This window comes from Schistocerca nitens, chromosome 4, assembly GCF_023898315.1.
Source record: "Schistocerca nitens isolate TAMUIC-IGC-003100 chromosome 4, iqSchNite1.1, whole genome shotgun sequence".
In the NCBI taxonomy this organism is placed as follows: Eukaryota; Metazoa; Arthropoda; class Insecta; order Orthoptera; family Acrididae; genus Schistocerca; species Schistocerca nitens.
In genome coordinates, this window is record NC_064617.1 from 499765897 (window position 1) to 499837985 (window position 72089).

The 72089-nt window shown below is 42.8% G+C and overlaps 1 non-coding gene across 1 annotated transcript; it reads left to right on the forward strand.

Moving 5' to 3' along the window:
- Positions 1-43284: 43284 nt before the first annotated feature.
- Positions 43285-43359, forward strand: Trnat-ugu (transfer RNA threonine (anticodon UGU)). Its single transcript has one exon. It is a non-coding gene; the product is annotated as a tRNA-Thr (tRNA).
- The last annotated feature ends 28730 nt before the right edge of the window (positions 43360-72089 follow it).

The following is a 72089-nucleotide window of genomic DNA, read 5'->3' on the forward strand; positions in this document are numbered from 1 at the left end:
GTGCGACCAACGAATACTTGAATCCGGAAGAAGTGGTTCTTTTCAAATAAATGGCCCTCAGCTTCAAAGCGGCCGAGCTATCATTCCAGGTCCAGACGAGACTTGTCCGACAGAAAGACGGGTCTGTTCCCAGCATAGGCGTGGCTCGCTCACTTCCTCGTGCCGCTGCTAATTCAACCTCTTCAAAAATGGTTCAAATGGCTCTGAGCACTATGGGACTTAACTTCTGAGGTAATCAGTCCCCTAGAGCTTAGAACTACTTAAACCTAACTAACCTAAGGACATCACACACATCCATGCCCGAGGCAGGATTCGAACCTGCGACCGTAGCGGTCGCGTGGTTCCAGACTGTAGCGCCCAGAACCGCTCGGCCACCTCGGCCGGCTCAACCTCTTCACTGACCCACACACGCTGCTTCGCGGACTACATTGAAACGACAAATTACTTTCTGGAAAAGAGAATCTATACCACCACCCATTCCACCAGAGAGGCACAATGCTGGCAAAATACAAAATAACGTTCGGGTGGGTTCCACACACGGCACAGTTTGGACGTTACTGTGTAATGTAGCGTTAGTGATTTACGAGACCCAGTGCAAAAAACGAATTTAACCGTCTGTGTATTGCTAAGATTATGATATGACTATTGTTTGGCATTAAAACACGCAATTTTTTGACCTTTTGTTAGCAACAGAAAAATTTCTCTGTACTACAGAAAGTATTGATACTTCGAAATATTGTCGGTTGGACATTTGAGATGACAAAATACTTACTTCATACAGAAAACAATTACTTGCTTGCACAAGGTAGTTCCATTATTTACAATTAGTCCCTGTTTCCATCATTATTTAGTGGAAAAATGTACTGGAAGAACTTGTTATAGCACTAAATTGTCTTTTTGATTATGTTAGCCGCAGTAGTTGTAATCACTAAATCACCTTCGGTCAAAATTAATTCTACAAGAGCGGTGTACAAATCTTATTATCAGACTATCGTTACAGATCCGATTTACAGCATTAGCGTTTGCAGATGTTAAGATACTGAAGAGGAATAACAAAAGAAAGCGAGCAGCGCGACATGATTTATAAAATTTCGATGTACATTAACACCCTATGAAATAGGTACTCAGAGCTGTAAAACGGCTTATAAGAGACAACACGCATTACGCTTGCCACAGCAATCACCGTATTAGCCAAAACATGGTTTCTTGGACTCTCACTAAATCAGGGACGACGTTATCGTTAGTCTCTCTCTCTCTCTTTCTTCCTCATATACAATATATGCCTCGAAGCGAGGGAGAAGACGCGTGCGTCATTTGTCCGTGAATTCAGTAAACTATGTTCTGTGTGTTATCGTGATTTAATTGTGTGTGTATCGTATTTTCTGAGGAGGATATTGGGGACCAGTCAAGCATTGGCCTAAACGCACACGGAAAGCGCCTTAAAACTACGCTCGTTATGATTGGTGTACCAGACAAATTCATTTTATGCTCCATTAAATTTCGGGTATGTAGCACACGCGAAATTTAATGGAGCAATCACATTGATGATTTTCTTATTAGGAGTGACAGTCATCTAGAAACATGTAAATGATAATGCTTTCGCCATTTGACTATTATTTATTTCCTTCTGGATACACTACTGATATTTCAGCTTTGAAGTCATTATCAAACAATTCGTTACTATCCTTTCGACCTTACTTATTTTCATGTTATTTTAATCCTGATTTGAAGGTATATAGGGACTGTCACGTTAATGCTTCTTCTATGTTTTGTTAGAGTAAAACTGTTGGTAACCTACATAATATTTTTACTTCATCCTTAAACGAACAATTAAGTGGCTTTAACATGGTGATCCCTGTACGGCCAAATGATGAATATGATGTTCTTGTCATGTAGTAGGATGTGACATGTAGGCAATTTCGGAAAGAAACGATTAATCGCTTGAAAGTAGCTGCAAAGCCGAAATTGCAACAGAATATCCAGAAGAAAGTAAATGACATCGCAGTGGCGAAAGCTTTACCGTTTAGAAAAAAATCCGAAATTGCATCAGAATATCCAGAAGAAAATGAATGACTTTGCAGTGGCGAAAGCTTTATCATTTAGACAATGACTTGTTTTGATTACTGGCACCGGATGGCGTGGTAAGACATCAATAAGTGGAGTATATCCTGAAAAAAGACACGAAGACTTAAAAGTATAGAACAGCTAAATTTTTAGGGATTATTCTCACCATGAAACGATATAAATTATGTTCATACAGTTCCTAAATCCAACTTGCGCCTTCTCTCCTACGCTGCATTATGGGCCATTAGGTTCAATTGTGTATGAAACGATCCTGCGGATTCGGCGTACAAGTTGACTGTAGCTGTTCCCTTACCCCGCTCCAGGTAATGCGTGCCTCGTCATAACACACGGCTTACCCGGCTGGACGGCTTATGGAACTTTTGCCCGCTCGGCATATGACGATCAGTCGCTGACCTCTCGTAATACACGTGTAGCGATATCTTGTGGACTGTGTGTTGTGCTCTGTGTTGGAAGTTCGTGTCCCGCCACCTCCCATCTGAAGTGGTCCTTCATCTTCCGTGTCTCATGCCAGGATGTTTACTCTTATGCGCCTTCCACCAGACTGTTTTCTTCTCCACCTCACCAAATCAAATGTCAAAATTTCGACTATATTTCGCCTGCGCCTCCTATTCCCGCGCTTGTGGAAGTATGTGGTAATTTTTAATGATTCTTCTTATGATTGGCTGGGATCTTTCTCTCGTTCATTTCATAGTGTTTCATGTTGTTTCCGCACAGGCGCAATCGGATCCCGCAACTTATGCATTTCTTCTCCAGTGACTGGTTACTCTTTATTCGCACGGTGCGCAACAGTTAATTACTTCGCTCCAAGTGGTAGAGTTCGCCACCGTGACAAATACTAACTTTCCTAGGCAGAAGCGTTGCCGGTATACAGAGTTATTCGTAAGCATTTCTGAAGACGACGGCGCGAAAACTACAAGACATAAGGGAAATGACACATATCAGTGGAAAGAGCATCTCTACAATCTAAATACACAAAACTGCAACTTGTCACTTTTTGAACAGATATTTATCATTCCATGAACCAGTTTTCGAAACTTTTCAAGTTAATCTTCAGATGGTTTTCTGGAAGTTACAGCCGCCGCGGTGGTCTCACGGTTCTAGGCGCGCAGTCCGGAACCGTGCGACTGCTACGGTCGCAGGTTCGAATCCTGCCTCGGGCGTGGATGTGTGTGATGTCCTTAGGTTAGTTAGGTTTAAGTAGTTCTAAGTTCTAGGGGACTGATGACCACAGCAGTTGAGTCCCATAGTGCTCAGAGCCATTTGAACCATTTGGAAGTTACATCACTATTTCTAGCATAATGTTGGGCGCTGGCTTGCGACGGTTAGGGCGGCTTTTTCTGTTAGTGTCCATCTGTCTTCTTCCATAGACCTAACAGAAAAAGGTCGCCCATACTGTCGCAAGCCAGCATCGATTATTGTGCTAGAAATAATGATGTAACTCTCAGAAAGCCATCTGAAGATGACCATGAAAAGGTTCGAAAACCGCCCGTTCATGGAATAATAAATAACTATTCAAAAAAGTGCCTGGTTGTAGTTTTATGTACGTATTTGTATTAGGTATGTATTTACATTCAGTTAACAGTCACGTGGTCTAAAATATCCGTAATGGATAAGCATGAACAGCATCTCTACAAGTTTCGATTCGTCATACGTGCCGTGGCTTAGTTTCATTATGGGGCAGGCGTGTAGACAAACCACCTGCTCTGTATTGTCGCATCAAATTAGTTCATCTCTGCAGATAGGCAACTCAGTTAACAGATTTCCAAAGAAGGCTGCTGTCTCGCTTTCCTGGCTAATTCATGTGACTTCAATGAATCGCAAGCATGTAGTAACGTTTGCCGTCTCATATGTGGTACTAATAATGAGCACCTGTAATAGGAGAGGTGCTGTATCCACTGATATGTGTCTATTTTCGCGCGATCGTGTTGTGAAACCCGTGAGTTACGTATGAATAACTCAGTATACGTTGTCATATGAGTGGTCTGGTCGGCACATTTCCAATAAAGCTGAAGCGACATTTCTGCCCGCCTTGGTGTGTGACTGTGTGTGTGATCCTTCGGCAGCCATACCAACAGTACACCGAATGGTATGCAATGCAATCCGTTGCTTATATGCAACGTTCATTCAGACCCGACTCCCTAATCACACCCATAATATTTAGCCTCCACAATAAAGACGCTTCACCATGCTTTGGCATATTGATGTTAATCAGACATGTCAGATACTTGCATCCTTACGCATCCTAAAGACAAGCGTGGCTTCCATTCAGCTCCTCTGCTGATGATCAATCCGTGTACTGCAGTACTGTATGACATTAGCTTAATGACAGCATGTACTCTATTCTTACACCCTTAGACTTGAGGTATTGTACGACCATTTCCGTCACATGAACGTGGTTTTCTGCTGTCTTCCTTCTGTTATCATACATTCTGTTAATTAACTAAGAACTATTGACCAATTTGACTTGTGTGTATTAGTCTTTTCTATTCAGTTGTTTTGGATGATCATTGTAAGATAGAAAAAGTAAAACCGGAAGCCATTTGCCATGATGTACTCATGCTTCTCGAAGGACGCTAGACCTGTCAATAGCTTTTTGAGCCCACAGGAAAACAGCTACGGCCGGCCGCTGTGGCAGAGCGGTTCTAGGCGCTTCAGTCTGAAATCCCGCGACTGCTACGGTCGTAGGTTCGAATCCAGTCTTGGGCATGGAAGTGTGTGATGTCCTTAGTTTAGTTAAGTTTAAGTAGTTCTACGTTCTAGGGGACTGATGACCTCAGATGTTAAATCCCAAAGCGCTCAGAGCTATTTGAACCATTGGAAAAAAGCTACGAAATTTTAAAGATAATTTTTGCTTGATAGGTAGGTTGATGAATAGGAATTATGTGCTACTGCTGACGCTATACGTCTGACAAATTGACTAAATTATATCACGAAATTAATAGCTAATTTTGTATACTGGACTGCCTGATAAAAGAATGAAGCATGCAGAGGATATAGTCGAGTCTAAATATAAAAAATGGCTCTGAGCACTATGGGACTGAACTTCCGAGGTCATCAGTCCCCTAGAACTTAGAACTACTTAAACCTAACTAACCTAAGGACATTACACACATCCATGCCCGAGACAGGATTCGAACCTGCGACCGTAGCGGTCGCGCGGTTCCAGATTGAAGTGCCTAGAACCGCTTGGCCACACTGGCTGGTAGTCTAAATATAACTTCTTTCACGCACACACTATCAGTGAGTACGTAAATGGTTAGAGTTGCAATTGTCTGTGACCGGTAGAACGGCCAAAGGACTGCATTAGTTTGTTAGCATTTAGCATTCAGTGACGTCGCAAAAAAAAAAAAAAAAAAAAAAAAAAAAAAAAAAAAAAAAATTTAACCTCTTGTCAACAGCATGGTCATTAGAGATGGAATACAAGTTGGAGACAATCAGGAAGGCTATGTTTTTTCAATGGAACCACCCCGGAATTTGCATCGAGCGATTTAGGGAAGTCACGGGAAACCTAAATCTGGATTGACGAACGGGGATTCGAACCATCGTGCTGTAGAATACGAGTCCAGTGTACTGAACATTGCTCCACCTTGCTCAGTGGTGTTATTACCAGGTCTGATAGGGTATACAATAAGAGGGACATGAACAGCGTCAAATGTTGAGTGATTACTTGTAAGGAGACGAGGATGCTGCGTACTCCTGTGAGACAGCGTTATCAGTACCTGACAGAGTGTGAAAGGGTCCTCATTGTGAGTCTCCATTTGGCGGGTCCAGTCGTGCAGTGTCAAAATTTGTTGGGCGTTCTGATGTAACCTTGTGTTGTCTTGCGTGAGAACGTGAAGGCAAGGGTAATTGTCGCCAACATTCCGGTCGACCACATCTGACCATCACAAGGGAGGATCGTGACGTAAGCCCAGACACATCGTAACTCCTTCACATCTGCACCTGCTGCCCGCGATCAAGTGATGGATTCCCTGCAACAATCTCTAACATTACGCTTCACTGATCAGAGCCTAGTAGCGGCCGGAATTACTGTCCCACACGCAGGCTGCCATTAACACCACTGCATCTGGAGTGGTGCCGTGACAGGGAAGCATGGTCTACTGAAAATGGGGTAGAATTGTGTTCAGCGATGAGTCGCGGTCCTGCACTTCCCCCAATGGCCATAATCTTCGAGTAGGACTGTGGCTTGGGGGAAGGGATGCCATTTTTTCAATGTTTTGGAGAGGCACAGCGGTGTTGCTCCAGGCGTACTGTTGTGGGAGCCATAGGGTACTTTTTCAAGGTACGGCTGTAGTTGGTGAGGAAACTGTAGCGGAATAATGGTGAACCACGGACATCCTGCGTGCTTATGTGTGACTGTATCTTTGAGCCACTTTTAACGGTACAATGCTCGTCCACATTGGAACATATCTCTGTGAACTGTGTGATCTTTGGGTATTCCATGGCCAACGAGATCCCCAAATATGTCCCTGATGGTATATGTGTGAGACTAGCTCGGATGTTAGTCCGTCCTAGTACCAGTAATCAGGGAATCTAGGAAGTTTCACAACGGTTGTGGGCCAGAGAGACAATACAACAGCTTTGTGATACCCTTCCAAACAGAATCAGAGGGAGTGCAACGTCATACTGATAAGTGGGAGTCATACTGCTAAGTTATTTGCCAGTTTGACTCGATTTTACAGTCTTGAAATAACATCACATATCCTTTCAACCTGCGATGCCTCATATCGTTTCCTCCTGTTCTGGGTGCTTCACTTTTTTTCTCAGACAATGTATTTAGCAACTAAGTAAATCATTTTCAACAGTTAAATTAACCCTTTACGGTAATAAATGTATAGTGAGTAGGGAATCCTAAAGTGAGTGTTTTGAATTGAGGAACCTGTGGTCTGGAACAAATACTTCATGGAGTACGACGTCTTGAATGACCAGTACATGTGAGGCGCTGCTTATATTTCATAACAAACAACTGCCTGTCGCCTCGACATTTTAGTTGCGGACCTTCGAAAAACAAAGCGCAGTAATTTGTGATGTGTCCATAAAGGAGTCCGCCAATGTTTACAGTTTGTAAGTGGATACCAAAGATGGATCATTACTCATTATAGTAACTTGCACGCATGTATTTAATGTATAGTGTAACAGGATCTAGTTTCCGGAAAGCTGAAAGAACGTACAGAGAAAGGTTTCGCCAGTGGTGTCATCAAAACTGTAAGAAATTTAGCTCTGAGGAAGGAAACATAAAAAAAGTGAAAAAAGATGTCGTTCGTTCTAAAGAGAACAGACTAACGTTGTCACTGCAGAACTGTTTGCAGAATATAGTTTGAGCAGATGATGTCGGATGAAGTGCTAGAAAATTCATCAGTCAGCATTCGTCAACGCACACACTTCGAAGATGTAGAGAGCGCTGTATCGGCGAAGCAGCGATCACACGCCCGTCACAAACAACGTGCAGGTCGTGAGACCAGATCATTTACCACCCAGAGTCTGTTCTGTCAATGGTTTAAATTGTAGCGCATGCGTTCAGAGTGATTCCCATCACCCAGAATAATCACTGTGAACTTAAGTTCTTCCTATATCGTGTAAGTTGTTTACACCAATACAAAACCAAATATGTTTTCCCGACGATTAGTTCACAACCTGAAAATATTTAGTTCGGGACTCTCTAGCATCTGTAAAATTTTTATCCGAGAGTCAGATACCCGAATCGCTTTGACACTGGCGTATATTATTCACAAAAAGCAATGTCCAAATTGAAGATTACGTTAATTGATAGAAAAAAATCCTTTAAATAAAGGGGGGCTAGACCCAAACTTTGGATACTTAGCATTGTGTTAGATGGTCCACCCAATTACGAAATCATAAACTTCTCAAAACTGCGACAGACATAACTTCCGTACATGGAATGTATTTGCATTTGCGAACATGGACAACCATCGGTTGGGTTAATGGAATGACGGCAATGAAATTTGTGCTGGACAGGGACTCGAACCCAGATTTCTCGCTTATCGCGAGCGGTTGTCTTACGATTAAGCTATCTGTGCACGACTGATTCCCAGACCAAAACTTCCTTATGTCATCAGACATGTACCTAAAAACTGCACTCACAGATTCATTCGGTATATTCTCATATAGGGGAGACACTTTGATTGGAAGTCGGTTGCTCGGTGGCGTATGCGTGTCTGGAGGAACATTGCATCGAAATTCTGAACAACGCAAGCACTGCAATATCATACTCTGACAAATTTGACGACTTCGCAGCTTACGCATTATAAAACTGAAATGTGATCACACAGATGTTCTCCACTTGGCACTACGACTGGGAACCTAGATGTGAAGACTATGGTTATGCGAGTGTGTAAATGGGAGTGTGAGATGTTAATTTCTATTAATCCCACCACCGTCTGAGAACGGCTGGTCTTTTTATAATCTTATTAGTAGAGATAGGGTCTTTACCAGTTTCTCTTCCGTCGCTGATCTTCCTGTTGTTTGACAGACTTACCTGCAGACACACGTACTGGTGTGGCGTTTGTGGCTGGCGGAATGTAGGGCCAACCAGTGAAACGTCAGCATTAGGGCAGTACCACACTCGAACGCCAAGGCATGTCTGCTGACAGACGCCAGACACATTTCATGAGACGCAAAGGAGTTTGCCACATCTGGTATCAACCCTGAGTGTGGGAGCCCTGCTGGCACGGCTGCGGCTGTGTGGTTTTGCCAGCAGGTCTACCAACCCTGCAGCGTTGCCTGTGAAATCCACGGCGGGTCGTGTCAGTCCCACACCAGGAATCCAGTAGAGCTGCCGCGGACTACCTGCTGCTCACCCGCATGTAGTTTTCTTCGAACTCCACCTGTGCGCGACAGATAGTTTTGATGCGGAGTCTGGTATCTGAGAGATTCAGGTAAGATCAGCAATTTAGGACACTTCATCTCAGGACTGTTCAAAATGCGAAGTGGAAAAAAGTGTTGGGAATCATGAGCGTCATAAATGAATCCTGCTTTGAAGGATACTCCCGTTCACGTGGCAGTCAAATTGAAACTCCTTGAAACAATGCACTTTCAGGACACTTGCCGGTTGGAGGACGTAGAAATTATCGATCCTCAAATCTCTCATTGCCTGTTCCTGATGCTCCACTCCAATCACAGACAAATCACACTGTTATCTGAGATACAGAACATTTCCACAAAACCTACTCCCAGACGGAAATAGTACAGCTACATCTCCTGCTGCAGGAAGTGATGCTTATGGATCCAAGACGCGGCAGAATTATTTCAGGAAATAAGATATATAAGCAAATGAGGCAGATTTCCTACTTCTTGTCCGAAATATTCCATGGAGTACTGAAAAATCTCTTCTATGTATGCCTTAGCATTAAAACTGAAAGTGTACAGATCACTACAAATAACACATAATTATCTTTCGCAGGCAAGTGCTCTTCCGACTCAGCCACCTAAGGACGAGTCACTACCTTTCTTCACAGCTTCAATTCTTCCAGTACCTCGTCTCCTACCTTCCAAACTTCACAGGAAATTGGGTAGCCAAGTCGACAGAGCACTTGTTCGCGGAAGACAAAGGTGTCGAGTTCGACTCTCGGTCTGGCGTACCCGTTTAATCCGCCAGGAAATTTCATATATCAGTGCACACCTAGCTGCAGAGTGAAAATATCTTTCTGGAAACATTACTAATTTCTGATCAGACAGGTAGCAGAAGTCTTTTCTTCTGGCGAGATGACTTTCCCTAAAAGTGTTCTCTTTCTTAATTTCATTTTTGGAGATCTCCTGTACTGAATTTCTCACGACATTGAAAAATTTCATTCTGGACTTTGTTAAATCATTGTACAGTGTGTGAAACAACCTGTTTATGTCACAATTAGCAATGAAGGGATGTATCCAGAACTTCTTCTTTTCTTTTTCTGCATTCTCATTTTATGTCCATGTAGCACTAAAAGCTACTAGCTCTTCTACTTCCATTTCGATAATGAGCGCAGACTAAGGGAATTCCTCCAGTGTCTCCACTGGCAAGGATATAATCAGACCAGACCACTGCCGGTAGAGATGCTGTGACGTCTCAGTTCGGTAGGTCCCTTACTCGGCTTTAATACTATCAGCAAACTTTTGGGACACAAAACCATCCATTTTGGCTAGCACTCAGGTAACACACTGAAATGTATCTGTATTCAACGTAGATTGCAGTTTTGTAGGATTCCTTGCCATTTCCGAGGCCCTTAGTTTTCATGTACTTTGTTCGCTGGCAATTAGCCGAAAAACTTCGAAAATGATGTGTGTAAAAATGTAAAAAATTTTTGGAACTAGTTCTTTGGTATAGGTGTGTGTCATAGACACCATGACACCTATAATTCGTTCCTGTTGAAGGAGTCTTGTTACGGAAACACAGGAAAGGAAGGATCCTTTTTCGACGAGGTAAGATTAATAATTTCCGCTTGAAGCTGCAAGGTTGGATACGTTGTGAGAGCACAGGCCTGCGTGAACGACAGACTCGCAGTTACTCGCAACTGCGACAGCGGACAGTAACCCATCACTCCATCACCCCGGCGCTACTGAGGCTCGACCAAGCAGCTGTGACGTCACGCGGTGCGCTACCGCCCGCCACTGCGCAGAAGCCGGTCTGACCGGTCAGGGCGACACGTTCACCGCCACTGGCCGTCCGCCTATTAATCTGCTCCCCACTGGCTCGCCAAGTAGCGTGGGTACGGCGGCGTGCCAGTGCCGCACCCAACATACCGCAGCGCTCCTGCATCCAGAAAGCTAACAATGGAATTTCTACTACATTCCTCTTGCACTGTACGCACTGAGTGACAAACTTTGTGCGTCTAATTATTCTACATACAAAACAGAGTTACATTCAGATATCTGTAATATCGCAAAACACATGAAGGATATGAGGTAATCCTCTACATCTGTTCTACAGTGCTTCTAGCATAGATACCGTTTTTTCTTTATTTCATTACTAGCTGAGTATTCTAAGTTGCCTAGGTATTTATGAATTCCAGTCTTGTATTTGCCCATCTCTTCTTTCTCTTTTCTCTGTATGTCTCTACAACCTTTCTCTCTATCCACGAACGCCACCCCACCCCTCCACTCTCTGTGCATCTCCCCCTCCACCCTCTCTCTGTCCAAATCCTCCTTCCCCTGTCTCAGTCCATATCCTCCCCTATATCCATTCCCTTCTCCCCCTCTTTCTGTTCATCTTCTCTTGCCCCGTCTCTCTGCCTGCCTCTCCATTCCCCCCCCCCCTCTCTGACCATCTCCTCCCCAATCCTTTCTCTGTCCATCTCCTCCTTTCCCCTCTCCCTCTGTCCATTTACCCCACCCTTATCTCTGTTCTCCTACGTGTACCTCCCCCCCCTCTCTGACCATCTCCTCCCCAATCCTTTCTCTGTCCATCTCCTCCTTTCCCCTCTCCCTCTGTCCATTTACCCCACCCTTATCCCTGTTCTCCTACGTGTACCTATCTCCTTCTTCACCCTCGTTGTCTGTCCATCTCTTCCCTTCCCTCTCCACGTTATCACACAGGCGGCAGTAGGAGGTTGGTGGTTCTTACCCTATAGCATTTCTTTCCAAATTTTAACTGATATTGTACCAAATTTGACTGATATCGTTCAAGGTGATTGGGATGAACTTTTTACATGTGACTTTGGTCGCATACGCACCTGTCAAATGTATTTCACACATTTAATATACACTACTGGCAATTAAAATTGCTACACCACGAAGATAACGCGCTACAGACGAGAAATTTAACCGACAGGAAGAAGATGCTGTGATGTGAAAATGATTAACTTTGCAGAGCATTCACACAAGGCTGGCGCCGGTGGCGACACCTACAACGTGCTGACATGAGGGAAGTCTCCAACCGAATTCTTGTACACAAACAGCAGTTGACCAGCGTTGCCTGGTGAAACGTTGTGATGCCTCGTGTAAGGAGAAGAAATGCGTACCATCACGTTTTCGACTTTGATAAAGGTCGGATTGTAGCCTATCGCGATTGCGGTTTATCGTATCGCTACATTGCTGCTCGCATTGGTCGAGATCCAATGACTGTTAGCAGAATATGGAATCGGTGGGTTCAGGAGGGTAATACGGAACGCCGTGCTGTATCCCAACGGTCTCGTATCATTAGCAGTCGATATGACAGGCATCTTATCCGCATGGCTGTAACGGATCGTGCAGCCACGTCTCGATCCCTGAGTCAACAGATGCGGACGTTTGCAAGACAACAACCATCCGCACGAACAGTTCGACGACGTTTGCAGCAGCATGGACTATCAGCTCGAAGACCATGGCTGTGGTTACCCTTGACGCTGCATCACAAACAGGAGCGCTTGCGATTGTGTACTCAACGACGAACCTGGGTGCACGAATGGCAAAACGTCATTTTTTTCGGATGAATCCAGGTTCTGTTTACAGCATCATGATGGTCGCATCCGTGTTTGGCGTCATCGTGGTGAACGCCCGTTGGAAGCGTGTATTTGTCATTGCCTTACTGGCGTTATCACCCGGCGTGATGGAATGAGGTGCCATTGGTTACACATCTCCGTCACCTCTTGTTCGCATTGACAGCACTTTGAACAGTGGACGTTACAATTCAGATGTGTTACGACCCGTGGCTCTACCCTCCATTCGATCCCTGCGAAACCCCACATTTCAGCAGGATAATGCACGACCGCATGTTGCAGGTCTTGTACGGGCCATTCTGGATACAGAAAATGTTCGACTGCTCCCCTGGCCAGCACATTCTCCAGATCTCTCACTAACTGAAAATGTCTGGTCAATGGTGGCCGAGCGACTGGCTTGTCACTATACGCCAGTCACTACTCTTGATGAACTGTGGTATCGTGTTGAAGCTATATGTGCAGCTGTACCTGTACACGCCATCCAAGCTCTGTTTGACTCAATGCCCTGGCGTATCAAGGCCGTTATTACGGCTAGAGGTGGTTGTCGTGGGTATTGATTTCTCAGGATCTATGCACCCAAATTGCGTGAAAATGTAATCACATGTCAGTTCTAGTATAATATATTTGTCCAATGAATACCCGTTTATCATCTGCATTTCTTCTTGGTGAAGCATTTTTAATGGCCAGTAGTGTATTTTATTCGTATTTGTATACGTATTTCTCCTGTATGTGCAGCGAATTACACCCTGTAGTTTCACTTTCACGAAGCTTAATGTTTATTACGTCTCATTTCGTGAACCATGCTCTTCACAATGACATTATTTTTCAGGTACAACTAATTGCCTATTTACCTACTGTCTGCAAAATGTTTTGAGTAAGTATCAAGGAAGTAATAAATTAAAACATCATGTATGAAGCGTTAGTTTTTTTTCTAGCATCTCAGTATTTGACGTCACGTCTCCTGAACAATGTGTCGTACAATGATATATTTTTCTAGGTACATTCAGCGGAAAAAATGGACTGTCTGTGAAAAGTGCTTAGAATTCAATTAATACCAATGAAGTAATAAATTTAAACATCTTGCAGCCGTGTTTCTCGCATTCAGTCTTTATGAGTTCTTATCTCCTGAACCAAGTGCCGTACACTGATGCAATTTTTCTAGTACATTCAGTGGTATACATGAATTCTTTCTGCAAAATGTGTCAAGAATACAGTTAGCAGCAACGAAGTAATGAATTAAAACGTGGTGCTTCATGTTGCAGTTTTACTGCACGAACAACGAAAATGTAGTAAGCGACAAACGTGCTCCCTTTCATCATTTTGCGGGCGTCGTCAGCAAGAAAAAGTTTCTTACATGTTTGAAATGATGTATAAAATTTGTTGCAAGTCTCTAAGTGCTCTCCTTCTCAAATACTGGATGACTAAAATGTCCCCGCATCACGGCTACACTGCTTTTTGACCCCCTCCCCTTTGATACGTAGATGGTTGTTACCCACCACAGTTATTCTTTTCAGACAGTAAATGATATCTGTACCAAATCTGGTTGAAATCGGTCCAGTGATTTAGGAGAAGCTGTAGAACATAAATATATACAGACATACGTACATATATACATCCATTTTTATAATTTGTGTGGATTTGTATTTATTTAACCCATATTTGGAAAAAAAGCCAAGATGCCATCAACCCAGACGTTGATTTCAACCTTAGAGTGCTTTACTTAGTGGAGGCGATGTGCTGTGAAGTTCCTCTAACCTCGAAGTAACTTGTCGAGTGAGTTATATGGTGACCTGCTACTTAAAGTGATCTCTGATGCATGGTGCAATAGGGTGATTTCTAATTAACAAGTAATTTGCAGAGGTGAAAGAGTTGGTAAGTGACAGAAAAAACCTTAAGATCTACGATTCGGCTGAAACCTAGACCTTTCGTATTGTAATCTCTCACCCAGGTGGCCACCGAGGTTAAACTATGAATTTAAAAGTTAAAAGTAAGATTTTTTATGGCTCTTTTTATGAAAGTGTGAAACCTGAATGATAAACTAGGAGTTTAGGTGTTAATAAAATTAGTCTGGGTGCTCTTACTTACCTGCTGTACTGTGTTCGGCCGAAGTGACAAATTTCTTTAGCAACAGATAGTTTTCGATCCTTGTTTCCTTTATTCCAGTGATCACAAAAATTGTCGTGAGTCTATTGATTCTCGTCAGTGGTGATTGTCTTCAGGTCCGCAGGAAAAGGAAAAACCGAATGCAACGAATGAATAATTTAATTCTTTAATGCAGACATGTATAAATGTATTCATACATGAGCTTAAAATGTGAAGAAGTGCCCTCTGTGTAAAACATCTCCGAATATAATGAATCCACAATGGCACCGTCAGGAGATAAAAACAAAATTACCTGTGCATCTTCAAACAGAACTGAAAATATGGCGCTATTAGGGCACTGTGCCGACAGGGTCATCATGTGGATGGCGTTACTGATCACTGCAAAATAGAGCACAGTGGCAGCAAAAATATTTTTGTGACGTAAACTAGTGGGAAATCGCAACTGTACACATATTTGACAATTATACAAGCATATAAATATGTAATTAGGTAAAAAATAAATGCCAATACAGTTAAATTTACAAAATCGTTATAAAAACAATGAATAAGGGACAATGTGTGCTGCTGAAACACTATTGCAGTAGCTTTAGGTAACTTGTAAAAATGTACAAATATGAAGCTTATGAAGCCAGTAAAATTACATAAAATGTTAAACAACTAGTGAAAAGAAGCCAACTGACAAAACGTAAGACTTAAGTAAGTAGCCAGCGTCCTCAGTAGGAGCAGTCACAGGAATGTGGCATAGAGAAGTCCTGATCGGAGGAACAAAGCCTGGAGAAGGCCCCTCATACCTCATGATACATTGAATCATCGCCATTCCCCTTTTTCATCACATTGTTTCATCCTCATATACAGGGTGTTACAAAAAGGTACGGCCAAACTTTCAGGAAACATTCCTCACACACAAATAAAGAAAAGATGTTATGTGGACATGTGTCCGGAAACGCTTAATTTCCATGTTAGAGCTCATTTTAGTTTCGTCAGTATGTACCGTACTTCCTGGATTCACCGCCAGTTGGCCCAATTGAAGGAACGTAATGTTGACTTCGATGCTTGTGTTGACATGCGACTCATTGCTCTACAGTACTAGCATCAAGCACATCAGTACGTAGCATCAACAGGTTAGTGTTCATCATGAACGTGGTTTTGAAGTCAGTGCAATGTTTACAAATCCGTAATTGGCAGATGCCCATTTGATGTATGGATTAGCACTGGGCAATAGCCGTGGCGCGTTACGTTTGTATCGAGACAGGTTTCCAGAACGAAGGTGTCCCGACAGGAAGACGTTAGAAGCAATTGATCGGCGTCTTAGGGAGCACGAAACATTCCAGCCTATGACTCGCAACTGGGGAAGACCTAGAACGACGAGGACACCTGCAATGGACGAGGCAATTCTCCGTGCAGTTGACGATAACCCTAATGTCAGCGTCAGAGAAGTTGCTGCTGTACAAGGTAACGTTGACCACGTCACTGTATGCAGAGTGCTACGGGAGAACCAGTTGTTTTCGTACCATGTACAGCGTGTGCAGGCACTATCAGCAGCTGATTGGCCTCCACGGGTACACTTCTGCGAATGGTTCATCCAACAATGTGTCAATCCTCATTTCAGTGCAAATGTTCTCTTTACGGATGAGGCTTCATTCCAACGTGATCAAATTGTAAATTTTCACAATCAACACGTGTGGGCTGACGAGAATCCGCACGCAATTGTGCAATCACGTCATCAACACAGATTTTCTGTGAACGTTTGGGCAGGCATTGTTGGTGATGTCTTGCTTGGGCCCCATGTTCTTCCACCTACGCTCAATGGAGCACGTTATCATGATTTCATACGGGATACTCTACCTGTACTGCTAGAACATGTGCCTTTACAAGTACGACACAACGTGTGGTTCATGCACGATGGAGCTCATGCACATTTCAGTCGAAGTGTTCATACGCTTCTCAACAACAGATTCGGTGACCGATGGATTGGTAGAGGCGGACCAATTCCATGGCCTCCACGCTCTCCTGACCTCAACCCTCTTGACTTTCATTTATGGGGGCATTTGAAAGCTCTTGTCTACGCAAACCCGGTACCAAATGTAGAGACTCTTCGTGCTCGTGTTGTGGACGGCTGTGATACAATACGCCATTCTCCAGGGCTGCATCAGCGCATCAGGGATTCCATGCGACGGAGGGTGGATGCATGTATCCTCGCTAACGGAGGTCATTTTGAACATTTCCTGTAGCAAAGTGTTTGAAGTCACGCTGGTACGTTCTGTTGCTGCGTGTCTCCATTCCATGATTAATGTGATTTGAAGAGAAGTAATAAAATGAGCTCTAACATGGAAAGTAAGCGTTTCCGGACACATGTCCACATAAGATATTTTCGTTCTTTGTGTGTGAGGAATGTTTCCTGAAAGTTTGGCCGTACCTTTTTGTAACACCCTGTATAAGCTCTACCTCATCGCTCCAGTCATCGCTGCTGTCATCCTCAACCAACTCGGCGACACCTCGTCACTGATAATCTTTATCTTCTACTATGTACTGTGCCTTTTCTCCACATACCAACATTGAAATTCCTACCTACCAGTCATTTACACGACCCTATCTCCTGTTTGAACTGTAACACAATGGAGCACTTTTCCTAATCTGTCACCTTACGTCCATCCCCCCTTATCACAATCTCTTTCCTAATCTCTGCCACTTTGCCTATCCTTCGATTCCAACTTTCCTCGCTCAGACAACTTCCCATACACCACCATTAGTCTCATTATCGACTACTGCAGCAAAGATAAGACTGTAGCCATCCTGAAAAGCCTGAATTGTGACATATCGCATTAATTCCCATTCACCAACTAGCCCTCTGTAGAACTATCACAAAGAAACCAGCCAAATGCCAGCCAAAGACTCCACTCTCCAAAAGACCTAAGCCCTATCGCGCTATACACATGGGCATCCCTTGCGTCTTGTTACTCATGTGTCACACTTGAATCCTATCTCACTGTAATACTAAATTCCTTAATGGTTAATCCCTCGAACTTGAAATGAAATGCACCTCATGCATATCAAATGCACAAATATTACTCTAAAAGACTCTGTCCTTAGTAAATTCCCTGATCCCAATTTTCGCACAGCCCTCCTTCTCAAAATCTTTCGTATCACCTTTGGCCCTCATGAGTCCCCAGCCCCTCTCAGCACCTCCTCAGGAGCCAAATAACGTGCTCCCACTCTCACTGCTATGATAGTGAAGGCTGACTCTCAGATCACGATAGAGGAGGTGGAACCCAAACTATATTCCTAACCTGCCACAGAAACCCATAAAACCTACTGCATTTACACTGACTCCGGTCTCACCTTCCTCATGTGTATTTCCGCTGAATCTGCTCCCACCAATGATTTCCTACTTACCAAGAGATTCCTAGTATACTTCACAGCCAGCTGCAAAAATCCATTCATCTATCATCACTGTAAAGCCTCATATTTTCTATGTGTTCAAACCTCGCTTCCCGTTCCGCCATCAACACCTGTAATGATTCCCAACCTACCTACTCCACCAAAGCCAAGCTCCCCCCACCTCCCCCCCACCCCCCTTTCCAACTGTAAAATTAGAACTAACAGTGCCAATCCGACCCATAGGCAATCGTATTGATCCCAGTAACGCCCATCTCTGAAAACATAAACCGATTCCTAACCATCGTTCTGCAGAATAACCACCTCTTCCAGCGACCACACACTCTCCAACAAATATCCCTTACAGCACAGTCCATATTCCATTTCAACGTGCACGTCACCTATTCCTGAAACCAAGTCCATTACCAATCCAATTGCCGCGATCGCTAGTTTTACACTGTCTCTACACTTTACCCACAGTAACCTTTCATCATGGTGGGGCAACAACACGACATTCTGTTCCAAAACATCTGTTCCATTCCAACTAACAAGCCTTTGTTAGTGCAGCCCCTAGTCCAACATAATGTCTGTTTTCATCCCGAATGAAACGTTCCTTCAACTCCATCAGATCATCCGAACCTCTCTGCATTTCCTGTGTCATACAGATAAACCTCTGTCCGTGCTCAAGTGTGGAACTGCAATTGCTTACCAGAAAAACAACTCAGTTCAGCCACAGCCCTCTATATCATTCCCACCAAACATCCCATCCTCACGCTCTTCGTCAAAACAGTACTACATGGACTACAAGATATATCCGACCACAACATCCCACCTCTTGACGACTGCACCACCCATGTAACCCATACCTTTTCCACCTACATTATTGTTACCGATTTTAACATCCACTGCAGATGTCTTGTATAACCCTAGGGTTGATGTCAGTTTACTGACTGCTCCCAGCGTTACATAGTTCCCATTTTACAGCACCTGCAACCTGAAAGTAACATAACTCAAGACGTCGTCTTAGCATCTCCTAACTTCCTTGGACACTACAGCAGTTCTCAGCCCGATTGAAAGTGACCACTTGCCAGTACTGCTCTCCATTCCATACACACTGCCTCATCCCCATGCAGCTCATCATAGCATCTGTCCAAAAGTTGTCCAAGATCACTACCACAACAACTGGATTGCCTACTGAGAATCTACAGATGCCCATGTAGGAAGCCATCCATAATTTTCTAACAAAAGGATGATATCCGTAATGCCAAGTGTTTCCTGCAGATCTTGTCAGACACTATATCTGCCAACATTCCTACCGAGGTCATATATCTTCATTAACCCACCTTCCTCCCACCAGCCCTCCTCCGTCTCTTAGAATCTCGTCGGTTATACCGCTCCTTCCCTTGGACTCGCGACTGGGATACGCCCACACGCCACTTGCAAATACGCAGACAGATCAGGAACTGATTAAGTGCTAAAAAAAGCCAGGAGTCGCCAAACATGCACCAGATTCTATGTTACACAACCTAAGCAAAGATGACCACTTTGCATCCTGTTTATCCGACATTTTCACAATTCTTGTCGACCTTCATTTTAATTAATCCCTATTCTCTACACTCCATGAACGCACAACGCACAAATCCCAACTCTGGCTCCCAGCTGCCACTATCTGGGCAACATAAGACAAGCAGAATTGAATATACTTATCACTGCACATGACATAAAACAAGTACTTCACAAAAAACACATTTTCCATGGTTACGACCACATTACTCGCTCCTTCCAAGTGACTGTTGCAACCCATCATCACACAATCTCTCCACAGGTTAATACACCCCTGGAAATGAAAAAGAGCACATTGACACCGGTGTGTCAGACCCACCATACTTGCTCCGGACACTGCGAGAGGGCTGTACAAGCAATGATCACACGCACGGCACAGCGGACACACCAGGAACCGCGGTGTTGGCCGTCGAATGGCGCTAGCTGCGCAGCATTTGTGCACCGCCGCCGTCAGTGTCAGCCAGTTTGCCGTGGCATACGGAGCTCCATCGCAGTCTTTAACACTGGTAGCATGCCGCGACAGCGTGGACGTGAACCGTATGTGCAGTTGACGGACTTTGAGCGAGGGCGTATAGTGGGCATGCGGGAGGCCGGGTGGACGTACCGCCGAATTGCTCAACACGTGGGGCGTGAGGTCTCCACAGTACATCGATGTTGTCGCCAGTGGTCGGCGGAATGTGCACGTGCCCGTCGACCTGGGACCGGACCGCAGCGACGCACGGATGCACGCCAAGACCGTAGGATCCTACGCAGTGCCGTAGGGGACCGCACCGCCACTTCCCAGCAAATTAGGGACACTGTTGCTCCTGGGGTATCGGCGAGGGCCATTCGCAACCGTCTCCATGAAGCTGGGCTACGGTCCCACACACCGTTAGGCCGTCTTCCGCTCACGCCCCAACATCGTGCAGCCCGCCTCCAGTGGTGTCGCGACAGGCGTGAATGGAGGGACGAATGGAGACGTGTCGTCTTCAGCGATGAGAGTCGCTTCTGCCTTGGTGCCAATGATGGTCGTATGCGTGTTTGGCGCCGTGCAGGTGAGCGCCACAATCAGGACTGCATACGACCGAGGCACACAGGGCCAACACCCGGCATCATGGTGTGGGGAGCGATCTCCTACACTGGCCGTACACCACTGGTGATCGTCGAGGGGACACTGAATAGTGCACGGTACATCCAAACCGTCATCGAACCCATCGTTCTACCATTCCTAGACCGGCAAGGGAACTTGCTGTTCCAACAGGACAATGCACGTCCGCATGTATCCCGTGCCACCCAACGTGCTCTAGAAGGTGTAAGTCAAGTACCCTGGCCAGCAAGATCTCCGGATCTGTCCCCCATTGAGCATGTTTGGGACTGGATGAAGCGTCGTCTCACGCGGTCTGCACGTCCAGCACGAACGCTGGTCCAACTGAGGCGCCAGGTGGAAATGGCATGGCAAGCCGTTCCACAGGACTACATCCAGCATCTCTACGATCGTCTTCATGGGAGTATAGCAGCCTGCATTGCTGCGAAAGGTGGATATACACTGTACTAGTGCCGACATTGTGCATGCTCTGTTGCCTGTGTCTATGTGCCTGTGGTTCTGTCAGTGTGATCATGTGATGTATCTGACCCAAGGAATGTGTCAATAAAGTTTCCCCTTCCTGGGACAATGAATTCACGGTGTTCTTATTTCAATTTCCAGGAGTGTATTATGAATCGTGGAAAACATATAAAATCTATTTTTTCTGTAATAGCACAAGCCCCCTGCTGATACTTCTTCTACTGACGCATCAGCGTCATCTCAGTGTTCAGCAAGTTCTCTGTATCTGTCTTTTCCCGACACCTCCACCAACAATGAACTGCACCATCTCCTTCCTGTTAAACAGTGTGACTTTTGTCCCAAATTCCCTGTATGACTAACTCACACACCTGATGAGGTAGTCATTGGATACAAAATCGCTCTGTCGATTGAGCAATCTTCCTACCTCATGCTTCCAGCTTTTGTAAATTTCGACGTCCAGCATACTGAAGACACTTCCTCTTGGCGCTCAACGGAAAATACGCATAATGTTCTCAATGTTTTTTAGAACATGACTGGTCTCTGCTAAATGGAAAGCCAAGGTAACTTCCCCCTTAAACCCTACATTGATGGAGAGACCAATTTGACCGTTGTAGTACTTAATACAATTATTTCTGTCAGTCCTATATATCCCAAAGCCATCAAATTTTTCATATTTTCTACTAACTCTACGTTTTGCACGAAGTTTTAATATATTATTATCATGGAAAGTACATCTAACTAGTTCTTAACACATTTCTTTATTTGTTGTGACACATTACTTTGAAATTCCATTGGAATCACTATTACGTACGTTTTCTGGGTAAGTGTGTGTTTGCCTGCTACTAATTTTTGTTTCCTTAGCTTATTGTACGGCCGCATTACGTCATTCGAAGGAAACCATTAGATATTACAATTTGCTTTTATTTGCTGAGTTCTTTCTATTTCACCGTCAGCCAAGGGTAAATGAAGGAAACGGTGAATCACCTATGTAGAAAAGAGTCTCTTTTGTAGTGGTGGATGGCAGGAACTGGCACTGGTGTAACGTTACGCGTAAGTAGGCGAACTAATCGCCCACCTAGTATTAGTGCAAGGCAAGGTGAATTTGTTCACGAAGCTGTGCGGCCCCAGGGCCGACAACATGACGCGGCCGGCCGGGCCGCCACGGCCGCTCCAGGCGAGCCACGTGCGTCAGCAAAGGACCGGATGTAGGAGAAAATCCCATACTGGGAATTTGGACGGCTGATGCTTGCATTACATTTGTGCAGAACATGCTCCAGAAAATGAAGAAGTGTCACACATACTTAAAGATGGCCAAGTTACAGCTCTCTCAGATTCGACAATAACACCCATCAAATATTAATGCAAATCTGAATACATTTGCAATATCAGAAAAATGAGACGCATCCAGTGACACAACAATATTTCAATATGTTTCAAACTAGAGAAGTCAACACTTCACACCAAATATTTTAACAATGAACCCCGGAACTAACAGCTCTCAATCACTTTATGCGATGTCAACAAACAATTTCTCAGATAACAGCATTGCACTGTAGCTATCATCTCTGAAAGTTACGTATCTACATCCATTTTATTTATTGATTTCTACGCGTCTTTCACCCTACGAATTATCTTAGAAGCTAGATTAAGGAAAGACAAACCTACGTTTCTAACATTTGTAGACTTAGAGAAAACTTTTGACAATGTTGACTGGAATACCCTCTTTCAAATTCTGAAGGTGGCAGGGGTAAAATACAGGGAGCGAAAGGCTATTTATAATTTGTACAGAAACCAGATGGCAGTCGAGTCGAGAGGCATGAAAGGGAAGCAGTGGTTGGGAAGGGAATGAGACACGGTTGTAGCCTCTCCCCGATGTTATTCAATCTGTATATTGAGCAAGCAGTGAAGGAAACAAAAGAAAAATTCATAGTAGGTATTAAAATCCATGGAGAAGAAATAAAAACTTTGAGGTTCGCCAGTGACATTGTAATTCTGTCAGAGACAGCAAAGAACTTGGAAGAGCAGTTGAACGGAATGAACAGTGTCTTGAAGGGAGGATATAAGATGAACATCAACAAAAGCAAAACGAGGATAATGGAGTTTAGTCGAATTAAATCGGGTGATGGTGCAGGTATTAGGTTAGGAAATGAGACACTTAAAGTATAAAGGAGTTTTGTTATTTGGGGAGCAAAATAACTGATGATGGTCGAAGTAGAGAGGATATAAATTGTAGACTGGCAATGGCAAGGAAAGCGTTTCTGAAGAAGAGAAATTTGTTAACATCGAGTATAGATTTAAGTGTCAGGAAAACGTTTCTGAAAGTGTTTGTATGGAGTGTAGCCATGTATGGAAGTGAAACGTGGAAGATAAATAATTTAGACAAGAAGAGAATAGATGCTTTCGAAATGTGGTGCTACAGAAGAATGCTGAAGATCAGATGGGTAGATCACATAACTAATGAGGATGTATTGAGTAGAATTGGGTAGAAGAGACGTTTGTGGCACAACTTGACTAGAAGAAGGGATCGGTTGATAGGACATGTTCTGAGGCATCAAGGGATCACCAATTTAGTGTTGGAGGGCAGCGTGGAGGGTAAAAATCGTAGAGGGAGACCAAGAGATGAATTCACTAAGCAGATTCAGAAGGATGTAGGTTGCAGTAGGTACTGGGAGATGAAGAAGCTTGCACAGGATAGAGTAGCATGGAGAGCTGCATCAAACCAGTCTCAGGACTGAAGATTACAACAACAACAACACACGTCTTTTATATCTTTTATATTACGCAAATGTTTGCGTTCTCCACATTTACTCACCAAATGAATGTACCATGACTATCTCTTATTTTGTTGTACTTGTATTTTTATTTAATGAATAGCTTACTATTGTGCCGGTAACTTTGTTTAAATGTCGGCTGCAAGCACTATTAAAATACTATGCTAATTTAAAATTGGTCAATCGCATGTGTTAGCAGACACCACAAGTGAAAAGAGTCCCAAAACACGCCTCAGTGGTGAAGGTATAAATAATTGTTTAAGTAATATTTAACGACAATTTGTTGTCATTTATTGTGAACGCATTTGTGCAAGAATATTGGCTTACTTGTTTATGGATACACCTTGATTTACATTGATTGTGAATGTTCTTAATGTGACTGAATATTTACAACTTTTCTTTATTAAATATTGTTGTAATGTATTAGTTTCATACAGGAATGTGGTCATGTTGAGTCGAATTATGTCTTCAGAGCTTAAGAACTATGTATTTTTGGTGGGGACAGCTTTCAGTCAATGGGGAAGCACAGAGTAGTGGAACACTACGGTAGTCAAGTTGAGACAGGGACTTTCCGAGTGAAAAGCTCTGGACACTTTATGTCAAGTCCAGGAGAAAAGGCAGACGTGCCTAACGTAGAGTACTTAATTAAGTCGTGTAGTGACTGATTATGGATGGCGAACGGCAGCTACAAGACTATAACTTTTGAAGTGACTTGATATTTCGAGAGGTGTGAATGTGCTCCAATAAAGGACTAACTTATCCCGCTTGATTTCCGAAATTGAGAATAGACAGAATATGATATACTAATCTCTGTATCATTTGTGTTGATTTGTGAATCATCATGTTGAACTCTGAACTGTTTTGAGCTGGTGAATGTCGTGTATTACGATTACGAAATGGACTTAGTTTTCTTGTATCTTTGATGACTATTTAGTTTGGGGATTTTGCTACCATTCTCGTAACACTCTCAACATAACTTTGCTGCATTCGATAAGAGGATTTTCTGTCTTTATTTTAACTGACTATTGTAGGACCACTTCCCGTTTATTTGAGACGGTCTTTATTGAATAAATATTATTCAACCTAATTCTCTGTCGTCTGCATCAATTACAGACGTTAGAATAGAACCATTGTTATTCAATTATTCATTTAAATTTTATTCTGTATTTCTGTGTATTTTATTAACCAGTAATTCCAGCAGATGCATAGACTATTTAACTGTAAGAGCACAGCTACAGGTTGTTATCTGCAGGCAGTTAGCTACAGGGCATGAAATCAGACGTGCGCAACTTGACCGTATAAATACATCTAGCTATTCTTCTTCAACAGAGCTGTGCACAGCCCAAGTACCTAAAGTACGAGTAAAAAATGATTTGCACGTATGGACGGTTGTTAGGTACCGTCGCAATGATAAGACCTGTGCAAGTGAGTTTCCTGAAAACTGAAAATTTGGGTATATTGTTAACTTTCGTATCAACAGATCTAGTCAGTTAATGGAAATCACTACTAATTGAACATCAAAAGCTATTTTTGGGTGCACGCAGTCTATGCCTGACCAAATGTGTCAACCCCCTTTAGCGCCACCATGCATCAGTAATAAAATATCATCGGCATAACGGTTATAGTAATTGTTTGTCCTTTAGCTGTTTAACTCGACAAGAAATTTACATTCCAAATAGTTCACAAAAATGTATGCAAAAGTACCAGCTAGAATATTGCGTATCCCAAGACCATCTTTTATGTAGTATGCTTTGACACTGAAGATAAAAAATGCAGGTTAGAAGAACCTCTCAAACTTCAACTAGTTCTTTAAATTCTGCAGTACTAATCTTATTCTGGGTTATCAGGTTATTTCTAATAATTCAATCGGTTCTTTTATTGGGACTCATTGTAGCGGTTTTTTATATCGAGGGCTGCTAGTGTCGTGTATTTGGTATATCGTTGGATGAATTCCCAAGCTCAGAACTGTTTTTAAACAACAACAGATACTGAATGCGTAAACAAGTTTAAGTTTGCTCTTAAGAAACTTGTTTAATCTGTATATTGGTGATGCCATGTTGTTCACAATCAGTCAAATACTATTATCGGTTTTGTGTATTTTGAGTTGAGATTTAAGTTGGGGAAGTTTGACATTCATCATTTTACACAATTTCTTTTCATGTTCATTAACAGGGATTTGGGAGCCATCTGTCATTTTACGCAGGCCAGTTTGGAACTTATCAGCTGGTTCTCCGTGAACTTCCGTTACTTTGATTTCTGCAAGGAATTCTTCTGTCTAGCTAACGCAGTCATCTTCATATACGATGACCACTTTATTCTTGTTATCTGCTCTAATGACTATCCCCTTTGCATTGGCATTTCTTAATATATGACACTCATGATTAACATCATTACAAGAACTTTACTGACTGGATGAAATTTTATTGATTTTATCTGTAGTGTCCAGATGTCAAGTTTTGTCATCGTTGCTGCCTCACTATGGCTCGGTTGATATTGTTTTATTATATTTGCCGTGATATTATGCTGTAAACCCTTATTCAGCAAAGAATTTCCAGCATCATTGAGTTCAGTATTTGTTGAGATAGCTGCCCTGTCACGTTAACTTTTTGATTTGTCTCTGCAATGGTCTGAAGGGCAACTGTTGAACTAAGTTTTCTTGAGACTTCAAGAATGTTTTTTTTCCACTTTAAATTCTCATCAACATGCACACCTAAAATTTTTGAAATTTGCACACTAGTTAGTATTTCCTCACCATGTGCTACATTTATCACTGCCGTAGTACCTGTATATGTGGAGAACTGAACAAGTTGTGTCTTATTTCGCAGAAAACTATTGAAGAACACTTTTAAGAAGATCATTTACCATTCTTTCTGCTGTTGCGTGGTGTATGTTTGGACTGGTTACAGTACTAGTGTCACACACAAAAAGAACTAATTCATCTTCTTGTACATTAGATACAATGTCTATTGATTTGATGGAATTACATTTTCCTGGAGACTTATGAGTCTTACGCCTGGGTCAGCAGCACTTGCATCCTAGTCTCCTATTTACTAAGCAGAAGTGCTAGCCATTACACCACCGTAGCATTGTGGCAACTTCACCTGTTCAGAATATTCCAGTCCAATGGCCCCCTACTAAAAACTGCAGTTCAAATCTTCAGCCGTTTTTCCCCTTCTTAAATCGACAATATTGCCAAGGCTGTCCGACACTGGAATAGCACCCCAGCTTTGTACATAATGGGGAAATTCTGCCCGTATCTCGGAGACTTGGGTTGAAACGCCAGCTGTAGCACAGATTTTAATTCATTGCTTCAGCTTTTATCTTTATCGAAGAGAGAATGTCGTTCATGCATGTAAGAAACATCAATACAACTAAGACTGAGCCTCGTGGAACCCCCAAGTGATTTATTTACAGTCAGAGGTATGTCCTCTGCTGTAATTGATTGAATTATTAAGTACACATTTCTGCGTTGTTTTGGACAGGCGCGACATTATAATTTGGTTGGCTATGCCATCAGTTTCCTGAAACCTCCATTGTCATCGTCAGGAGGAAGTGACTGTCTGAACTGCTGCTGTGATGGCCTTATATGGCCCATAGATGGCTTAGAATTGGTCGGTAATTACGTAATGCTGTCACAGATGGTGTCGATATCAGCACTGTTGGCACTACAGCTCCTGTAGTAGCATAAATATTGCGACGAATATCCCTGCCTTTACTCTGCATCGAGAGCTCGCTTCCATGGGTCGCTAAGATTACACCTATCGTCACAGTTGAACTTCTCACAAATTCGCATTCTACAGCCTCTTCAATTACAGCGTCCCAGTAAGACGCTGCATAAAAAAGAATGTGCGAGAAGAACTTCAACCCTGACAGCGGATGTAATCTTAGTGGTGCATGGAAGTTAGCTCTCGATCAGAGAAAAGGCGAAAATGTCCATTGAAATGTTTACGCGTCTACGAGAGTGGTGGAGCCACCAGTTCAGACGTTGGCATAGCATTATATAATTACCGACAAGTCACTAGATGTCTATGGACTGTATAAGGCCTCCACAGCAGCAGTTTATTCAGTCAGTTGCTCCTAACGAAGATGATGGAGGTAATTGTCCAAAGCTCGACGTTTACCTTGGACTGACGTAGCAAAAAGTTTGAGAATGTCTTTTATGTGGTTATTAAATACGTAATTTATCCGAATTCTACCGTTTTGTAAGAAAAATCCTTGCGCAAGTCTTTAAAAAGGCATAGAAGACAGTCAGTCAGCGATAATCCACAGACTTCTTCAGTTGTACATGCAATCCGTCATGTTCTGTTAGTTATCACTAAGCACTCAATTCAGAATTTTCAGAATCAGTCGCTGGTGAGCTACTGTCGAAGTCAATGTATTACGCATTGAGTGAGTCATGCTCCGTTAGCCGACGCTGGTTATGCAACTCAGATTTGAGCAACTGGTGTTAATTGCCACTCTAAAACAGATTAGACTCCGTGAAGTCGACGTAGGTTGCTGACCTGGTCCAGTGAAAAATAATGAACATTGTGAACTGTAACGTGTCATACGTGTTCTTGCAAAAGTAAATATACGTTGTCTGGAATTTAAATATCTGCAGTGTCTTCCTTTTATTGGAGATTATTACCAGAATATATTTAACCACTAACTGAACAACAGAGAAGATACTGCAGGGAGCACAATGGTCAGTAATCGTACGAGTACATCCCCACCCCTTCTCAATTCCACCCGATTATAGTGTGCAAATAAGAACCACTGTGAGTTTACAATAGTATTTTACGAAATTTCTCCAATATTGCTGAGTCATTACGTGATACATGTGTGGGAAGAACTAGCAACTTGCTGCTTCACGTGTATTGTGACTTACGCTGTTGATAACTTTGGCATCCATCACATTACAGTTATTTCTGTCACTTTGCTGCGTTAAGTAAACAAACTCTTTGAAAAACTGTGCTTCTCGTACGTGAAACTTCTCTATCTCTTTTGACAATCCGAAATTGTAAGAGTACTAAACAGTGGCGTTTGCCTTATAGCACGTTGCAATTATCGAGCTTGAAGAAATATTGCAGTCCACGAATCATCCATCTGGATGACAGGTGTGACAATCATCGTCTGCCATTACACACTGAATCGCCAAAGAAACTGGCATAAGCATGCGTATTCAAATACAGAGATATAAAGGGTGGTCCATTGATCGTGACCGGACTAATTATCTCACGAAATAAGCGTCAAACGAAAAAACTACAAAGAACGAAACTCGTCTAGCTTGAAGGGGGAAACCTGATGGCACTATGGTTGGCCCGCTAGATGGCGCTGCCATAGGTCAAACCTATATCAACTGCGTTTTTTTATAAATAGGAACCCCCATTTTTTATTACATATTCGTGTAGTACGTAAAGAAATATGAATGTTTTAGTTGGACCACTGTTTTCACTTTGTGATAGATGGCGCTGTAATAGTCACAAACATATGGCTCACAATTTTAGATGAACAGTTGGTAACAGGTAGGTTTTTTAAATTAAAATGCAGAACGTAGGTAAGTTTGAACATTTTATTTCGGTTGTTCCATTGTGATACATGTACCTTTGTGAACATATCATTTCTGAGAAAGCATGCTGTTACAGCGTAAATACCTGTAAATACCACATTAATGCAATAAATGCTCAAAATGATGTCCGTCAACCTCACTGCATTGGGCAATACGTGTAACGACATTCCTCTCAAAAGCAAATAGTTCGCCTTCCGTAATGTTCGCATAAACAATTCGCTGACGCATGTTGTCAGGCGTTGTCGGTGGATCACGATAGCAAATATCCTTCAACTTTCCCCACGGAAAGAAATCCGGGGATGTCAGATCCGGTGAACGTGCGGGCCATGGTATGGTGCTTCGACGACCAATACACCTGTCATGAAATATGCTATTCAATACCGCTTCAACCGCACGCGAGCTATGTGCCGGACATCCATCATGCTGGAAGTACATCGCCATTCTGTCATGCAGTGAAACATCTTGTAGTAACATCGGTAGAACATTACGTAAGAAACCAGCATACATTGCACCATGTAGATTGCCATCGATAAAATGGGGGCCAATTATCCTTCCTTCCATAATGCCGCGCCATACATTAACCCGCCAACATCGCTGATGTTCCACTTGTCGCAGCCATCGTGGATTTTCCGTTGCCCAATATTGCATATTATGCCATTTTACGTTACCGCTGTTGGTGAATGACGCTTCGTCGCTAAATAGAACGCGTGCAAAAAATCTGTCCCGTAATTTCTCTTGTGCCCAGTAGCAGAACTGTACACGACGTTCAAAGTCGTCGCCATGCAATTCCTGGTGCATAGAAATATGGTACGGGTGCAATCGATGTTGATGTAGCATTCTCAACACCGACGTTTTTGAGATTCCCAATTCTCGCGCAGTTTGTCTGCTACTAATGTTCAGATTAGCCGCGACAGTAGCTAAAACACCTACTTGGGCATCATCATTTGTTGCAGGTCGTGGTTGACGTTTCACATGTGGCTGAACACTTCCTGTTTCCTTAAATAACGTAACTATCCGGCGAACGGTCCGGACACTTGGATGATGTCGTCCAGGATACCGAGCAGCGTACATAGCACACGCCCGTTGGGCGTTTTGATCACAATACCCATACATCAACACGATATCGACCTTTTCCGCAATTGGTAAACGGTCCATTTTAACACGGGTAATGTATCACGAAGCAAATACCGTCCGCACTGGCGGAATGTTACGTGATAACACGTACTTATACGTTTGTGACTATTACAGCGCCATCTATCACAAAGCGAAAAAAGTGGTCCACGTGAAACATTCATATTTCTTTACATACTACACGAATACGTAATAAAAATGGGGGTTCCTATTTAAAAAAACGCAGTTGATATCCGTTTGACCTATGGCAGCGCCATCTAGCGGGCCAACCATAGCGCCATCTGGTTTCCCCCTTCAAGCTAGACGAGTTTCGTTCTTTGTAGTTTTTTTGTTTGATGCTTATTTGGTGAGATATTTGGCTCGGTCACTATCAATGGACCACGTGTATAAACAGGCAGAATACGGCGCTGTAGTCGGCTACGCCTATATAAGACAAGGGTTTGGCGCAGCTGTTACGTCGGTTACTGCTGCTATAACGGCAGTTTATCAAGATTTAAGTCAGTTTGCGCGTAGCGTTATAGTCGGCGCACAAGCGATGGGGTAGAGTGAGGTAGAGACGAAGTAGGGAGTTACCCGTACGACCATTTCACGAGTGTACCGTGAATATCAGGAATCACGTAAAACTTCAAATCTCCGACATCTCTGCTGCCGGAAAAAGATCCTGCAAGAACAGGACCAACGAAGACTGAAGAGAAACGTTCGACGTGACAGTAATGCAACCCTTCCGCGAATTGCTGCAGATTTCGATGCTAGGCCATCAACAAGTGTCAGCGTGCGAACGTTTCGACGAAACATCATCGATACGGGCTTTCGGAGCCGAAGGCCCCTTTCGTGTAGCCTTGATGACTGCATGACACAAAGCACTACGCCCCGCCTGGGCCCGTCAACACGGACATTGGGGTGTTGATAACTGGAAACATGATGCGTTGTCGGACGAGTCTCATTTCAAATTTTATCGAGCGGGTGGAGACAACCTCATGAATCCATGGACCCCGCCGGTCAGCAGGGGACTGTTCGAACTGGTGGAGGCGCTGTAGTGGCGTGGGGCGTGTGCAGTTGGAATGATATGGGACTCCTAATACGTGTAGATAGGACGCTGACAGGTGACTCGTATGTAAGTATCCTGTCTGGTCACCCGCATCCGTTCACGCCCATTGTGCATTCCGTCGGACTTGAGCAATTCCAGCAGGACAATGCGACACCCCATACGTCCAGCATTGCTACAGAGTTGCTCCAGGAACACTCTTCTGAGTATAGACACTTCCTCTGGCCACCAAACACCCCAGTCATGAATATTATTGATCGTATCTTGGATGCCTTGCAACGTGTTGTTCTTCACCCCCTCGTACTCTCACGGATTTATGGAGAGCCCTGCAGGATTCATGGTGTCGATGCCCTTCAGCAGGATTTCAGACACTAGTCGAGTCCATGCCACGTCATGTTGCGGCACTTCTGTGTGCTCGCGGGGGCCCTACACGATATTAGGCAGGTGTACCAGTTTCTTTGGCTCTTCAGTATATATCCACTGCAGACTTCTAGACTTAGTCATACGTTGCGGTGTCAAGCATCACAACACGCTCATGTTGCTGCTGCATATGTTCTAACGATATTTATCCATCCGCCATCCATCGTCGTCTCGGTCTTTTCTTATCCGTAGGAACCAACTGAGAATATGTTTGGTGCACGAACCATCCATTCGTCTGGCTATAAGTCCCGTCTAACGCCATTTGATTTTCATTACAGCTGTAGCTATGCATTCTATTTGTTTCCCCATTGGACCTACAGCTGTTGAACAGTGTATGCCAACTGCCTCCACGATGTCCACATTCATATTTTGACTTTTGTCATCTCTTTGTAGTTCAGATTTCAGCACGCACTATGGGGTAGAAGTAAACACTGGCGGATGACAGTCTATTAGAATGTCTTGTGCAGAAGCATAAGATAGCCCGTGCTATGAATACGATCTCGGAGGTGACTGACCATACCACATGTTAGGCGTAACGTTGTTACTGTCTGGTGTGTGGCGCCCTCTGAAGCTAGCGCTGTGTACCGCGTCTGATAAAGACATAGCACCATATCCTTGTGAAGAGGGGGCGGTGGAGGAAGAGCTGATAAAGTTGGCTTCGTTAGTTTCTTTCCTTACGTGTCTGCAGACGTGCGAATATGGTGGGTGCGCACATGTTCCTCCCCTGGTACTTGCCGACGTCACCATGGGAAACTGCACTCAACTCCATTGTGAGGAGGCGATCGGCTTTGCTTTGGCTATCTCCATCTCCATTGGCTCATCTAGCTGCTGAGGTGTGACTTCGACGTCCATCTGGTCGTTGTTGGCTGCAATGAAGTCATCAGAGCCTGGAAAAAGACTAGGAATTCTCGCTATGTGTGCATGAGTACGTTGTGATTTTTGACACCATGTTGAGTGTCTATTTTGAACATTACGCTACACGGGCTGGTATATGATTTTGCCTGGTACACAAGTTTCCTTCCACACTCATATGTTGTGACGAGTACTCGATCATTTACTTTGAAACACTTTTGACTCGATTCTTCTTGAACGTCGGGCTGTGGACTCACGAATCGCTTTAAGTTGACATTAACGTGCAGTGTGATCGCTGACAAAGTTTTTCAGGTATAGATTTTGCACCATGTGGAGTGGCTCTGTACCGAGAGACAAAAATCAATTAAGTATTGTCCTTAGAATACTGCTGAACGATCTTTGTCGTGTGTGACTTGAACGTCCGTACAAAGCTTTCGCCAAGTCCATTGACTTCTGGATAAAGTGGTGCGGTTTTGAAGCGTAAAACGCAATTTCTTACACGAAAAAATTGAACTATTGAAAAGAAACTTGACTGCGATTGTCAGTGATTTCCTTCAGTGGAGAAAATCCTTGACAAAGCCTCAAATGTTTTCGTAGGTATAACTGATGGCATTTGAGGGGAATTTTGAAAATTCGTCGATGACGATGAGACAGTGGGTTCCTCAAAGGTTTGGCAAAGTCGAATGCAGACTTGACCAGGGTTCAGCTGTTTTTGCCCGTGGTAAATATTGTTGTGGAAGAACTAACTGGTATTTTTCACATAGATGGCGTTTAGCCAGTATAACGTCGATGTGTTTATGTGTATTATTGTGATAAAATAAAAACACCTACAGCCATCAACTGCCAACTGACCCGAGAATCATTCAAATGTTTCTCGGCTCAGTTGGCAGTTGACGGTTGAAGTACTGACACATTATCTGCGCATTCATTAGTGCTTGCAACTGATGTGATATATATAGGGGTCATATAAACAACAGCCTGAAGATGATACATTGAAGCGTTGAAACTGGTTGCAAGAAAATAAAATAAAATCATAAGGACGGATCTAGGTGTTTTTCTTTTATCACAATAATAAATGGCCGTCGTGCCAGAGACCTCCTGCCAAAAGGATGGACATACAAAAACTTTATTAATCCAGTAGCAGTGCTCTATGGCAGTGTGTTTGAAATTAAATATGATCCAGTGGCATTGGTGTAACATTTTAAGTACTTTGGATTCAAGCACTTCAGGAATAATCACTCGCGTCTTTTCTGATTCCGAGTGTACCAGAATGATACCTTTATAAACTATGAGCGCATGTGTCTTTTGGTAGTATGGTTTAATTTCAACTTGGTGAACCAACTTATGGTCAATAGGTCACTCTGTGGAAATGTATTGTTCAATCGTAGATAAAACTAGAACCTACGTAATCACATTTCCATTTCAATTAGAATTCAATCGGAAATTTTCCGAAGTGTCTTGACTGATTAAATCAATTGAAAAACAAACATCTATCGAAGAACAATTTTTTTATGGCGTCCTGTTGGCAGTGGTGACCGCAAATCTGCGTTCGCATGTTTTGCAGTAGACCTGAAATTTATTTCGTAGACTTATTTGGATAAAAAGAGCTGCAACTGCTGCAATTTCTGAGCTGTCGTGGATGGAGCAGTATTATTTGGTCCAAAGATAGTCACCAGAATCTTGTGGTCCACAAGAAGAATTAATTTATAGCGGTACATATATTCACGAAAGATTTTAAGAGCGATAATAACCTCAAGATATTCTTGATACAGTTAACAAGGACGTATACCAAGATAAAGGATAGCAAAAGTCAGGTCCTAGAGGAAGAGCTGGAAACTTATTGAACATCACTTGTTACTTGGCAGTCCTTATAGCCAGTTTATTGAACATCAGAATTCTTTACTAACATGTTACAAGGTCCAAACATAACACAGAAACAAACGCCGTCCGAGCAGGCCTTGAAGGCCGGCCGCCCTGACATCCTCAGTTCATAGGTGTAGCATTTGAAGTACTTTGGATTTAAGCACTTCAGGAAAAATCACTCGCGTCTTTTCTGATTCTGAGTGTACCAGAATAATACCTTTATGAACTATGAGAGCATGTGTCATGTGGTAGTATGGTTTAATTTAACTTGGTGAATCAACTTTTTGTCAATAGGCCACCCTGTGTGGATGTACTGTTGAATTGTATATGGCATGTGGTCAGCACACCGCTCTCCGTTGTCAGTTTTCGTGACCTGTGCCGCTACTTCTCAATCTAGTGGCTCCTCAATAGGTCTCAGAAAGGCTGAGTGCACCCCGCTAGTCAAGAGCACTTGGCAGACCCGGATGGCGACCCATCCAAGAGTTAGCCAAGGCTGACAGCGCTTAACTTCGGTGATCTGACTGGAACCGGTGTTACCACCGCGGCTAGGCCGTTGGCTGAGGTCCAAACATGTTTCTCTTTTCCTTAGAACAATACAAGCTTTTGAAGAACCCAAAGCATAAATGTCTCTTTTCTTTAGAACCACGTAAACCTTAAACAACGCGAAGAGTAAATGTCTCTTTTCTTTAGCACCAAAAAACTTCAGTGAACACAGTTTTACTCGGTCATCACTTTAATCTTTAAATATGTTTCAAGATTTTCCTGTTACAAGAAGGAAGTATATCAAACATGAATAAATCACAATTGGTCAGGCTGATGTCGAATCGTGGCGCAGGCCCACAGGCGGCACAATAGACCTGGAGGTAGACGTCGTGCACCGGTCCCCCTCCCCAACAAGACAAGACCGCGCCGTCCCGCAAGGCCGGCACTCAGCACTCCGTTACAAATATGCCGGCGCCTCAAATACTGGCAACGTCTCCCGCAGAAACAAGTGCACTGGCCCTTGCACGTCTACTCACACCGACCGCGCCGACCTCTGTGACCGAGCGGTTCTAGGCGCTTCAGTCCGGAACGCGCTGCTGCTACGGTCGCAGGTTCGAATCCTACCTCGGGCATCGATGTGTGTGATGTCTTTACGTTAGTCAGGTTTAAGTAGCTCTACGTCTAGGGGACTGATGACCTCAGGTGTTAAGTCCCATAGTGCTTAGAAAATTTTGAGCCACACCGACTCCTGCCCAGAGTCCGCCGACCAAAGACTCTCTCATGAGCAAATACAGTGTACAAACCACCGGACCCGACGTTATAATTCACCAGAAGCAACGTATCGACCACTCCGCACACCTCACTTCTTTCTCAGTGTGACTGTAGTTCCTCTGAGAAACTGACATTGTTTTTGAGATGAACATTATTGTCCATTCAAAACAGTGACGTCGATGCCACAAAACAGTGTCAAATCCGTATTCTGGCATCTCAGGTGGAATCGTTGACATTTTACGTGGGTCATAAGCTATTAGGCATTTAGCATCCAGTAAACGTTTCAATTTGTTGAGAGCATGTTCATGTTTACTCTTACAATTCCATTTTGTGGCTTTGCGTAGTAAATTATGTTGTGGTTTGCTTGTGAGTGCAGCCTGTGAGATGAATTTCCTGTATTACTTTATGTGTCCTAATATGGCACGTAACTGTTTGGTGTCTTTATGAGCCATAAGGTTTTTAATTGCTTCTGTATGTTACGCCATCAGCCTGATGCCATGAAAAAATGGCACTATATCACTTCACAGTGCACTTGTATTTATTACATTTTAAATTTTCCACTTGCAAAATTATGAGGACATATTCCAAAATGCATAACAGTTTATCTATTGTTTTTTCTGAGACGTCATGTCGTCTGGGTAGATCAGAGTCTTTTTGGACTTCATGATTAATTGTTGTAAATAGCGCTGGAACAAACTTCATGCACTGACAATCACAAATTCTAACCTCTTATATCGGTGTAGACCAAACAGGGTAATTATAAGCATGAATCTTTGAATGACACCATCCAAAGGTATAATCTTCCTCGAGATCAAGTTAACGCAAAGTATAATTATTATTAATTAATTTTGACATTAATTCTTCCTGTTTCGGAAATGGATAAAAATTGGTTATCAGTGAGACACCTGCAGCCGCTTTAAAATTCCCACACATCCGTAATGAGCCATTGGGCTCCTGCACTACCACGGCTGGCGTTGCCCACTGACTACTGGTTATGGATTCTATAATAACATTCTGTTCAAGGCGATCAAATTCCTGTTCTCTTCGTCGTTTAACAGAAAGGAAATGTTGCGCTCTTCACGTCTGGTGGAGAGACAGCACAGAGCCTAATATTCCCCACTACAAGCTCTATAACACACGTTGTGGCACCTCCACGATCGTAGGCAGTGCTCTGATGAAGTCAGGACATGACTGTTGCATGGTTACGTATTGAGAGTTCGGCTTGCTGAGCTTGTTTAGTTTTGAAACTCCTATGTGAGTCTTCATAGACACTATGTCTCCATCATTAGGAGACGAAGCGTTACGTACCAAAATATCTTGGACACGGCGTAACGCATGTCAAAGAAAATGCACCGAGGAATAAAACCACCAAGGCCTGATATCCACACTATTCTGAAATTTATAATATTTTTAATATCAATGGTCCCTAATTGAAATTATATTTGCTAAAGCTGAAAATAGAAAAAGAGATCTATTTATAAATAAGAAACGAATACTGGTTGCAGATAAGTTACCGACACCTCGATAAGCTTTTCTATCTGTGCGTTTGTGTGTCTCGCACTTTAGGACCCAATTGCCATTTTTGAGTTCTGAACATAAGAATTCGCACATGCGTAGTCTCTATTAGCGACGGAAGAGTGTGAATATATTCGGTATATTATCTTGGAGAAATCACCTTCCTTGTCACTCAATGGCAAGCTCCTTATCAAGGATTGGGAGGACGTCCTAGTAAATTAGTAATACTAAAAATAAAACCAAAAAATTATAAAAATGTTCGAAGTGCACATTATGGGAAAGCTGGTTGATTTTATGGTTGTGGCATCATCCGACATACACTTCTCTATATATATATATTTCCTGTTCCACTCGGAAAAAACATCGAGGGAAGAACTACGGCTTACGAAAATATGCCTCTGTACCATCCCTAATTTCTCTTATCTCACGGCTCTTACACGAAATTTACGTTGGCTGCAGTAGAATCGTTCTGCAGTCGGCCTGAAATGCCGAATCTTCAAATTTTCTCAATAATTTTCAGCGAAAATAATGTCGTCTTTCCTCCATAGATTCCCATTTGAGTTCACGAAGCATTTCTGTAACAGTCACATCAGGACCCAATCTACCGGTGCCAAATCTTGCAGCACACTTCCCAATTGCTTCGATGACTTACTTTAATCCGACTTGTCGAGGATCCTTAACACTCCAACAGTACTTAGCAATGGGTTGCACTGCTGTTCTATACGCAGTCTGCTACTTTCCTATAATTCTCCCAATGAACCGATGTCAACCATTAGACTTTTCTGCTACCTAACTTACGTGTTTTTTCCATTTCATATCGCTTTGCAACGTTACGCCTAAACAGTAATGCTACGGGGTACCCTCCGCCACCTACGGTGGATTACGGAGTATCTATGTAGATGTAGATGTACCTATTTAATCGAAGTAACGGTGTCAATCAGCGCACTACTAATACCGTATTCGAACATTACAGGATTTTTTCCCACTCATTTACATTAACTCTCATTTTTCTACACTTAGAAAAAACTGCCGTTAATTACCCAAAATAGAAATTCTGTCTAAGTTCAAAATGGTTCAACTGGCTCTGAGCACTATGGGACTTAACATCTGAGGTCATCAGTTCCCTAGAACTTAGAACTACTTAAACCTAACTATCCTAAGGACATCACACACATCCATACCCGAAGCAGGATTCGAACCTGCGACCGTAGCGGTTGCGCGGTTCCAGACTGAAGCGCCTAGAACCGCTCGGCCACAGCGGTCGGCTCTGTCTAAGTCACCTTCATGATCCTGCAGTCACTCAATGACTTCTCCGTACACCAAAGTATCATAAGCACTCGCAGATAACTGCTCACCATATCCATCATCTCGTTTTTGTACAAAGGGAACGAGTGTGCACACCTCTCCGGGTCACACTTGTCTCTGATGAACACTTGCCGCTAAGGACTGTGTACTAGGTTCTATTACTTAAGAAATCTTCGACCCACTCACATACCTGAGAACCTATTCTGTACGCTCAGACCTTCGTTAACAGTGTACAGTGGGGCACTGTGTCAAATTCTTTCCGAAAATCTGGGAATTTGGAGTGGGCTCTTTGCCTTTCATTCCTGGCTAGCTAGCAGGACATCGCGCGAGAAAAGGCCATGCTGAGTTTCGCATGAGCGATGCTTTCTAAATCCATCCTGATCTGTGGACGTAAGCTTTTCTGTCTGAAGAAAATGTATTACAATCGCACTTCGAATATGCTCCCTCAGTGTTCCTGAATAAATCACGTAGGAGTGAGCGCTTGATATGGAGTCGACGTCCATGGCGGTGCAGCAGGATAGAGCGACAGTGGCAAAATACGACAGAGTTCCTGAGATGGTGATAATAGATTCTGGTGGCAGCAGTCTGGTCACTGAGGAAGGCTGCCCAGTGTGAAATGACTCAGCTCTATGCTGTGGCTCATTATATTGCCCTTCTGTGGTTTGGTTTATGGCTGGTGGTAATGATACACTGTAATCACGTCTTGTATATTTATACTTTATTCATTACCTAAGAACTTTTCTTTTTTACTCCTCCATAGCACATTGATTTATTTCTCTGTATTTACAAAACGTATACTTAATGAACTCAAACCTTATATTCGAGTCCTTCCTGTTTTCTCACTATTGGTTCACAGTACAGCAGAGTTCACTATACTATGTGATCAAAAGTATCCGGACACCCCTAAACATATACGTTTTTCATATTAGGTGCATTGTGCTACCACCTACTGCCAGGTACTCCATATCAGCGACCTCAGTAGCCATTAGACATCGTGAGAGAGCAGACTGCCGGTCGGGGTGGCCGAGCGGTTCTAGGCGCTACAGTCTGGAACCGCGCGACCGCAGGTTCGAATCCTGCCTCGGACATGGATGTGTGTGATGTCCTTAGGTTAGTTAGGTTTAAGTAGTTCTAAGTTTTAGGGGACTGATGACCTCAGAAGTTAAGTCCCATAGTTCTCAGGGCCATCTGAACCATTTGAGAGAGCAGAATGGGACGCTGCGCGGAACTCACAGACTTCGAAGTGGTCATGTGATTGGGTGTCACTTGTGTCATACGTCTGTACGCAAGATTTCCACACTCCTAAACATCCCTAGGCCCACTGTTTCCGATGTGATAGTGAACTGGAAACGTGAAGGTACACGTAAAGCACAAAAGCGTACAGGCCGAGCTCGTATGTTGACTGACAGAGACCGCGAACAGTTCAAGAGGGTCCTAATGTGTAGCAAGCAGACATCTGTCCAGACCATCAACTAGGAATTACAAGCTGCGTCAGAATCCACTGCAAGTACTATGACAGGCGGGAGGTGAGAAAACTTGGATTTCATGGTCGAGCGGCTGCTCACGAGCAACACATCACGCTGGTAATTGCCAAACGACGCCTCGCTTGCTGTAAGGAGCGTAAACATTGCAGCATTGAACAGTGGAAAAACGTTGTGTGGAGTGACGAGTCACGGAACACAATGTGGCGATCCGATGGTAGGGTGTCGGTATGGCGAATTCCCAGCGAAAGTCGTCTGCCAGCGTGTGTCGTGCCAACAGTAAAATTCGGAGGCGGTGGTGTTATGGAGTTGTCGTGTTTTTCATGGAGGGAGCTTGCACCCCTTGTTTAGCGTGACACTATCACAGTACAGGCCTACATTGATGTTTTAAGAACCTTCTTGCTTCGCACTGTTGAAGAGCAATTCGGGGCTGGCGATTGCATCTTTCAACACGACCGAGCACCTGTTCGTAACACTGGATTCGCATTCGGGAGGAAGACGGTTCAATCCCGCGTCCGGCCATCCTGATTTAGGTTTTCCGTGATTTCCCTAAATAGCTCCAGGCAAATGCCGGGATGGTTCCTATCAAAGGGCACGGTCGACTTCCTTCCCCGTCCTTCCCTAATCCGATGAGACCGATGACCTCGCTGTCTGGTCTCCTTCCCCAAAACAACCAACCAACTTGTTCGTAATGCACGGCCTGTAGCGGAGTGGTTACACGACAATAACATCCCTGTAATGGACTGGCCTACACAGAGTCCTGACCTGAATGCTATAGAACGCATTTGGGATGTTTTGGAACGCCGACTTGGTGCCAGGCCTCACCGACCGAAATCGATACCTCTTCACAGTGCAGCACTCCGCGAAGAATGGGCTGCCATTCCCCAAGAAAACTTTCAGCATCTGACTGAACGTATGCCTGCGAGAGTGGAAGCTCTCATCAAGGCTAAGGGTGGGCCAACACCATACTGAATTCCAGCATTACCGATGGAGGGAGCTACGAACTTGTAGGTCATTTTCAGCCAGGTGTCCGGATACTTTTGATCACATAGTGTATGTAGTCATCATTAACAAAATGATTACCAATCTTAAGGAAATGCATTTATGCTTCCTCATAAATTCATTTATGTATCATTTTATAAACATAGCAAGTGGAGTGAGAGGGAAGAAGACTACTTGTGAGTTGTTGCCTGCCCTTTAGCAGTTTCATGGACGTAGTTATATACAGGGTGTGCACTGCGACTGAAGACATTAAAATACCTCGAAAACTACACATGTGATCAAAAAAGTTATAGTTCCAATTTGTTTGTCTCGTAGGGCGACATCCAGTGATACCATACTCGACTCCTCACCCCATGCATGGATGATAGGGGGAGGGGTGGGGTTACTTTGAAATATTCTGTGGGAATCCCCATATTTTATTGCAGATTACGAGTCTACGGCAAAATCTACACATGGTTTGTTTGAAGCATTTTATTCGTTTCGCCACAGATGGCGCTATAACCGGAGGAATAGAAATGTGTACACGATGCTACTCAAGGTCTCTTCAATATCCAATGGTACGTGAGACCCCACCTCCATACTGCGAGGGTAGTTCTGGCCAGTATTTCGTAACTTCTAATTGGAAACCCCATTCGCAACGTCATATTGCTCCGAGATATCGAACAGGGGACTAGACGACGCGCCACTGTGACCGTGGCTCGAGGAGAACGCTACTCTACTTTTCCAGTTAGAGTAAGTGTTTAAAAGTTGTATCGCCAACTTCAGTAGACTCAATGCTCCGCTTTCCAAATGACCGTACACAGGACAAAAGCATATCTGCGGGAATGTTCGCACACGTGTTTCTGATGCGGTCTATCATGTCTCCACGGCCTGTTGGTACTTGCTGGTACACATTATCTTTTGAATATCCCCACAGAAAGAAATACGGCGACTACAAATCCGGCGACCTAGAGGGCCACCTCACCGATCCACCGAGAAGTGTAAAGACGGTCTAATACATCCCGTGCTTCAATTGCGTAATGTGCTGGACAACCGTCAAGCTGAAACCACATACGTTGTTGAACGTCCAGGGCAACATTTTGCAGTAGTACCGATAGTTCCTGTTCCAAAAACGTTCGATTCGACTTGCTGTGAATAAAATATGGAACAATGAGTTGGATCCCCACGATGCCACACCATACGTTACACGACTAAGGACGCTGATGGTCAACTTTCCGTCACAAGTGGGTTTTGTTTACACTCCAAGTAATGCATGTTATGCCAGTCAACGCTACCATGGTTTGTGAATGTAGACTCATCAGAAAATAATACCTCGGCAAAGAACGTGGTGGTCGTTTGCATTTGATGACGTACCCGGTTATGGAAATCGGCGCCATGAAGTTCTTGATGCAGTGACACGTGGTACAGATGATACTCATGACGTTGCAGGATTGTGAGAATACTACCTACGGACATACCGTAGTCGCGTTGTAATTGCCTAGCGCTTATCCGTGGTTGTGATGCAGAGCTGCTAGTACAGCTACTTCATTAGCCTCTCCAGTAACACATTTGTTTCGTTTCCCTTTGCCAGTCTGTATGCTGCCATCAGACATAAAGGTGTTCACAACATGGTGAAAGAACGAACGAGAGGGAGCTTTCTCTGGAAAACGCTCGGCGTACAAGGCATCAGCAGCCTCATCATTTCTCCTACATTCACCGTAAATCATGGTCATTTCAATTTTTTCTTCTGTGGTTGCATCATTCATCGTCCACATGGAAGTCTGTTCTGCAAATGATAGGTAGGTGTGCAGGCAATAAAAACTACGTGCCATTGGATATTCAAGGGCCATTATTGTGCGAACGCACACGCTATGCCCGAACTCGTGCGGGACTTGGTAGATTAATCTGCCACGAGTAATGAGTATGATGGGCAAACATCTATTAGGCGCACTACGAATGTAGTGTTGTGGACATGTTGGGAATGTGGATCTCACGGGGAGCGTGCAAGGGATAAGTCCCTGCAGACGCACTATCCTCTGTGCCCGCGGTGGCTCAGATGGATAGAGCGTCTGCCATGTAAGCAGGAGATCCCGGGTTCGAGTCCCGGTCGGGGCACACATTTTCAACATGTCCCCAGTGAAGTGTATCAACGCCTGCTTGCAGCTAGGGTGTTCAGTTAATTATCATTTCATTAGGTTAGTATCTCACTTTTGTAGGACAGAAATGGAGAAAGGAGGAGCTGCCACATTCATCAGGAACTATCATAAATTAAAGAACATAAGACATTTATAAATTTTGCCTGGAACAGCATATGGAACATGTGCAACTGAAGTAGAATTTCATAAAAAGTGTGTATCGAGCACCTGCAGGTAACGTAAATCTGTCCATAAACCACCTTGAAGCTGTACTGGCCCATTTAATAATCAAAAACAAAGAAACAGTGGTTGCTGGTGACTTCAAGGTAGGTTTGCTAAAAAACTCTCAAAATAAGAACTTATTTGAATTAGTAACACTATCATTCCCACTGTAAAGTTCCCAACTTGGGTAACCAATTGCTCAAAAACAGCCACTGATAATGTCTCTATAGAAAAGTTCAATGAACAGAACTATATTATAAAACGAATAGTCAATGGCCTCTCAGACCATGACATGCAGTTTATTATGTTAAATGTTAATACTGAACAGGATATAAAATCTGTTAAATCTCAACTCAAGAGGGTAATCAATAAGCCAAAAATTGATTATTTTAGAACACTCCTCAGAGGCATTCACTGGAATGATGTTTACAGTGCTCATGGCATGAATGAAAAATATAACACTTTTGCTAATAAAGTGCTTACTCTATTTCAACACTGTTTTCCTCCAAAACTAACCAAGGTTAGAGCAAAGTCTGCAAAGAAGCCATGGTTTACTCAAGGAATAGAGGTATCTTCTAAAACTAAAAGAAAACTGTGTCTGTCAATCCGAAACAGTTCTCATGTTGATGCTATAGCACTTTACAAGAAATACTGCAAAATATTAAAGACTGTAATACGGACATCAAAGCAAATATATTACAAGAGAAAGGCAGTCATATCAGATAACAAAATAAAGACAATATGAGATGTAGTGAAGGAGGAGACCGGTAGAGCCAGATATGAAGAGGGCAAATAGCATTAAGAGTAAATGATACATTGGTGACAGATGTGCATATTGCAGAACCTTTTAACAAACATTTTATAGCTGTTACTGGAAAGATGGGGTTGTCAGGTTCTGTAGATGCTGCCATGGGATACCTCAGACCAGACATTTCAAGTAACTTCCATAATACGAATTTGACCCTGACTACCACAGCAGAAGTAATGTCCATTATAAAATCTTTAAAATCAAAAACATCTAGTGGGCATGATGAAATATCAACAAAGCTAATTAAAGAAATTCTGAGTTAAGTAACATATTAAGCTATCTGTGTAACCAGTCGTTTATCAGTGGAATATTTGCTGAATGGTTTAAATATGCTGAAGTTAAGCCACTGTTTAAGAAGAGAGATAAAGAAATAGCGTCAAATTTCCGTCAGATTTCACTTTTGCCAGCATTCGCAAAAATTTTAGAAAAGTTAATGTACAATCGGCTTTATAACCATCATATCACAAATAACATTTCGGATTTCTAAAGAGTTCTGATATTGAGTAGGCTATCTACATTTACAGTGAATATATACCTAATTCATTAGACAAAAAGTTGCAGGCAACTGGTAAATTTTGTTATCTGTCATAGGAATTTGACTGTGTAAATCACAATATCCTTTTAAGTAAATGAGAATATTATGGTGTAACAGGAAATGCTGCAAAATGTTTCAAATCTTATTTCTCTGGCAGGAAACAAAGGGTGTTATTAGGAAAGAGACATGTATTAAGCTATCAGGCATCGTCCAACTGGGAACTGATTACATATGGCTTCCCACAAGGTTCCATCTTAGGGCCCTTACTTTTTCTTGTGTATATCAATGACCTTTCATCAGTAACATTACCAGATGTCAAGTTTGTTTTGTTTGCTTATGATACAAACATTGCAATAAATAGCAAATCAAGTGTAGTCTTAGAAACATAGGCTAATAAAATATTTGTGGAGATTAATCACTAGTTCCTAGCGAATTCTTTGTCACTAAACTTTGAAAAACACACTACATGCAGTTCAGAACTTGTAAGAGGTGTCCCACGAGTATATGCCTAACATATGATGACAAACAGATAGAAGAAGTAGACAGTATTAAATTCTTGGGATTACAGCTTCATAATAAATTCAACTGGGAGGAGCACACCACAGAACTGCTGAAGCATCTGAACAAATCTCTGTTTGCAATGCGAATTCTGTCAGACATAGGGGATATAAAAATGAAAAATCTGGCATACTATGCTTACTTTCACTTCATAATGCCATATGGTATTATTTTTGGGGTAATTCATCTAGCCAAGCTAAAGTTTTCCAGGCACAAAAACGTGTAATAACAGTTATATGTGGTGTGAACTCAAGAACATCCGGCAGAGGTCTGTTTAGAGAACTAGGGGTGTTAACTACTGCTTCCCAATATATTTATTCCTTAATGAAATTTGTCGTTGAAAATATATTACTTTTTCAAACCAACAGCTCAGTTCATGGAATAAATACTAGAAATAAAAATAATCTTCACAAGGATTTAAAGTCACTTACTCTTGTACAAAAAGGTGTGCATTATTCAGGAATACACATTTTCAAAAACTTGCCAGCAGCCAGAAAAAGCTTAACCACCAATGAAATTCACTTTAAGAGAAGCCTAAAGGAGGTATTGGTGGCCAACTCCTTCTACTCCATTGATGAATTTCTTGGTAGAACCAACAATCTAACTTCTGCACCATTTCAGTGCAGTAATGTGTTCATTGTAAATAGGTATTGTAGTAGTTCTATTATATGTTTATTACCTTATAAATTAAAAAAAATATATATATTTTTAAATTTTAAATTCAGTGCATTAATGCGATCTATGAGTGTTGTAAAATGGTCCTTTCATACAGAGTTCATTAAAAAAATTGACGATCATTCCACTTGGGACCTGTGGAAGGTACATTAGCTTATTTGTTTTAGTTGTATATATTTGTCATGTATTATTGTTTTTCTGACATGTTCTGCATCCTGGAGGACCTCCTCACTACGAATCAGTTGGAATGAATAGTAAATCTAATCTAATGTAATTATGATGCAGTTGTTAGTGTTACTGATTACTGACATCGATGTGCCACGTTTTTATTCTGTGGCAGAGTCTGGAATGGGGGTCCATTCACTCTTCTGGCTGTAGAGCTGTTGAGTGAACTACTCCGAAAGTTTGAAGCCAAATGCTGTGGGCCTGACCGGTGGAACGCCTGTCCTATGGTCGGCTTCCACTGGTCAGAAATCAAAAACGTGTCAGATTGCATTGGGCACACAAACACCAGTTCCAAAATTCAGAGTTTTTTATCGAGTCTCCTTTCAGCCTGTTCTACTTTGAAGAGCGGATTAACATTAGACCAGTGGTACCAACTTTTCTGAGATCATTACTAATGAATGAGATCAAATGTCAGCCAATAGCCCCAACAGAGTTGACATTGTCTCTTTTTAAATTAAGAAAATTAGTATTTAGCTAACACTGAAACATATAAAACGTATGTGTTTTGCAAAATATTTTATTAAATCATGAAATAATTTCTGAATTGGACGGCTGTCACTGCGTATATCTAAAATTCCATGTAGTGCGATATGGTGTCAGCCTACGCATATCACAAACATCTTTCTGAGGTCAGCCTGTTTCATGCTTTAGTTTTCATTGCTGGGAAAACTTAAAGTTTACTTTCACGTCTATAAGTTATTTTACATCCTCCGTGAACCATGGATGAAGTCACAGTGGTATGGCTTGCAAGACTCAACGATAAATATAGTCGTTCAGTAGGTGCCACAAAATCGGATGAGCATCTGTCTAGAGGCCACACATACTTGTGGTTTGCGAGAAGGGGCGTCATTCAAGTTACACGGGAACCAGTGTGGACAACTGACAGATATGGCCCAGTAACAATTGTTAACATGGTCTTGTATATTGATACTGTGAGCGACTGAAAGCAACGAGCTGTTATATTTATTGAGGACATGCAGCTCTGCTATATGGTTTAATCGTGATGATGTCCTCTCGGGGGAACTACTATGGAGGCAAAATAGTCACTCATTGGGGGTAATGGTGAGTGATTGGAGTATGTTGATATAAGTAAAAACAAATCCGGTGTTCTACGGTTCTGAGCACGGAATTTTCGTTGCCAACATCAGGTAGATAGGTAGAGTGGAGAGGTCTGACGCTAGATATTGTAGGAATTAGTGAAGTAAGGAACCGGATTTTTAGGTTAGATGAATTATCAACACAATATCAGATGGGAGTATGCAGGAGTTGGACTACTAATGAATAAAAAAATGTGGATCTTTAACTACTTAGAGCGACATAATGATCACATTATTTGTGCAAGATAGAGGCATAGCAGAGGTAACGCTGTAATATAAGACAGATGCCTATTAGCTTTTCAGATGATGAAGAGATTGGAAAACCAAGGTGTGCTGAGATAAAACAAATCCAGTAGCTGGTGCATCTTTCTTAAGTATGTAAGTTTGGAAAGGATTACAGTTGAAATGCTTTTATCCTCCTTTAAGATCAGGATACTCTCATAAGAATCGAAACGCTGACGTCTTTATACCTGAGACATTGCTCTTGGGCGCATAAAGGTAATATTCACACATCAAAACAAGTTTTGCATCGCCTCGGTTTCGAGAGTTCCGGAACATGTACAGAAAAATGGAATAGAGATTAACACAAACACCACTTCCACCCTTTTTATTGCTCATGAAATCCACACATGGCATATTGTACCACCATACAGCGAGACCTTCAGAAGTGGTGGTCCATATTGCTGTACACACCGGTATCTCTAGTACTCAGTTGCACGTCGTCTTGCATGCCTGTATTCGTCACGGCATACTATCCACTAGATCATCAAGGCACTTTTGGTCCAGATTGTCCCACTCCTCAATGGTGATTTGGCGTAGATCCCTCAGAGTGTTTGGTGGGTCATGTCATCCATCAACAGCCCTTTTTCAGTCTATCCCAGGCATGTTCGATAGGGTTCATGTCTGGAGAACATGCTAGCCACTCTAGTCGAGCGATGTCGTTATGCCGAAGGAAGTCATTCACAAGATGTGCACTATGGGGGCGCAAATTGTCGTTCATGAAGACGAATGCCTCGCCAATATGCTGCCGATATGCTTGCACTATCGGTGGAGGATGGCATTCACGTATCGTACAGCCGTTACGGCCCCTTCTATGACCACCAGCGGCTTACGTCGGCCCACATAATGCCACCCCAAAACAGTAGGGAACCTCCACCTTGCTGCACTCGCTGGACAGTGTGTCTAAGGCATTCAGCCTGACCGGGTTGCCTCCAAACACATCTCTGACGATTGTCTAGTTGAAGGCGTATGCGACACTCACCGGTGAAGAGAACGCCAATCTTAAGTGGTCCTTTCAGCACGTTGTTGGGCCCATCTGTACCACGCTGCATGGTGTCATGGTTGCAAAGATGGACATCGCCATGGACGTCAGGAGTGAGGTTGTTCGTCATGCAGCCTATTGCGCACAGCTTGAGTCGTAACATGACGGCCTGTGGCTGCACGAAAAGCATTATTCAACATGGTGGCGTGGCTGTCAGCGTTCCTCCGAGCCATAATCCGTAGGTAGCGGTCATCCACTGCAGTAGCACCCCTTGGGTGGCCGAGCGATGCACGTCATCGACAGTTCCTCCATGTCTGAACAACATCACTTTGGTTCACTCCGACACGCCTGGACACTTCGCTTGTTGAGAGCCCTTCCTGGCACAAAGTAACAATGCGGACGCGATCGAACCGCGGTATTGATCGTCTAGGCGTGGTTGAACTAAGACAACAGGAGCCGTGTATCTCCCTCCTGATGGAATGACTGGTTAACTGATCGGCTGTCGGATCCCCTCCGTCTAATAGGCGCTGTTCGAATGTGTTAGAATGTGTGTGAAATCTTATGGGACTTAACTGCTAAGGTCATCAGTCCCTAAGTTTACACACTAATTAACCTAAATTATCCTAAGGACAAACACACACACCCATGCCCGAGGGAGGTCTCGAACCTCCGGCGGGACCAGCCGCACAGTCCATGACTGCAACGCTTAAGACCGCTCGGCTAATCCCGCGCGGCTAGGTGCTGTTCATGCATGGTTGTTTACATCTTTGGGCGGATTTAGTGAGATCTCTGAACAGTCAAAGGGACCGTGTCTGTGATTCAATATCCACAACCAACGTCTATCTTCAGCAGTTGTGGGAACCGGGGTGATGGAAAACTTTTTTGATGCGTATATTTCTACTACATCTCAGTTCTCTTCATTCTAACATCAAATTTTCATTGGAGACGGGGAAAAAAGGCAGGCGAAATACCGTTCCTGGACTTGTTGGTGGGGGAAAAGAGGATAGCAACGTAGGTCATGTTGTGTACCATAATCCACCTCATATGGACTTATGATTACAGGCCACCACGCAAATCATATAATTTTTTGATCCAGAAGAAATTAAGAACAAAGAGGAATGTTCGTTTCCGGCAATAGGAAGGTTCCTGAAGCAACATAAAATTAAATGCATCCTCCGTCCGCTAACGAAACTCAGAGTTCTTCTAGGTCCAGGGAAGGAAAATTTCGCTTTGAGAAAGGCAGAGATTCCTTGCTCGTAACTGTGGGAAGTCATATATTAGACAAAATTGTCGCATTGTGGAAGACAGATGCATCGTACATTCGCAACACAGAAGTCCGGATCAACCAGAGAAATCTGAAGTGGCCGAGTATTTTCTCAGTAGTGGACACAGTATGAATTACAAAAATAACACATTTCTCTCGTTTGCGTCTTCGCACTAAACTAAACTATACTTCGTCCGAACTGGCCTTGAGCACACAACGCTACCAACCGACTGCCGTGTCATCTTCAGCCCACAGGCGTCACTGACCGCGGATATGGAGGGGCATTTGGTCAGCACACCGCTCTCCTGGCAGTTGTCAGTTTTCATGACCAAAGCCCCTAATTTCCGATCAAGTAGCTCCTCAATTGGACTCTCAAAGACTGAGTGCACCCGCTTGCCAACAGCGCTGGGCAGACCGGACAGTCACCCATCCAAGTGCTAGCCATGCGCAACAGCGCTTACTTTGAGTGATCTGATGGGAACTGGTGTTACCACTGCGGCAAGGCTGTTGGCACGACTTCTTACTGTGGCATTATAATCAAAGAGGCGGTGGAACTTCGCAGCTCGACGAATCTTGTGAATAGAGATACAGACTCACAACTTAGTCCAACATGGGATGCAGCATTGGCAACGTTAAAATCACAGCAACGACAAAGAAAAACTGTGGTATCACGTACTTATACCATGCCATGGACCTCATAGCAACAGAATTGCAAGTTTCCATAAGACACTGATAGCAGTGGGATCGGCCATACCCAGTGGAGCATCCTCGCCTGAGCCACGTCCCTAGCGGCTTGGCACCGAGAGCGCCCCCTGCTGTTGCAGTATGGGATGGCCGGCGGCAGCGGCTCAGCCCACTCGCACTTGTAGTCATTTCGTTATAGTATGCCATGCGGATGCCCCCTACTCGCAGCTACACCATCATCGTTGTTGCTATTGCATGAGCTAGCGTCTGTTTCTCGCTGCGCTATTTGTATTGAATCTTTAGACGTTTGGAGAAATACAAGTTCTGTTTGCTGTATTACCTGTTCACTAACCATTTCTGCCCTTGTCCAGCGTTCCTGCGACGACAGTTGCCACATCACGCCGCAGCCTAATTGCACGCAGTTCCGGACAACAGAAACTATTGGTCATCCGAGGAATGAGGAATGGTGACTTAAATATTCAAATGACAAAGGCGAGGATGGTCACACTCCAGTGTAGACGTGTATTTCGACATTCGACTTCCGTCAGAGGGCACTGTGTCGGTAGACGGCAGCACAGAGTATGGACGACAAGCCTTTCAAAATGGCTCTGAGCACTATGGGACTTAACTTCTGAGGTCATCAGTCCCCTAGAACTTAGAACTAAATAAACTTAACTAACCTAAGGACATCACACACATCCATGCCCGTGGCAGGATTCGACAAGGCTCTGCGCATGCGCCGACGTCCGTGGTCCAGAGTCTGACATGTGGTATAACTGTTCTTTCCGCTACCGATTAAGAAATCTTAACTGCTGGCCACCGAATTTGGCGCCTTCAAGCCTGCGCGTTTCCCACTTACACTGGCATAAATAGGAGGCTTGAGTCTTAGCTGAGCAATGTGTTCGTGACGCCTGAAGATGATGGCCGATGAAATATTGTGGGAATTTCACGACGACATCCGACGTCTCGTCCGACAACCATTTCTGCTTATTAGAATTTTATTCGGAAACGTAGTATTAGACACTGCGATTCTGCTTAGTTGATATCTAATTCATGCACACTCAATGTGTCGTAAATAAAATTAACAATGGCGCCTTGAGTAACAACATCACTTAGCATAAATTAAGTGCTTACAGGTTACAGAGCTCTGGCCAGTATTGTGTTTGTATGAATGTATTACGTTAACATTTCTTCACCTTTATCAATGGCTTTAAAATGAGCAGTTACACGTAGCCATTCATAGCTCAGCGTTACTGTTGGTTTATATACTGGTTGGGCATTATCTTAAACTTACGAGTTTCGTCAGTATTTATGAGAATACTCTGACGGTTACTGACAGTCTACGGACATATAAATATTCACAGAAAACTGTGCGTTCCCAGGCAATTCAATACGATTGGAGTATGCGTTAGGCTTTTAGTTGTAGACAGTGAAAGGAATGTGTGAGTTAGTTCATTTCCGCAGAAGGAAAAATCCAAAAGTAGCTTCACGTACCAAGTGAAAGTGAAAAACAAACGCAAAGCGAGGTCAATGGATGCAACGATTTACTTGCAGCTAATATATTCCGCCTGCAACGGTGAAAGGAATCGGCCTTGTTGCTTAAATGGAAACAACGAAGATTTACAGTCAAGCTAATTACCGAGTATAGTTGTGTCCTCAAGCTATGGGTAAGAGAGGAATGCCTGAGACGGAATTCATTCCATTACCAGAGAAAAAGACCTGTAGTATATGAGGTGTAGTCATAAAGTTTTCATTATCAGATCGATACAATGAATTAGATAATAAATTGTTTGATAGTACGCTAGTACATGTTTGCAGTCTTGAAATTACAGCGCCAATATACCGTAGTACGCCGCTAAGGAGTGCAAATCAATGTGACATAGCCCATTGAGACGTTGGAGATGGGCTATACTATTTCGTTTTGGTTCCCCTAGCGGCATGCTACGGTACTGTGGCATCTGAATGTACAGCGAGGACTGCAGACCTGTGCCAGCACACTATCAAAAACTTACTTACCTAACTTTATTTTATCGATCTAATAATAAATAATGACTACAGCTCCTTATTCATAAAAATAATTCTGCGTGTGGTACCAACAAAACAAACAGAAGAAGTTCCATCTATAAAGCTATCTTACACAACTTTTTGAACATGAGCTAAAAACTTGGAGGAGGAGGCGTAGTATTGGCCATCCCCATGTAGCATTCGATAGGATGGATACGTCCCTATATCGCATCAAGTGGAGAGCACGTGAGGTGACACGGAAAGCAAGTTCACGTTTCGGGTTGGAGACTAGTGAGCCCCGCCAGTACATAACCTTAAACTCTGGACATGCTTCAGCACGGTGGCGAACTGTTCTGTGCCGCGGGAAACGGGGTGGATGGCTGTTAAGACAAATCAGTCGTTGGTAGACAACCTCTTGGTCACTTGCCGTAGCCCTGTTGAAGGTAGATAGGGCGGACTCTTTTTCAATCTGCCTTACCAATCGAGGTGGCGTACTGGACTCACATTCCGGAGGATGGCAGCTCAAATCCTCGTCCTGTCACCCGCAGGCGTCCCCAGGGGGAGGGGGTATGGAATTTGGTTAGTGGCTTTTTATCCGTTACAATCATCACACAATTTCCACACATTCATACAGCGATTCTACTGAATTGCAAGTTTAATACTACTGAGCGCAACGGGAAATACTTAATTGTAAGAGATTTTTATAGTTTTACGGTTTACACGGTGGTGATTCTGGCCCTGTTCTGTTTTCAGAACCGTGGCAAAATAGTGTCCTCAATCTTTTCTCTGTCGCTGCTTTATAGAGCCTTCATTGAAGCGTAGTTTTCACAATGGAATCATAATATTCCTTTACCGTTTTCTGATGATGATGATGATGATGATGTTTGGGTTGTGTGGCGCTCAACTGCGCGGTTATCAGCGCCCGCACAAACTTCCAACCTTTTCTCAGCCCAATCTCACCAGCTGCATGAATGATGATGAAATGATGAGGACAACACAAACACCCAGTCATCTCGAGACAGGTGAAAATCCCTGACCCCGCCGGGAATCGAACCCGGGACCCCGTGCTCGGGAAGCGAGAACGCGACCGCGCGACAACGAGCTCCGGACTTTACTGTTTTCTGTGGACAAAGGAAACCATTGATAACCTGCTGAATACACGCTCAAGAAAGAAAAAGAAATTACACGATCGGTACAGATACAGGTAGATGTGACGTACATGTACAGGCAAAAAAATAATTATAGTTTCAGAAAAATTGAATGATTTTTTCAAGAGGAAGAACTTCACAAAATTGAATAAGTCAATAACGCGTTGGTCCATCTTTGGACCCTATACAAGCAGTTACTGGGCTTGGCATTCATTAATAGAGCTGTTGGATGATCTCCTCACCGATACCCTCTGTCAAATTGGAGCGTTAGATTGTCGAAACCCCGAGATGGGTGGAGGGCCCTGGTTTGGCAAGCAGGAAGATAAGCAATAGACACTAGCTGTGTGCAGGCGGGATTGTCTTGCTGAACTGTGTGCCCAGGATGGCATGCAATGAAGGGAAACGAAAAGGGGCGCAGAATACTTTCGGCTTACCGTTGTGCTGCAATTTCACACGGCAGAGCTGCTGCAGTGCCTTCTGAGGGATACGACCATGCTATACTGTAACTGTGTACATATACACATAATCTTGGTAGCTAAATGTGTCAGTCGGGAAAATTTGATACCGATTTCTGGCAGGAAAAATGATGTGAAATTTGAAAGTCGGAAAGATGTCAATTTGGGAATTGTCCCTGTAACTCATTTCTAGCCATCAGCGAAAAATGTGGTGGACCCCCATCGTGTTGATACCACATTCTATTCCTTGTTCCTAAAGGTATTTCTTCCAATAACAGACCTAATGTTTCTTGCAGGAATGTGGTGTACTTCCTACCATTAAGATCTCCTTCGATGAAATAGGAGCACATAATTCTGTCCTCTAGAATCCCACACCAACATCCCAAACCGTTCACGGTTTTTGGTGTGCAACTTGCCGCAGCCAACGTGGATTTTCAGTTGTCCAATAACGCATGTTATGCAAATTAACATTTCCATGGTTCGTGAATGTAGCCTCATCAGTAAATAGAATGAAATTAATAAATGTGTCATCCCTCTGAATCTGAAATTGAGCCCATCGGCAGAATTCAGTGCGACGCATACAATGTGTACCAGATAATTCTTGGTGGAGACTGATATGGTAAGGATAATATTTATGGCAAAGCAGAACACGAACACTACTATGGCTCATGAAAGATTCCTTTGCGATGTGACGTGAACTAACGGAAGTAACTCGAACCACAGTGACGAGAGTACCAATTTCCGTTTCTTCGTTAGTAACTTTCCTTTGCCGGATACGTTTCCGATGTGTTAAAGATCCAGTTCTTCTCAATTTATCGTACACATATTTAAATGTACGACGTGTAAGGTGAGTACGTTGAGGATACCTTTCAGCGTATAAGTCTCTAGCTCACACTAATTTCGTTGGCATTATCCGTAAATGAGAAGCACATCGACTTGTTCTTCGAAGGAATACATCATTCACATTCGCTTGACTCAATGATACTGGTCTTACCGTTCCTATTAGTGTTGTATTGCGAAATCGTCGAATGGTGTTTACATGTCAATCGCACGTTAGATGGATACGCCTATTCAGCGAATATTTATGACGGAGAATTTTCAGAGCATGTGCTTCGATAAATGCCGAAGTGATAAGGAAAACCACTCAATCCATGATAAGAAGATTGGAGCACAACATTGATACCAATGGTCAGCACTTCGAAGACCTTCTGTAAATGGACGTTCATGCCATCTCTTTGACCTCCGTTGACCTTCAAAGACCTTACTGTTACACATCACTGGATTCGTCTAGATAGCAGCTATCAGACAACAAAGTTGACCTTCATATCTATGACGTGACTCCACCTAGCAACAAAAAAACCAAGGTCATATTATGGCCCCCGTTGTCCCATGCAACATTCGTTCCACAAACTTTTCAGCTACTATCATACTTCCGGAGTATTTCTGTATTCCTGAGTTTCCCGGAACTTCCTCCATTCATCGACCAATTGAAGAATTTCTTCTATTACCCTTGGTTTCTTCGCATTTACCTTCTTCCTACCTATGTTTTCTTTCCCAGATTCTGTGATCGCCCTTTTTAGAAATGTCCATTCCTCTTCAACTGTACTGCCTACTGAGCTATTCCTTATTGCTGCACCTGTAGCCTTTGAGAACTTCAACCGTGTCTTGTCATTCCTTAGTACTTCCGTATCCCACTTATTTGCGTATTGACTCTTCCTGACTAATGTCTTAAACATCAGCCTACTCTTCAAATTGGTTCAAATGGCTCTGAGCACTATGGGACTTAACATCTGAGGTCATCAGTCCGATAGAACTTAGAACTACTTAAACCTAATTAACCTAAGGACATCACACACATCCATACCCGAGGCAGGATTCGAACCAGCAACCGTAGCGGTCTTGCGATTCCAGATTGAAGTGCCTAGAACCTAGAACCTCTGTCTGACCGTGATGTAATCGAACTGAAATCTTCCCGTATCACCCGGCCTTTTCCAAGTATACCTCCGACTCTTGTGATTTCTGACCACAGTATTCGCTATTACTAGCTAAAACTTGTTACAGAACTCAGTTAGTCTTTCTCCTCTCTCATTCATTGTCCCAAGCCCATATTCTCCTGTAACCTTTTCTTCTACTCCTTCCCCTACAACTGCATTCCAGTCCCCATGACTATTAGATTTTGATCCCCCTTTACATACTGTATTGCCCTTGCAGTATCCTCATACACTTTCTCTGTCTATTCAGCTTGCGACGTCTGCATGTATACCTGAACTGTCGTTGTCGGTGTTGGTTTGCTGTCGATTCTGATAAGAACAACCCTGTCACTGAACTGTTCTCAGTAACACACTCTCTGCAGCTACCTTCCTATTCATTATGAATCCTACTCCAAATACAACATTTTCTGCTGCTGTTGATATTACCCTATACCCATCTGACCAGAAATCCTTGTCTTCTTTCCACTTCACTTCACTAATCCCTACTATATCTAGATTGAGCCTTTGCGTTTCCTTTTTCAGACTTTCTAGTTTCCCTGCCATGTTCAAGCTTCCGCACCCCTACCCATAGAACGTTATCCTGTCGTTGATTATTCAGTCTTTTTCTAATGGTAACCTCCCCCTTGGAAGTTCCCTCCCGGAGATTCCAATGGGGAATATTCCAGAATCTTTTGCCAATGGAGAGATCATCATGACAGTTCTTCAATTACAGGCCACATGTCCTGTGGATTCACGTTACGTGTCTTTAATGCAGTGGGTCCCATTGCCTTCTTCATCCTCATGCCGTCGATCATTGCAGATTCTTCCGCTTCTAGGGGCAGTTTCCCACCCCTAGGACAAGAGAGTGCCTTGGACCTCTGTCCGCTCCTCCGCCCTCTTTGACAAGGCCGTTGACAGAATGATGGTGACTTCTTATACCGGAAGTCTTCGGCCGCCAATGCCGATTATTAATCAAAGTTTGAGCAGCGGTGGGATTCGAATCCAGGACCGAAGACCTTTAGATTATGAATTAAAGACGCTACCCCTAGACCACTGGTATGACACTTCTTTATACAGGAGTATATTCGCCTCTTTAGTGCCCTGATAGAAACATTTTAACGCTGGTTCCTTTCTTTTCCCTGCTACAGCTGGGCATATCACTCATATGAAAAGAACTTTATGGGTCAGTACAACTGTGATAGTTTACTCATGTGAAATTGAAATAAAGCGAAACTAATTTTGCAGCTCAAACTCAATCTGTACGCACAAAAGTTTTGCATGTGCTTGTGTACAACAACACAGTGTTCCCAGAATCATTATGATGATAACGAAAGCACTTTACAGTATATTTCTCCATGATAAGTCACCTTATAAGCTACATTCTCACCTCACACCGGATTCTACGTGCGTATTTTACGTGTGCAAGTACGGTAACTTTGAATTTCTCTTTCTAGGAAACGGATGAAAATATCAATAAAATTTACATGGCTGTTCGAGTCTGGGATCTTAGAAATAAACCATGAAAATTTCAGCCATTTACTGTGCAAAGCTGTCTCGGAACCTGTGGTTCGATTTTGGTACAAAAAGCCACGTTTTTTTGCGTGTTTGTCGATAGGGCATAAAGATTTTTGGAAACGAGAAAGTGGCAGTTCTACATAAATTCCTGGAGAATACACCGTTAAAATTTGAGCAACTTGCTGACGTTAGTTACACTCCTGGAAATGGAAAAAAGAACACATTGACACCGGTGTGTCAGACCCACCATATTTGCTCCAGACACTGCGAGAGGGCTGTACAAGCAATGATCACACGCACGGCACAGCGGACACACCAGGAACCGCGGTGTTGGCCATCGAATGGCGCTAGCTGCGCAGCATTTGTGCACCGCCGCCGTCAGTGTCAGCCAGTTTGCCGTGGCATACGGAGCTCCATCGCAGTCTTTAACACTGGTAGCATGCCGCGACAGCGTGGACGTGAACCGTATGTGCAGTTGACGGACTTTGAGCGAGGGCGTATAGTGGGCGTGCGGGAGGCCGGGTGGACGTACCGCCGAATTGCTCAACACGTGGGGCGTGAGGTCTCCACAGTACATCGATGTTGTCGCCAGTGGTCGGCGGAAGGTGCACGTGCCCGTCGACCTGGGACCGGACCGCAGCGACGCACGGATGCACGCCAAGACCGTAGGACCCTACGCAGTGCCGTAGGGGACCGCACCGCCACTTCCCAGCAAATTAGGGACACTGTTGCTCCTGGGGTATCGGCGAGGACCATTCGCAACCGTCTCCATGAAGCTGGGCTACGGTCCCGCACACCGTTAGGCCGTCTTCCGCTCACGCCCCTCATCGTGCAGCCCGCCTCCAGTGGTGTCGCGACAGGCGTGAATGGAGGGACGAATGGAGACGTGTCGTCTTCAGCGATGAGAGTCGCTTCTGCCTTGGTGCCAATGATGGTCGTATGCGTGTTTGGCGCCGTGCAGGTGAGCGCCACAATCAGGACTGCATACGACCGAGGCACACAGGGCCAACACCCGGCATCATGGTGTGGGGAGCGATCTCCTACACTGGCCGTACACCACTGGTGATCGTCGAGGGGACACTGAATAGTGCACGGTACATCCAAACCGTCATCGAACCCATCGTTCTACCATTCCTAGACCGGCAAGGGAATTTGCTGTTCCAACAGGACAATGCAAGTCCGCATGTATCCCGTGCCACCCAACGTGCTCCAGAAGGTGTAAGTCAACTACCCTGGCCAGCAAGATCTCCGGATCTGTCCCCCATTGAGCATGTTTGGGACTGGATGAAGCGTCGTCTCACGCGGTCTGCACGTCCAGCACGAACGCTGGTCCAACTGAGGCGCCAGGTGGAAATGGCATGGCAAGCCGTTCCACAGGACTACATCCAGCATCTCTACGATCGTCTCCATGGGAGAATAGCAGCCTGCATTGCTGCGCAAGGTGGATATACACTGTACTAGTGCCGACATTGTGCATGCTCTGTTGCCTGTGTCTATGTGCCTGTGGTTCTGTCAGTGTGATCATGTGATGTATCTGACGCCAGGAATGTGTCAATAAAGTTTCCCCTTCCTGGGACAATGAATTCACGGTGTTCTTATTTCAATTTCCAGGAGTGTATTTAGATATCCGCTGTCCGCTGCTGACCCACGATCTTAATAGTGCCTCCATAACCCTCTTAAGCGGCATCGTAGTCCACGAAAAAAAAAAGACGATTTAGTACATTTATCTATGCTGGAGGAAGTGAACAATATTCCAGCTTTGATCCTTCACTGTAGGATAAGTTACAGTAAGATGATCGTTCTGTTGGGTATACAAATGGATCCTAGACCAAGGGATATCCAGAATATATGACGCTACCTTTCTATCACCAATGGAACAGGAGGTGTGAGCCCCGGAAAAATTCCGATTTTATGCGCGGCGTTTTGGAAAATACCGAGAACACACGCTGCCGCATGTGGATCGACCATACTGTCAGACAGTAAAAGAGACTGAAATTAAAGTATTGCCGTGTGCTCTTTATATATGGCCTACGGAATAAAAGGACATGGGAAACGGTGAGTAACAGGAGTGGGTAGTGGGGGGGGGGGGGGGGAAATAAAGTAACGATTTTTACTTTGGTCAGTTATTTCGCGGTAGCTTTGGCAAACCATGCTTTTATAGAATTTAACTTTCAGTGTTAGCTTACACACAAAAAGTATGTATATCTTATGATCTTACGATATGACAACTGCTGACGTACGCTTATATCCTTTAATAACATGTTGTAGAAAAATATAACTTTTAGTTTTTCCACTTGGTTTTTTGTTTTTAAGATGTTACCTTTACAAGTTGCGTATAGGAAACGTAAGAGGACATGGAGTGCGCTGTTTTCTGCCTTATTTGTCTAAATAATTACTCACATCCCCATCAACTCTCGTAAGTCCATAAGCACACTTCAGTGTCTTAATGTCTTTTAAATATTCAGAATTATAGAAGGTTTTATCTTCATTTTTAATTTCAGAGTCCTTTACCATGTACCGGCATGATGGATATTTTATTGGGAAATTTCATACCATTTTCATGAAGTTCATACATAATAACGGTAGTACATGTATGTCGACTTTAGAACACTTTACACTTAAATGCAATGTAGAGCCTTGCTATACCATTCACGTCGTGTACAAGGGCTAGTGTGGGTTCACAATACGAGATGACAATGAGCAACACCTCTCTTTACTAATGACGTCACCATCATCATCACGTGACATGCCTGCCCTCCTTCAGTGACTTCACCATGCACCTCCTCTCCCCATTTCCCTCTCTGTCTCCTCTCCAGCTAATAACAGCATAATATTTTAGTGAGTGTTAAAATTCGGAAGCCAACCACAATATAGCTGTCAGATCACGTAAGCTTAATTTGACTTGTGTAAAAATGGCATCACGCTCAACAATATTGCTCTCAGAACTGAGTAAAATGGCATCAAGTTCGAAGGCATACAATATATTCATCTTGAAAAAATTCGTAAGCTTCACCTGCATTGTGGCTTTTCAAAGATATTTACCTTTGATTGCGTAAATTGGCGTCACCACACACACAAACATAATTCTGTTATTTCATCTCGCTCTCTGTTTTCATATGTCCAGTAAGTGTACTCGGTACACATGTCAACTCATACAAAGTACTCGAAGTATGAAAGCTTCATTTCCTACACACACACACACACACACACACACACACACACACACACACACGTAAAATCGGGTGAGTGAAATGATGATGAATTGACTGGGTAACTGCAGTTGCGCCCTGGATACTACTGCGTGGGGGCAATACTGATATACTGGTCTGCCTTGTCATTAAGTTTCGTTTTATACATCTACACCCTCCATAAAAAAATAGATACGTTATTTCCACATCCAATTTCTTGTAACCATAAACAGTAAAGTTCATCTTTCTGATTTATAAACCATAGATTGACTCTTTGTCTATCTTCGTAATGCTTACTTTAGTGAGACAGCAATATTATATGTTTTACAAAGAGAATAAAAGGAAAAGAACAACCACAAAAAATACTATTACATAAATATTTCTACAAAATCTTTTTTACATATTTTTTAGGCGAGGGCTGCTTTTTAGTGCACGCTGCAACAAGCACTATCTCTCGGCATCTTTTGCGAACAGGCAGCATCAATAGCAGCTATGTTGCTAACCTGTACGCTGGACTGTCCATCTTTAAAATGTTCATTGTTATTCAATCGCCTACCGCATGTGAGATACGATCTATGATCCTTTTTTGCGTGCTAGAAGCATGACGTCCGCAGAAATTCATCGTCAGCTATGTGAGGTGTATGGCGATAATATAATGAGTGGAGGTAAAGTGCAAAAAATAGGTAAGAGAGTTCAAACGTGGCCGTGAAAATGTGACTTCAGTTGACAAGAAAATTGATGAGGACAAAAGATTCACAATAACCACACTCTCAATGGATTTTCCTCCAGTGTCTTAAACTTGAGGAACCCTGTGCTCCCGATGGGTCCCCAAACTCCACATAGAAGTGCACAAACGAAAGTGATTTGCCAGTTTCCTCACCTTTTTGACTTGTTATATCAAAGAAGGAGATAATATTTTTGGTCGAATCGTCACAGAATGTGGAACATGGGTATCCCATTTCACCCCTGAATTCAAGCAACTGTCAATGGAATGGCGGCATTCAGTCTCTCCTGTCAAGACCAAACCCAAACAAACGCTGTCACTCCGCAAGATCATGGCATCTGTGTTCTGCGACAGGCGTAGTGTTTTGCTGATGGGGTGGACTTTATGCCACAAGGAACAATGATCAACGCAGTAGTCGTACTGCCCAACCATGACCAGACTCCGACGTGCGGTTCAGAACAAAATACGCGGCGTGCTGACAAAGGAAATTTTGTTCCTTCACAATAGCACAAGGTCCAACACTGCTGTACAGGGTCTGGAAGTGATCGACTCGTCCAGTTGGGAATTTCTGAATCACCCACCTTAATGTACTGACCTTGTTATGAGCGGTTTCCACCTACTTTCGCAGCTGAAACGTCATCTTGGCTGGAAGTGCTTCAGTGACGGTGAAGAAGCGGAAACGTCCGTGAACTCTGGGCTGTGAGAGCAGACAGCAAACTTCTTCGAAGATGGATTTCAATAAATTAGTTTTAAGATATGAATAGAGCCTAAATAAACAAAGCGACTATGTAGAAAAAAAAATAAAGTATGTACATCATAAAAATAAATGCGGTTTTAAAATAAAATGTTACTTTTATGAAAAATGGTTCTTACTTCGTACAATAAATTACAGTGAACTTTGATTTGCAGCAGAAATCCTTCATTATATTACTGTGTTACACAGTGTCAAAATATAAATTTAATCATCATCAGCAACAATTTTAAGAATACAATTTCTTGTAAGCAGTAATTTGTTGCAATATGAATAAATATTTGAGATATCTCCACTAGATACCCAGGTTGTGACAGTTTTGTCTGCTTTAACAAAAACGAAAATAAACTGAATTACATTTTTTGAGTGAACCAAATACAGTATTAGTATATTCTTGATATAACAATCAGCCAGTTTTGTACATTGATATAGAAACAGCTCAATGTAGAAAATACATACATACCTATTGTACACTTTAGATACAAGGTAGTGCTCAGAATATGCAAAGGTGTCTCTGTTGTTTTCACATCCCCTTCTGGCAAAACGTTTAGATTGCAACCAAAACCAATGACTTTGTATACGAGAAACAAATACTGTTGCAGATTAAACGCGGAGGTACAATAGTCTTCTTTTAGACAGCAAACATTAATATCTCTTATAGTTCCACTGCATGATACTTTATGAACAGGGCCTGACATTTTAATGTAGAATGAGACAGGAGGAAAAGTACAGGTTAAAAACCTGGGGTGGCAGTGTTAGTGATGATGAACAAAAGACAAGATAGAACACATTTAATATCACTTTTGAATGGTTTTCTTGCATAATTGGAAAATCGCACCATTCAGCAATAACATATCGGAGTACAAAATTAAATTACATTAAATTTCCTACAAAAAAGAACCTATTCATTTTTGCGAGGAGAGAGTGCAATAATATTGAAAATATCTCGCGATGTGCGTGCGCTGTAGTCAAGACAGTTTTTGGAGGACGATTTAAGGCAGCTTCCCGATGTGATAGACCACAAGCATTCTGTATCCAACTGTTCGTCTCAACTTCCTATACACTACTGTGGTACGTTGCAAGCAATGACAGTGTTAGAATAATACAGAAAATAAATAATAATGTTCATTAACTGTGTTCTGTATCGGAAACCATTCGTAACAGGGCCTAAGTCCATAAATTTCACAGAAATAATCGCTATATCTTTGACTTTAAATTGAAGTTTACGTAATTATTTTTACCGCATATCTGACGCATTATTATAACACTGAATTCTGATTGGTTGGAAAGAGGAGACAGAGGGGTTATAAAGCGCACAATTTATCTGTATGTAAATAAAGTAACTTGACAGCATTTTTATACCCAAAATAATGAATATCTATGATTTACAAGAAAATAATTAACATATTTTTGACTTTCAAGTGGGGTTATATGTATTTTGCTATGTATCATCGCGTCCTTCAATTTTAAAGATTTACTCTGATTGGTTTGAAAGAGGAGGGGGAGGGGTATAAAACACACAATCGGTGTGTTTCCATCATCTTGATTGGTTGGAGACAAACTTGTATTCATCGCAAATAATAAAATTTGACGCTATTTTTACACACCTTTTTAATGCTACTCCCTGAAGGGTTGAAAAGAGGGGGATGGAGGATAAATGTACATTGGAAATAATGTAATTTGACACCATTTTTATACGGAATTTTAGTACTACACTCGAACTGGTTGGAGATAACGGAGGAGAGGGTGCATGGTATACATAGGAAAATTGGTTTATTTCCGTCATTTTGGTTTTCTAATACTATACTATGATTGATGGGAGATAAGGACAGGGATCAGGGAGAGAGTAAAGGGAAAAGGAGGAGAGAATTTTTAGTTATTCAGAAACACAGTTGGGCTATTTCAGCCACCTTGGATTTTTAATACTGCATTATGATAGGCTGAAAATAAAGAGAAGGCTGTGGAGGGGGAAAGGGGCATGATTTCACAACTTATAAGGCTGATGGCATCACGGATAAGAAAGTTAAAGGTCATTACCAATATCAATCATGACCTTCATCAACACGTGGCGACCTTCAAAAGATCAATGGCTGCATTCAAGATGAAAGTGGTCCAGAATACTTAGGTAGTGGAACTGTAAGGATTCTAGCTGCGCCAAAGTCGCCATAGCTTTAGTACTAACTCTTTTGCCGTAATGTGTCCTGCATACAGTAAAGGGACATGTCAGAATGACGTCTATCAGCGTGACAATACACCCTGTTGTAAGGCGGCACATGTGAGGCAATGGTTTGTGGACAATAAGATCCCTGAAATTGACTAGGCTGGCCAGAACGCAAACCTGAACTCAGTGGAATATCTATGGGATGAGTTACAACGTCGACTTCGCTCGAGAACACTGCGTCCAAAATGACTACCTTGTCTGTTTTGGTTCTTCAGAAAGAATGGACTGCCATTTGTCCACAGACTGACACCTCGTTCAGAGTGCCCCCAGCAGAGTTCAAGCCGACATAAAGACGAATGGTGGTCACACCTCTATTTAACGTCCTCTACCAGGTGTCCAGATACTTTTGATCCGTGGTGTGTGCTGTTAATATTCCATAGTTTATGTTCCAAGACGAGCTAGGCAATATATGACGGTCATCCCATGTGTCGTGGCAACTATGATATATCATGCGAACATGTAGCGTCACTGTAATCGCAGTAAATACATTAGAAAGCCTGCTGCAAACAGTACTGAATCAACTGAGAGACTGCGACCATATCCGAGGGTAGCTTGGTACCAGCGCCTGAAACATTCAGTGAGAGCTTTTTAGTGCTGCAAGAGGGATGTATGTAGAGTGGAACAACGAGAATACGTGAAAATAGCTTTTCTCGCTGGCAGAAATGATACCCAGTGTCATGCGAAACTACGAGCAGGTGTGGGTGACGGCGAAAACGTCCTGAGCTGCCGGTTAATACAGTCCTACTCCATGACAATGCTCATCCCACACTGCAGACGTCATCATGTTTGTAAACGGTGGGGTGGGAAATCCTCTCCCACCTACCCTACTCACTAGACCTCAGTCCGTGAGAATTCGACTTCATTCCACAACTGAAGAAACCATCGCGTTGGAGGCTCTTTGCAAAAAGGGTGTATATCCTCAGGGCATTTCGGTGATAGGTGGACACATTGATGGCAATGTCAATATCAGATAACGCCTTCCCATCGTTGGAAAAGCTGTCTGGATCCACTTGTGGACAATTTTAAAGGACAATGGTTGACTTTTGTTCCATCTCTTGATGTACGGAATATATTTACACAGAGTTACAACTCATGTGTTTCGTTTCACCCTCTCCCACGACCTCCAATACTGGAACCTTATTTTATGTTGGCATTCAGTTACACACTGCCTTATACCTTCAACATACAGCATGGAATTCCCTTGTCGTCACATTATCGTAAGATAAGCCACAGTTGCCGGTACGTATGGCGTGACCTTCGTATTACTGACTGTTCCATTCGAGATTGGTCGGTAAGCACGCAAATGAGCTTGTTTTTGTGATTTTCCCGCGATGTGATTTCTCCCCATCTCGCGGAATGACCAAGGTGAGAAAATCAAAGAAATTAGACCTCATTCGGGGGCTTACCGACAGTTGATAGTATCACAGACCAACCGTGAACGGTGCTTGAAAGGGAGACAATGACAATGATGCTAGACGTGCTCCCCAACAGACAACGTAAGGTGTTTCGCGCGTTGTACGGTAGTCATAGACACGAATGATCAAGAATAAATACTGAATTGTACCAAATATTTCAATACTACTCTCCCAACCACATAGAACCTTGAAAAAAAAAAAAAGTCTATTACATTCCATACCGCAACTCAGTTGTTTACCAGCGTCAGGTGTTTCCAGGGACTTGCACTTGTTATTAACAGGTAACGAGGGCGACAGATGGTCATCGCCTGCGTAGTAATCGTTTTACTGGCAGGCAGCTGACCTGCTCAGTTCGCGCCACTTCGTTAAATTGGCCCTGCAACTGTGCGTCTTTGACTTAGTAAGCCACTACGATGTGTGCATGTCTCACATAACACATAGACGCCCTGAACAAGCCTTCATGATGTCCGAATGTACCAAACAACTTCATGCTGTGGACAACAAATTCTGAACTTTCTATAAACGATCGACACTGTCATACTTCCCTTGTTCCATAACTGAGTCAAGCGGAAAAGGTAGCCCATAATTTGGTGCAATGAAAGGCAGTTTCTGCCACACAGTTTTCAATGGTTCGCAGACTACAGCTGCAGATGCGCCTGTAGATCAATTGAAGACATGAAGTCTGAAAATGAGTCTGTGATCATATTTGTGGCACTTTGTTTTACAGGTCCAGCTTGATCACACAAACTTTTACACTTCACTGTTACCGGTTTCAGCTACTGCCATCTTCAGATCATAAAATATTCTGATGTAGTATCGACGTCAAACTAAACTTGTAGGTACATAGCAAGTGCTTACTATGTACCTACAAGTTTAGTTTGACGTTGATACTACATCAGAATATTTTATGATCTGAAGATGGCAGTAGCCAAAACTGGTAATAGTGAAGTGTAAAAGTTTGTGTGATCAAGACGGACTTGTAAAATAAAGCACCTGTAGATGTTTATTTCTCATCCACGGCTCCACATTTATGCATTTTTTTTGCTTTTTACTTCAAGTGGACACAGTGTTTCAGTAGCTGATTACACAAGATCGGTTTCTGCAAGCGTTGTAGCGTAGCAATAACTATCTAAATTACTTCTATGATATGTAAAATAAGGGAAAGGGAACCACTCACTTATAGGGATTGATGTGTGGAGCACAGTGACACACAAGAGAAAACAGTAGTCACATTAGGTATTTTCCAGGAACTGTACACATATTCACACAAACAATCATAAGGACACTCCAACACAAACTCCCGTGGCCTTGGTAAGTTTTTTCATAGGTATTTTCTTAAATAATCAGTCGTCCAATTCGAATGATGTCAAAATCAGAGTGACAGTTACACTCAACTTCAATTATTTGTTCACCGTATTCAGTGGTAAAAGAAGGAGCCATAGAGAAGGATCACATTTTTTATTATAACTTCTAAAAGAAAAATCTCTATTAGGTTCTGGTTTTATTGTAAATACAAGAAATAAACATCTTATTACGGACTTCCAGGTGGGATCACACAGACTGTGCAGATGTCGAATCAGAGGAAAAATTTTAAACAATAGTCTCTTATGTACTAATGCCACAACTGAAGAGATGAGTGAAGAAGATATAGATTCCTTTTAAAATGACTAAGATGAAGTGTACAATGAATGTAAGAGTGGGTACTGTGACATAATTTTTTAAAATATGAATGCTAAAATAGGAAAAGATCAGTATAAGCTCTGAATTGGAATATACAATCAGTGTTATAACTTAAATGACAATGGGATCAGACTTTACATCTAAAAGATGTACATAAAATGACGTGGAAATCACCTGGCGATAATTTAATCAAACTGACCATCTCTTAATATTTGCAGGACATGTGTTCAACCTAACGGACGTTAGGAGCTATAAGTGTGCTGAAGTTGAGTCTGTCCACTATTATGTAATTGCAACAATTAGAAGTCGAGCATATAATGCAAGGAAGGTACGTGGATCTCATGTAAGAAAATTCTACACTGATAAATTCAAGGAGTCTGAGACAACTCAAAGATGTTTTGACCCACTCAGGGAAAACATAGAACACTTTCCCGACAGTGAGAGAATTTGTTTCTCTACTACTTTAATAGGCAGTTCGTCTCCCTTATAAAGTTCCCCAATAACTTTCCACCAGATCTCTCTGTCCTTCAGTGCTCTTAACGTTGAAACCTTAGCTTTTAAACTCACTGAAAGTTAGTTTCACTTCCCTATACGCGGAATCTGTTCTTCTCACGACCATTTACTTTTAGATTTTTCCTACACCAAAATACGTAGTTTCACTTTCCTTATATTTCACATTTATTTCGTTCTTGAATGACTAATACTATTGTATTCTATTCGTTTCCTGAACAGTTTTGTATATTTCCCTCGTCCGTCGATGCGATGCAGGTATTTTTTCATACAACTTTTAATTATTGATGGATTACTTCATATTCCGGATGGAGAATTCACGGGTCTTCTGTATGTATTAATGCCAGAACTAACATCGGAGACAGTCATTTTGCCCTGCAGCCATTCGTTGCAGTCATGTTGCTCAGTGCGTTACTGAAACCATGACCTATTGTTGGTGGAAGACAAGATAACGCGAAGCATCTATTTCCAAGCATTGTGTTGCAAAGGTCCCGAGTTCGAGTCTCGGTCGGGCACACAGTTTTAATCTGCCAGGAAGTTTCATATCAGTGCACACTCCGCTGCAGAGTGAAAATCTCATTCTGGAAACATCCCCCAGGCTGTGGCTAAGCCATGTCTCCGCAGTATCCTTTCTTTCAGGAGTGCTATTTCTGGAAGTTTCGCAGGAGAGCTTCTGTAAAGTTTGGAAGGTAGGAGACGATATACTGACAGAAGTAAATCTGTGAGTAGCGGGCGTGAGTCGTGCTTCGGTAGCTCAGATGGTAGAGCACTTGCCCGTGAAAGGCAAAGGTCCCGAGTTCGAGTCTCTGTCGGGCACACAGTTTTAATCTGCCAGGAAATTTCATATCAGCGCACACTCCGCTGCAGAGTGAAAATCTCATTCTGGAGATAAAGATGATGTGCGGCTTATAAAGATATTATTTGTACAGAGGATAATAAAATTACAGAGCGTTTACATTACATTTTTTGTTACATAGAAATAATTATATTAACTAAAAAAGGGGGTAAGCAAAGTTTTTTAAAGAACTGATGAGAAATAAAATGAAGTTAGTGTTTAAATCTAGCATTTGTAACGAAAACTTAATTGAACAAACGGGTAAATGAACATTGAGTCTGATCATTTAACACACTGTGTCATGTGTTGGTTGATTTCCAGTATTTCCAGTATGGTCATCTTTCCGTTTTTCTTGTCAGAATGTAAAACCTCACATTCTGCATCATATGAATGGTTTTCTGTTAAAAGATGATCTGTAAAGGTTGATCCTTCTTCCTTAATCTCCAGCTTCTTTCACGTCTACGACGCGTAGTTGTTACAGCTGTGCCTGACTGACCAATTTACACTTTTTCATACCTCTTGATAGTGATTTTGTGTACACCACTCTGTGCCAAGGGTCGCCATTTGCTTTTACTATTGAGTGAAATTTTGATTTGCTATTGGTATTATAAAATACAGGTCTGTAGTCGCAAGGCTTTAATTTCTTTGCAAGTTTGCCTGAAATACTGACAATATATGAAACTTCGCGTCACACTTTGTAAGTGATAAGTGAATGGTGTTGGCCAGTGTAAAGGAATGGTGTAATTTTACGCCTTTTCTTCTTTTTGTAGTATATTGCCAATCGAGGCAGATTTGTAGCCATTTCTGGAGGCAATTTGTTTGATGGTTTGCTGTTCTGTCTGAAAGGCTGATTCAGATAATGGAACAGATATAGGGCGAAGCACCATTGAAAGGGAAGGCTGTATATTTGTGGCTGTGTGGATGATGTTAGCTTGAGAGGAATACCATATTAGCAGCTGTATTTTTTTCTGTAAATGGTAAGTACGTATTTTTTTGCACTAATATCTGTGATTAAGGTACAAGAAATTTTTAAGAGAGTCCCCAGCTCAATTGTAAACTGAATTTTCTTTCGTTGTGGGTTTAAATGCTGTAGAAATGTATCTAATGGTCTAGTGGTACCGGTCCACAAACACAGCACAAATCTAAATCAGTACTTAATTTTGCGATTCCATGGCTCTTTCTGTAAGAAAATTTGTTAGAAACTGCCCATGAAAATTTCGGATAGTATAGGACTAACAGGTGAACCCAAAGCTAGGCCATCAGAGTGACTATAATACTTGACCTGAATCTGGAAGTAACTCTGTGTTACATACACTGGAGTAGAAATGATGTCACGTTGTACCATGCACAAATATTTTGCAGCTGACTCTGAATCCAGTAGCCTGAGCCCTGAAATAATAATGAAACTAAATCGCTGCAAAATCAGTACTGTGGATACGTCGTGTAGTATCTACATAGAAACAAGAAGATTGTCATTGAGCAGGTATTTTTTCAGTTACTGGTTAAGGCAGGTGTGAACGGTGAAAATCTGTGCAGTGTAGTACGCATTGATGAGAGTCTTGAAGTTCGGAGGTATTTTCTGGAAGACCTATGACTGACAGCTGAACTGAACAAGTTTCTGCCAGATACTGAACAGAAAGGAAATGCAAAGGACCAGTAGAGGGAGACAAATACGCTTCTGCTGTGGGAAACAGAACAGAACGACAACAGTTATAGGCTACGCAATGTACATAAAGTACCAGTGGTTCAAAACAGCAAACGACGTGCATTCACAGTGATCAACTGAGGACAGACCAACACAGGTCTTGGTAAAGACGTAGAGTACTCTTCATTAACTGTCTTACGCTACAAAAATTAAGGTATTTCAGTGTTTGTGTTTATTGTTGGTACTTAGAGGCCTGCTGAAGCTAGTGTGGTGTTTTTGTTGTTGTCAACATTCAGATAATTTATGGTTGCTTTTTAATGCACCTTGCGTTCACATAAGAAACATAATTAGAGTGGGCACTTAAAGGTTCAGTCTCATTTTAGGTCTATCAACTGATTACAATAAGTTAAAAAACGCACAGAAATGTATTTCTGCTTTAAATATCTTTTGTATTGCTGTGACTTACATACATTCTTTGACAACATATAAGGATCAAGTACGACTACGATATTGTGTGGCAGTTTTCTTAAGATGGGTACTCGGCCATTGAAATATATTAGAAGAATACACCGAAATAATTTATGCGGTACAATGTACAGATATATTGAAACGTCCCCTTAGAAAAATTATTGAATTACTGTGCTGATAAATCTCTTACATTATCTGATTTTCAAACAGCTGAGCAGAACTGAACGTACTCAGACATTTCGCTCTTTACCTATTCTGATCAACACTAAACTGACACACAATATTTTTAGCGCAAAGCAATCTGACTTTCAAAAATCCCTACAAAAGAATGGCCCTGACTAACATTAACCTATACCTTTCACAAATCACTTACCTCACACAAATCTTCGTTACTCGAACTACTGCAATACAGCGAGCGCCAATTCTGCCAGCTTAATAAAAGACTCAAACTACTGAAGGCACTTACTACTGATAGGCATAGTTAGCAAATGAAAGATTTTGATAAAGAACAAACAATGTATTTACCTTAATAGTGTTCAAAAGTCATAATATATATATATCAGTTCATGGCATCCAGTCTTACATATTTACTGTCTCTGATGGACACACGTCCAGATCATCCGCTCTCAAAAATCCGCCATCTCACTTCTCCACATCCACCACTGCTGGCGGCTCACCTCCAACTGCGCAACGCTACGCGCTGTTAACAGCCAACTGCCCAACACTACAATAGCAAATTCCAACAATGCCACCCAGCCACAGACTGCACACAGCACAGCCAGTGATTTTCATACAGAGCGCTAGGTGGCGGTGGCGTTACCACCATAAGAACCTAAACAGCCTACTTACATA